The following is a 56860-nucleotide window of genomic DNA, read 5'->3' on the forward strand; positions in this document are numbered from 1 at the left end:
TCTGACTGGAAGAAACTGCTGGGCTCAGCACTCCGGGAGGGCTTCCCTTTGGTGACTACTGGCAGGCATCGTGAGGAGGTGGGGAGATAGGGACCTGGAAGCAAGCCGGGATAGAATTCCGAGGCTCATTCCCTCACTGTGCGATTGACAGAAATGTTAGTTACCAGTTCAGGTACAGTTTTATCACCTGTAAAGGCAGATTTAGCAACACACACTAGGGTCTCGTCCTTTTAAAGAAAGGGGATAATGCATGTTACGTGGCCTGGAATGCTGCTTTCTGGTCCGCGGTACTCACGGTACTAACTGTTGCTGTGGTCCCCAGAATTTGGGGCCGGGCATGGCCAGAATGTAGGGGCATCTGCACATGGGCCAGTGCACCCCAGATCTGTCACCTGCGGCTCCTGGAGAACACCGATCACCCCGCACTGTCGCATCAGCCTCTGGCCCTCCCAGGTCCCCCCAACATCCCTACGTGCCTTTCCTTCTGTAAAGTTTTTTCCGGCGAGATAAACACAACACCAGGCAAAGTGGGTGCAAGGCAAGATTTATTAAGAACGCTCTCCGGCGAAGTTTCAGGGCTCAGGAGAAGGCGAGCCAGGAAAGTTGCGCCGGGAGGAGGTGGGCACCCTCGGGCGAGGTTCCACGACTCTGGAAAGCAGAGTGGCAGAAGTCGCGCCCAAGGCAGGGAGGAGGGGGCTTTTAAGGGGTCTCGGAGGAAGCTCAGGGGTCTTTTGGAAGTTTCCCTTATTTGGATATCCCGCCTGCTCATCGGGATCCCATTGGTCCACGGGAGCCCGGGGCGGGGGTCTCAGATTCCTGCCTGGGCCTTTGTTCTCCTGTCTGAGCTCAGGTCTTGTGGCGGGAACTTTCGCCATCTTTAGTAGCCCTTCCTGCCAGCCCAACACCTTCGGGGGCCCCTTGTCCCTTTGTTTCCTTCCTAGGGCCTTTCCCAGTTACACTTCCAGTTCTCTCCAGCCTGGAGGCTCTGATCGACCTAGGGACTTGGCCCATGGGTACTTTCCCTTCAAAAATACGATCATTTTGATGAATACTGACCCCTCTCCTCGCTTGTAATGCATTTGCCCTACTTGACTTTCCACCAGTTCCCGAGTTATAGACCGGAACTGAGTAACCCCCTCTGACGTGGTGGGCCCGGGGCGGGTGCCCGCTCCCAGGGCCTCTCTCCTTCCTCCCTCCTGTGGTCCCTGCTCGGTCTTGATTCAGGTGTTCCCAGATCACCAGTCACTGTCTTACGTGCATTTGTCACAGTGAGAGGATTCGGAGGAAAATGCCAACCAGTCTTCAGGTCATTCTGACACTTCCTTTACAATATCTCCTCTGCCTTCCAGCTCTTCCTCCCTGGCGCATTTCTGACTTAACAGGGCTTGGAGGAGAGGTGGGTGTCCCTGCTCCTCATTGCCACTTATAGGGCACTGTTTCTGGCTCCTTGGAACCCCCGGCCCCCCTAAGACATCCACCGTCAAGCCAGACGACACACCACCCCTTCTTGAAGTGTCTGCTGATACCAAGTCACTGCCTTGCCCCCTGGAGATCAGAGCTCACTCTTCCCTTGCTGCTTAGGCCAGTGTTCGTGGTGATTTTAATACTCAAGTAGTCAGTCCCCGAACTGCCCAGCCTGAGTCCCCACGTCCTCCCCTCCACCTCCGCAGCCGCCCTCCGCTGTGAGCAGCCCCCCCCCCCCGCCCTCCGCTGTGAGCCGCCCCCCCCCCCGCTGTGAGCACCACCCCCCCCCCCGCTGTGAGCCGCCTGCTTGCTGACCACCTTCCACCTTTTCTACTTCCTCCCTCGGGTGCGAGGATTTGTTTTCAACCTCAGCAGAACCTGAAACAGCGAGACCCGTGGATTTGTTTGCGTCCCTCCACTCCCCGCGTAAATGCCACAGCTCATCACTGTCCTCTGTCGCTTCCACGCAGCTTTGCTCTCTCCAACCTCTCTTGGGCCACAGTCGCCTAGAAAAATCCCAGATAAACCCAGTTTTCAGCTTATCCTATCCCTTCCCCGGTGCAGCGGAACATCCCCAGAGAAGCACAGACAGTGACAGGTCTCCTTGGAAATCCTCCACCTGATTCCTCGAAGGGCCTGTCGCCTTCCCATCGTCACTCTCCTGCTCTGTCAGAGGTCCCTGTTCCGCGCCGTGTGTCCTCTCCTGCAGCCTCCGACGGTGCGTCCCCCGCTCTTCCACCTCCGCTCACGACTTGTTTCCGCAGATCAACAGCAGCAGTGGAAGGGGAACTTCCACATCTTTCCTCCCCCAGTGAGCCCGCGCTACCGCCTGTCCCGCCCTCCTGGGCCCGGAGCTCCTGCATCCCCTCCGCTCCAGACGTCCGGGTGTCTTCCCAGCTCTCTGGCTGGGCGGTGCTTCCCTCTCCGCGGCCAGGCTTGAGCGCGCTCCAGCACGCGGGCCGGGCTCCTGCTGGGGTCAGCGGCTCGCTCTGACAGCGAGGCGGCTGCCTGTGGCTCGGGTCGGATCTCGGGGTCCTGGGATAGCGCCCCACGTCAGGCTCCCTGCTCATGCTTCTCCCTCTCCTGCTCCCTCTGCTGTGTTCCCTCTCTTGCTGTGTCTGTCTCTGCCAAATAAATAAAATCTAAAAAAAAAAAAAAAGTCATCCACTCATCATCCTCTTGTAGCAACTATCCCAATTTTTTCTCATTCTAGCGAGACCCAAGTGCCCAAACTTGCCTCCTGCTCTTGTTTCCTTCTATTCTCACATTTACGCCCTCCCGTCAGGTTTCCGGTCCGCAGTCCCGCAGGGCTGCTCTTCAGGGAGACCCTGGTCTTGTCCCTGCCAGATCTGAAGGGCAGGGCTCAGCCTTCACGCAGTGCGGTCTCCCAGGAGTCCGCGTCTGTCGTCTTCTCGTTCTTCAACCGCTCATGTTCCCGCCTCCCAGGCCGCCTGCCTCTCACGGGGATCCCCTCCTCCGATTTCTGCCAGTGGCACTTTGAGAGCTCAGTCCTTGTAACTCTTCCTCATCTGTCACCCGGCCACAGCCACACCCTTGGGTGCCTCAGTGGGCTGTAAAGCCGCAGGGCGGACTCCCCGGCCGCCTCCCCCAGGCTTGCACGTCTTGCACACACGCGATCTCTGCCCTGCGTGTCCGAGGTCCTGAAGCAGCCCTCGGCCCAGAGAGTGAAGTAAAAACCCACGAAAAATGTTGGCAAAGACAGGGAGCCGGGGAAAGCCTCCAGTCCGGGCGGTGGTGGTCGGGGAGCGGCAGTGAAGTCGAGCGCGTATCTTCCCCGTGTACCCGACACCCTAACTTCATCCCGTGTACACGACGCAGGCGGGTGCGAGGTGACACGAGACGGCAGGGCTGCCCACGGTGGTGTTAGTCCCAGCTGCCTCGAAGAGGAAATGATCCAGTTGGTACACCCGTAGTAGAACGGATAAATTGTGCGACAGTCACGGCTCCTTGTGACGGCGTGGACGAGCCCTGCACACACAGTCTGAGTCTAAAAAGCTGGTCGCACAAGCCTGTCGTGTGGGCAGAGATCCAGCACAGGTGAAATCGGTCTCCGGTATTAGCGGGATGGTGGTTCCCTGGGGCAGCGACGACAGCTGTGGTTGGAAGGGGATGGAGTTGGGGGTACTGGGAGGCCGACGATGCTCTTCTGTCTTGTCTTGACACCGGACAGATGTGTTCTTTATCCACTTGTATTTTGTGGGGCTTTCCCATGCTTCACAAGTTCCAAAACCAAATTCAGGTTCCTCACCCCGGCTGTGATCCTGGTCCCTCTCCGGTCCGTCTTTTCTCCGGCCGCGGCGGCTGCTCGCTTCACGCTACTCGGGCCCTGAGAGCAGAGGGACGTTGGCCAAAGAATTCTTGATGTCATCGGTGCAGAAAGGTGTTTTTATTAAAGCACATGGATGGGAAGAAACTATGTATGAAGCCATAGGATTTCTTGTGAATGGTGGAGAATTTCTCTTAAAAGTATTGTCTGGGCTCGTGGGTTATTTCTGAGATCTTTTTATTCCTGGGCAGCTTCTCAGTGATGGTCCACCTCTCATGTGCACTGAGCTCCTAGTTTTCTGGGCTGATTACAAGTTCAAAGAAAAGGCTGAATTTCTAACTTCCAGTTCTCCCCTTTAGGTTTTAGTTTCACTCTGCTGCCTAGTAGGACACCATAGGAGAGAGCATGTTACTCTCCACAGTTACGTTACAGGTGTTTGTGGCATGTGAGTGACTAAATTAAGAAAAAAGGACCAAGGAAGCACTTAAAGGAACTTCCTCTCTCAGCTCTTAAAATCGGGGTCAGGGGGGTGGGGAGGAACGTGTGGCGAGGGGACAAGTCAGGTGATGAACACCTTCACTCACGACTGTGGCAGATTTGGTGGCCATGTCAGAGTAGGAGCAGGACTTGCAAACTGCCGGTTGGGAACGTGGCATGTGTCCTAGGACAAACTAGTAGGACTTTTCGAGCTATTCAGAAAGAAGATATGGAAACTTAGGTCCTGTTAACTTCTGGAGGCCCCCTGCTTCTCCCCTCTGCAGGCTGGTATGACCTGGGAGGGACGTGGGCGGATGGGGGACAGGCAGGCAGAGGGAGGCAGAAGAGAACGGAGTCTGGCAGTGATCGCCGCTCTGGGGGCTCGGGATCTGAATCTGATGGCATCTGTGGAGAACAGAACAAAGTGGGACCTTTCTGGGCGAGTGACACGTTATCTCATCAGATCTCTTCCATTTAGGAATCGGTGGCCCCAGGACAGGAGTCTTCCCATTCCAGACGGACTCTGGTGTGTTCCATTCTCAGATCTCCTTTGACATGATAGGACCCTTCACGCAGGTACTGAACTTTCAGTTCCTTGTCCCGTGGCCGGGGGGGGGGGGGTTCTGATTGTACCCCAAGCGTACCCTGGATCCTGCTCATTTCCACCTCTGTGCTGGGAGGACTGGAATTCCTACATAATGGAAGCCTTGAGAAACTAAGAAATACCAAGGTGACATTCCTTTATAGATGTTTCAAGTTACAACAGAGAAAGGTCCTGAGATTTAAAATGGCTACATAATTTCCTGAATTTGATCTGCTTTTCACTGTCAGGCACCTCCACTTAAGGAGGGGCAGGATTCCAGGGTAGGTCATTGGCATTTATATAAAGACTGCATTGATTTTTTTCCACTTGTGAGAATCTGCAGTGCCCACTCTCCCCAAACCTCGCCCGTAGAAGAGTAGAGCTTTTCTGTGCTACCCTCTCTTCTCAGAGCTCTCTATTCTCAAGGCCAGGATGGAAAATCCTCAGTTGCCCTGAAAAGAGCTGCCCGGTAATCAGACTAGATCTGGAGGAAATCAAACGGGCCTGTCTCTTCCAGTACTGCTCAGCTCACATATTATCCTGACCGGGTTTGCCTCAGTGGCCATGCAGGCTGGCAGCTGCCCACAGCCACGCATGTCATTAGCACTGCCATCTGCCTTTGGTGTCTGGGGCCAAGGAAAAGCCGATAAAATGACCTTTACGCAGCTGTTTAATTTCTGTACTCTGGTGAGGAAATAAATTAACCTTACCTCCCAGAGCATGTGAGAACCCAACTTAGAAAACAAGGGGGCAGTCGAAATTATGTGTGCAAATGATGGCTGCTTCTGGGAGGGCCCACCGGAGGCTACTGACCACAGGGGTGGGGGATCTGCGCCAGCTCCTTCTGGGCTGCACATTAGGAATTTAAAAAGACACCGAATCCTGATCCCTCCCAAGGTCCCTCTCCAAGGGTGGGGCCTTGGCAGCAGAATTTCCTAAAGGCCCTGCAGCGAGTCCACTGTTCAATGAAGGGGAGTAGTGCTGGTTTAGCTGCAAACCGTCTCCGTGGTGGTGACCGACTCCTAAGATGCTAAGACATACTCCAAGAAATTTGAACGGGAAGGTTGAATCCTCGCCCCGAGGTGAGCCAGTATACAATCTGAATTACTTAAGAATGCTTTATAATTCTTTTTATTAGGAACCAGTTATTTAATGCATGAGAACAGGAGCCTCACAGGTCCCCGTCTAGTTGCTGAAGCACAAATGCTTTCTATTAGCCAAACATGCAGAGACAGACACACTCTAGAGGCGACAGAGCCCAGCGCTGACGCAGAGTAATCCTAATCACAAAAAAGAGATTGTGAATATACAAAATTGGGATAGAAAACTCCGAACAGCCCCTGAAACCCTCTGTCCAACTCCCTCATTCACAGAGCAAACCGAAGCGTCAAATGGTGCCATTCTGCAGTGTCCCCGAGCTGCCAGACGTCACAGCCGGTCAGTCCAGCCCATGTCCTCTCCACGCCCCAGCGCACGGAGGAGAGGCCCCCGGGCCCGCCCCACTTCTCCCATCGCTCCACTCCTTGGGGACGCGGCCAGGGACCGAGCAGACCGGCTTGCGTCAGATGCCCGGGTGCAGCCTCTGGTGCTTGCTGAGGGCCGAGCGGTACCGGAAGGCTTTCCCGCAGTCGCCGCAGCCGAAAGGTCTGTCCCCGGAGCGTGCGCGTGGGCGCTGGCTGAGGGCCTTGCGGCACTCGCGGCCGTCGCAGGGCTTCTGGGCTGCGTGCGCCGTCTGGTGCTCGGTCAGGTGCGCGCCGCGGCTGAAGTCCTTGTCGCGCTCACCGCACTGGTGGGGCTTCTCGCCCGTGTGGACGCGCCGGTGCTGCGCCAGGTGGGAGCTCTGGCTGAAGGCCTTGTCGCACTGGCCGCACTGGTGGGGCTTCTCCTCCGCGTGCGTCTTCTGGTGCTGCGCCAGCGACGAGCAGTGGCGGAAGGCCTTGCCGCACGCGGCGCACGCGTAGGGCTTGGCCCCCGTGTGGATGCGCTGGTGCTGCGTCAGGTGGATGTTCTGGTTGAAGGCGCGCCCGCACTCGCCGCACTTGTACGGCCGCTCCCCCGTGTGGATCTTACGGTGCTGGATGAGCGACGAGCCGTAGCTGAAGGTCTTGCCGCACTCGTGACACTGGTAGGGCTTCTCGCCGGTGTGGATCCGCTCGTGCTTGGCCAGCGACGAGCTGCGGATGAAGGCCTTGCCGCACTCCTTGCACTCGTACGCCTTCTCCTGCGTGTGGGTCTTCTGGTGCTGGTTGAGGTTGGACAAGTAGCTGAAGGCCTTCCCGCACTCGCTGCACGCGAAGGGCTTCTCGCGGGTGTGGATCCGCCGGTGCTGCATGAGCGACGAGCAGTAGCTGAAGGCCTTGCCGCACTCGGCGCACTTGTACGGCTTCTCCCCCGTATGGATCTTCAGGTGCTGCGCCAGGGACGACCAGTAGCTGAAGGACTTCCCGCACTCGGCGCAGTCGTACGGCTTCTCCCCCGTGTGCGTCTTCTGGTGCTGCGTGAGGTTCGAGTGCTGGCTGAAGGCCTTGCCGCACTCGTTGCACTCGTACGGCTTCTCCCCGGTGTGGATCATGTGGTGGCGGATGAACGTCGAGGGCCCGTTGAACGCCTTCCCGCACTCGTTGCATTTGTAGGTTTTCTCGCCCGTGTGGATCTTCTGGTGCTGAGTAAGGTGTGTGCTCCGGGTAAAGGTTTTGTCACATTCGTCACACTTAAAGGGTTTCTCTCCGGTGTGAATTTTCTGATGTTCCATGAAGTGGCCCCTCTGGCTAAAGGCTTTTCCGCACTCATTGCAAGTGTATGGTTTCTCCCCGGTGTGAATTCTCTGGTGCTGCACCAGGTGGGTCCTCTGACTAAAGGCTTTCCCACATTCGTCACATTTATAGGGTTTCTCTCCAGTGTGAATTCTCTGATGTTGAGTAAGAGACGGACCCTCAATGAAGCCTTTTCCGCACTGATCACATTTATACGGTTTATCTCCGGTGTGAATCCTTTGGTGGTTTATAAGGTTCTCACTCCGGCTGAAGGCTTTCTCACATTCGTTACATTTGTAGGGCTTTTCGCCTGTATGTGTTCTCTGATGGCGAATAAGAGCCGAACAGTAACTAAAAGCTTTCCCGCATTCGATGCACTTACACGATTTCTCTTTCTTAACTGGGTTTGCATTCTGTTTGGCACTCGTTTTAGTTGAGGTCTCTTCTGACGCTTTTTCTCGTGTTAAAAGGCTTGAACTCACATTGATGCTTTTTGCAAAGTCGGTCGTCACAGGGCCTCTCTCCCAGGCGGGCATTGTCTTTTCCGTGACTTTCCGTTCTCCTGCTGGCGTCTGTCGGCTTGCCTGGTGCTTCCCTACACTGCTTTCATACTCCCAACTCTCCGAAAAGTTAGGACTACCGGGATCATCCCTTCGCTGCTTCTCCACGACTGCCTCCTGAGATGGCTGTTCTTCAGGGATGTTTGGCTCTGGGGCTGATCTGCTCTTTTCTGGTCTTGTCTCACAGTCTGAAAGAGAAAGAAAATGTCTATATTCTCTATATTAAAGGGGAAAAATCATTGCTGTTGTGGGAAGGACCTCATGAAGCTAAAACTGAGGCCCTTAGGAAATCTGAAGGATGTCCCGGTATAGCCATTAGGGGTAAAGCTGGAAAGAGCAAAGCATAACAACAAATATGAAAGTGGCAAGGGAATGTCTCACACTCAGTTTCATAGGTAATTTCGAGGAACCAGGAAGGTAACAGTAAATTAGAAACTGACCACAGAGATGAGAGATGGCGGAGAGGAGACTAAAGCAAGTCTGAGCTGGGATTGATTGCCAATGAGCAGCAAACAGAAGTTTGTGAAGGAAGATTTCAAGTGAGGACAACCGGGGAAGACCCAGCCCGCTAGGCCCTGCTGTCAACCGCCGACCTGAGCCCACAGCTGCATCTCTGCCGGGAATGGGAGCGGCGCAGACAGAGGACTTACTTCAATTCTAGGCATTCAGAGAATTAGGAAGAGAACTGAGGGACCAGACTATAGTGTTTGTGGGGGCGGAAGATGCCAGAAGTAGAACCACCCAGATGTTCAGATACACGGGAGGATCAGCACGAACAGCACCAAAAGAACAGGAAAAGCAATAGTAAAGTCTGTGAGAAAAGAACAGAGCAGGCAAAGTCCCTTGAAGATAGGGTAACGCACGGACTAAAACGGACTAATGAGAGCAGTTTTTCCGCACACAAATAACAGACAGACACATAACCAGGAGGTGGAATGTTGCTTAAGGCCAGGGATAGGACAACTGAAGCAGCAAGGGAATCTGTGCTGGCAGATTCAGAGTACGGAAACAGAGCTGTGTAATAACACGTTTCTTCGGTTCCACTGGTGACAGGAGAGGACCACAGTTACCACCATCGTCACTGCAAGAGTGTGCCGTGAGGCAGAGACACAGGACAGCCCTCCACCCACTCTGCTCCAGGTGCCCTGGCTACAGGCAGGGCATCTGGAAGCTCAGGCCGACCCGAAACAGCCGGACCCCTTCAGCGCAGACTCACAGTTTGGGGGAATGGCCGGTTGTGCAGTACAAGGAATGGGTATATTTCCACTAGCAGAACGACACCAGATAGACCTACTTGTACAGCAGCTGGCCATAAAAAATACGTTCTGCAAGTAGTTCACAGTGAGGAATACGGAGACCATGGGTCTGAGGCTGTGAAAGGGGAAAAGGGCGTCCAGCCATGGCTGGAGTTGCTGCTGAAAGCAACGAGCATGTGACCGACGTTACCCACGCTGGCCTGTCTTAGATCTGTGTAGGGCAAAGAATGAAGGATTCCAGAGCGTTCCAGAAGGCCAGACCGAACACCACCATTTCTAGGGTGAAGAGGAATTCTCATTTTACTGCTGCAAAGCTGTGGGCCTTGGCCTCAGTACTGCCACACCTCTGCGCGTGGGGCAGCTGTTGGGGGGCTCACAGCCAGGCCGCAGGAGGAGACCCAGGTGGAGCCATGAGGTAAGATGCATGTCAGGATTCTGCGGGGGCTGGGTCTCTACGGGCCCAGAGATGATGGCATGAGGAGGGTAAGAAGAATGCAGACAAGGCCCCAGGACCAGCAGCCACCTCCCTTTAGTGACACTTACAACTTCCGGGTACCTGTACATGTCTGTAAAGCTGTGCGTTCTTCTTCCAGAGATAGAAGCAGCCAAGCCAGCAGTGACATCCGCTCAGAATGCTGCGAAGCGCAGGCCAGCGGCTGGCTTACCAGGACCGCCATCGTGGGGTCCCATTCCAGTAACCAGAAGTCCACGAAGGAACGGGGCCAAGGATTTCAAGCGACCGTCTCCTGCCTACCGACTGGCTCACTGGGACCATGGACGTTATCCACGCAATGTGAGGTGTCTAGTGCAATTTTTACCTAAATATCTCTGGTGATGGCTGAAGCGTTTTGTGAAAAGTCTAGGATTTTTTGGTACACAGTTAAATATTTTTAAATTGCTTTCTATCTGCTCAAGCTGGGGCTTTTTAAAACTTTCATTTGTAATAAAATGACTTTTCAAAAGTTAAACGTGGTTTAATAAAGCTCTTAATTTTTCTAAAGTCACTTTTCTAAACTGTGTTCCTTGAAACCATCTTCTAAGAGGAAGATTTTAAAGGGCGCAGTGTGAAAAGCCTTCATGGTTGGGGGGTGGGGGAGGAAGGTTGCATTCTATGCAATCCTGTGGGAAGTTCATCTGGCCTGTTATGTATTTAAGAAACTGAGTGTCCTTTCAGTAAGAAACCTGCTAGAATTTTGATGACCCAGCACTTCTCAAATTTGAACATGGAGTGCTTTCTTTTCTCCCCACAAAAAGAGCCCGTACTCCCCCCTCACTGACACTGGAGCTCTGTCCCTCACCTAGCGTTTAAGGTCAGTGTATTTTTTCAGGCTCAGATCTTTGAAGTGCCTCTCTGTGCAGTTTGGGAATTCATGGTTTACAGGAAAACTATTCACAATTTCAAGGGTAGAGACAGAAGCCTAAGGAACAAGTGATAAATGAGACTGCGGGAATGGGGCTCACTTGCGGAAGAGTGTGGCTGGGAAAGCAGGGAGGCGGACTGCATGGCAGCCGAAAGGATGGAGAGTAAAAGCATGTGGGTGTCGGGCACTGTTTCTGTCGGGAGGTCCTAGTCATCGAGCCTACAGGCCGGAACACATGGTAAGTCTGAATTAGAAGACCAGGGTCCCAAAGGAGGTGGGGAAAGGTGGAATCCAGAGTGCAGGTCAAGGGGCTGCCTTCAGAAAAGAGCAGGAAGGAAACCACCTCTGGGAGGAGTATGCAAACAGAGTACATGTAGAGACGGTTAGTGTTCTGACAAAGCCCTGAGAATCCAGATGGGTTCTCCTATCTCCACAGGAGATGCTAAAGAGAAGCAAGTCCGACTGCATTTTGGACAGAAAACCCTCTCGTCAAGCTAATGGTCAGAGTCCATGACACCTGTCCAGCAGGCGCCCATTACTCACCTCCGAAAGCACCTCCTGGGATGCCAGGCTCTACGGTCCACGGCTCCGTCCCTTGCTCTAGCTGAGAAATCACGTCAGGTTTGGAAATTTGGAGTCCTGTCCACGGGGGAAAAGGTGCCTGATTACAGGAGCAAAGTGCTACAAGAGACACGTCCGAGAGGAGGAAGAGCACATAAAGCTCAACGTCATACATCCCCAGATATGGTTAAAACATGGGAACCGATGTGGACTCAGAAAAATTAACTTGTTTGTACTTCTACTTGCTAGGAGAGGAGACACCTTTTCACAGCCTTTCAGAATTTAGGAATCTTGGGTTCCTTAACTTCATTAAAGGCCAAAACTCACCGAAGCCCGAGAGACCCCTCCTGCTGCATGCCCTGGACCAGCAGCCCAGGGACCCCCCTCACCTATGGCGACCAGGTGCGTGTAGTTCTCCAGTGTCACATCTCTGAACAGTTCTCTCTGGACAGGATCCAGCTGTTTCCATTCCTCCTGGGTAAAATCCACTGTCACATCCTTGAAGGTCACGGACTCCTGAAATACCAAACAGATTTCTCCTTAGCCATAAAGCCACCACCTAGGAAAGGGGTGGAGTTTGCAGTACAGACAGAAGGAAGGCAAGACGGCTACAGGGCAATCTGAGAAATGGCTTTGATGTTTCCTCTTTGTGAAATGAATAAAAAAACAGTACCTCATTCATAGGGTTACTGTGAGAAATTAATAAGGGATGTTCAACAGAAAGTTCTTCATTTAGGGTCCGGCATACTGGCCTAGGTTAGTGTCGGCCACGCTGACCACCATCATCTCTGTGTTCTAAGTACATGAAGTATTACAGTGCTCCTACCAACCACAGTAGACGTCCTACCTACCTCCAGTGTCTGAGAATAACCAAAAACAGTTGTGAAAGAATTTGGGGAGGAGACTTGCCCTATTTTATATATATATATATATATATATATCTAAAGTAAGTATAGCAAGAGAGAAAGTAAAACAGTGGCCTAGTATGGACTAAGACTCAGTGAAACAGATCCAGGGTTCTAAGAACTGAAGAGGATTAAGCAACTTTCAAATTAGCTAAAATAAGCTGAATTAGTCACTAAATAGTATCATAACAAATGACTATTTGAGAAAAAAATTAAGGTGAGTCTCCACGGCGCACACGAAAATTTCTGTTGGAGTAGAATTTTAAAGAAAAAGCAAAAATAGAATAAAAGGGTTTAAAAGCTTAAAATATAGAAAGAAAAAATCCTCAGAGACTGACAGATATAACCACATAAAAATATAAAACTTCTAAAACTAGAAACAAAAGGCAATATTCTGAATTTCCGTAAGTAGATGAACCCACAAGCCAACATCGCAAACAAGCGGCGCACCCATGACGATGCCACAGAAGCAGGAGAATGCGTTCCCGTCAGCGACCACCATGGGCCTAGAGAGGCCGGCTGGGCCGCCCACCCGCGGACCAGGGTGCTGAGTCAGTCTTGCCTGGGGCGCAACATGACAGGATCCACCCAGACTTCAGATGCACCCATCATCCAGTCCCGTTCTGTCACATGTAGGAATTTGGTCTTCAGAAGCCCTCAGAGGGCAAAGACGCGCTCAAGCACCCTTGCCATGCTCCAGAGGATGAAAAGCAAACGTGCGTGTCCGTTGTAGGAGCGCGGTTGGAGGACGGGGGACATACGGCACATCCATACTAAAGCGCCTTATGTGGCTATTTTATTTTAAAGATTTTATTTATTTATTTGACAGACAGAGATCACAAGCAGGCAGAAAGGCAGGCAGAGAGAGAGGAAGGGAAGCAGGCTCCCTGCTGAGCAGAGAGCCCGATGTGGGACTCGATCCCAGGACCCTGAGATCATGACCTGAGCCGAAGGCAGAGGCTTAACCCAATGAGTCAGCAAGGTGCTCCCCCTCTTTTTTTTTTTTTTTTAAAGATTTTAGTGGCCATTTTAAAAATGAAGTCTGTCTCTGTGCACGGATTAGGAAACACGCGTGATACCAAGACCAGTCTGCACAGCACGATCCTGTGTATGTTTATGACTATGAAGGTTTGTATGTAAATGACAGAGAAGATCTGAAAGACGACAGTAGCGGTGTTACCGGAGGGAGTGTGTCTGGGAGCTGGAGGCGGTCCCGGGACGTCCTACTTATTCTTTAGTCTGTATCTGAAACTGGGTGAGTGAATTTTGTTTTAAAATGGCTAAGTCAGCTCGTGAGATTTCTAACCACAAGGGAGCAGGTGGACTAGGTCTGCCAGTGTCCACAGCGACGGATCTCGAAGAAACGTTTCTGTATCTGAACAGCAGGCAGGACAGAACAGCAACCCCAAGAGAAGGGAGACCATGACCTGAGCCTGAAAGCCCCTCGGCACCCAGAGCTCTTAACAGCGGGTGTGTGCCCCAGGGTGGCCTCCTTTTAAGAACTCTGGCCTCCCAGGCTCCCCCAGGGAGAGCCATCCGCACATCTCTGTGGCTTACAGCCAGAAGCAGAGGCCCTGCGTGCCGGGCTCACAAAGGGAGGCCCTGCACCTGATTTCTCCGGCTTCCAGGCACAAGGACCTTCTTCCTTCTGATCCTGTTTTGTATCCTTTGCTGTAATCGTTTTTGGCCCTAAGTCATGGCCCAGCGTTGGGTGAGTGCTTCTAGCAAGTCACTGGTTTATAGAGCGGTCCTGGGGCCACTGAGAAACTGTCCCGGAGTGAGGCTGGGCTAGATTCACCCTAATAAAGCTTATGGTTTTTAATAAATTCAAAGACAACAACATAAAAAGGATCAAGCTATGGTCAATATGAGACTAACAAGACTGGATCTGCATTCCTGTATGAAACTAACCAAAAAATTCCAGACAAAACACAGGAAACAAGTTTCCAAGACGGTGACTCTCCTACAACAAAGGCCAGTGATCCCTAAGAACCAGTAAGGCAACAAGAGGAGTCCCACAATCGCTCCCGCTCATTGCCCGAGTTTCCAGGCGAGGGTTCAGACCAGGGACGGGGTGGGGAGGAGGATGCGGAGTCTCGGCAGACATCTGGGCACTGAGGTCTAAGGACAGAGCCCTACAGAGGAAAGCTGCACCAGGAGAGAAGCCACGAGAGCTACGGAGGTTCTCTCTCGAGTACCCAGCACAGTACCCCTCAGGGTGCAGGCGTGGTGAGACCCCCACGGCAGGGGAGCAATCACCCAGGATTCGAGGGAGCAGCACCGGTGCTCATAAAGGGCGGAAATAGAGTTTCTGTTCCCACCAGTCAAATGGGCGAATTACACGGTTCGTAGATGCTGGGTAAAACACTCGAAGCACCAGGCGACCCTACACTGCACACCATCTGCGTCACCTAATGTGTCTTAGAAGCCAGATTTGAAAGAAACACAGTTTCGAGTAATTTAACCCCAGAGTGAGGCTTAAGAATATTTTACAGGAACACAGAAGTATGCAGAACCCAGTAAAGTACAACTTACAGTGTCTGCCGTCCAGTCAGAGATTATCACGTCTGAGGGAAGCAGGAAAATACATCCTTAATGAGGAAAAAAATTAACCCATTAAAGCCAACCCAGAACTAACAAAGATGCTAAAATTAAGAGAGGAGAACATTAAAAATTATTAGGACTGTATTCTAGATGTCCAAAAAGTTAACAGAGTCACAGAAGACTTTTTTAAAAAGACCTTAATGGAACATCTAGAGCTGAAAGTGAGAATGCTGGGAGATGAACAGCACGCCCGACTGTCTCCCCGGCAGTTCGGCATTGAAGAAGGAAAGTAAATTCAAAGACAACAAAATAGAAAATATCAAAAGTGAAACAGGAGAAAACCGTTTATAAAAAGATGGCCTTGGGGAGCTGTGGGTGACTTCAGGGGACCCAACGTGTGCACCTGGAGTCCATGAAAACAGAAGGAGGGGAGCGGAGCAGAGAACCGTCTGAAGAAACAACAGCTCATTGTTTGCTGAACTTGAAAGTTCACAGACCCAAGAAACTCGAGAAACCAGAGGCACACGAGACCCAGAGAAATCGATGCTCGGACACACCTTAGTAACGAGCTCAAACCAGTGTCAGCGGAGGTCCTACCAGCATCCCGAGGAAAAAAGACACATAAATGTGAAGGAACAAAGATAAAATACAACAGTGACTTTTTCGCTGGAAGCAATGCAAACAAGAAAATGGAACATTATATACTAGAAAGAAGAAAAATGGTCCAATTAAATTTTTTTTTTTTTAAGATTTTATTTATTTATCAGAGAGAGAGGGAGAGAGCGAGCACAGGCAGACAGAATGGCAGGCAGAGGCACAGGGAGAAGCAGGCTCCCTGCTGAGCAAGGAGCCCGATGTGGGACTCGATCCCAGGACGCTGGGATCATGTCCTGGGACCTGAGCCAAAGGCAGCTGCTTAACCAACTGAGCCACCCAGGCGTCCCCCAATTAGAACTTTAAAACAATGGCAAAATGAAGCCTTCTTCGGACATTACAAACTTGAAAGAGTTCATGACCAGCGAACCACCCTGTAAGAAACCTTGCAGAAGCCCCTCGTGCAGAAGGAAAAACGATACCAGATGAGAATGAGGATCTAGCACCGACGTTTCTCAACCTCACTGTTACTGATGTTTTGGACCAAATAATTTTTTTTAAAGATTTTATTTATTTATTAGAGATTATAGGCTGGCGGCGGGGCGGGGGTGGGGGAAAGCAGGCTCCCCACTGAGCAGAGAGCCCTATCCCAAGATCCTGAGACCATGATCTGAGCTGAAGGCAGAGGCTTAACCCACTGAGCCACCTAGGCGCCCCCAAATCATTCTTTTAAATCATCGTGGGGGCAGCATGGCCAGCATCACCCCTCCAGGAGCGGGGAGCAGGTCCCAGCAAGCTGTAACAACCAAAATGTCTCCTCCCATTTCCGAACGTCCCAGGGGCTAAAATCCCCCAAACTGTCAGTCACTGATATACATCATAAAGATGAAAAACACCAGAAATTCCTTTCTTACTATCTTACACCCCTTTGAAAGATAATTGCTTAAACAAAAATAAATATTGTGGGGTTTACAGCACATGTACAAGGAAAGCATGTGCCACAAATTGCATTAAATACTGGGAGGAGAGAGAAATGGAGGAACACTACTGAACGTTCTTCTGTTCAGTGGGAGTATCACTGGAAAGTAAGTGGAGATAAACATGTAGACCCTAAGCAACAAGCCTGGGTGGCTCAGTCGGTTAAATGTCTGCCTTGGGCTCAGGTTAAGATCCCAGGACAGGATTGAGTCCCGCCTCGGGCCCCTCCTCAGCAGGGAGTCTGCTTCTCCCTCAGCAACCCCCCTGGCGCTTGCTCTCTCTCTCTCCAGTGCTCGCTCTCTCAAATAAATAAATCTTTAAACGTAAAATTATAAAATAGAATAGCAAAGGTTTATAGCTAGTAAGCTAGTGAAGAACTGGAATCCGAAGCAATATTCAGTTTCCAAAGGAAGGTAAGAATAGAAAAAGTGAACAAAGGCAGTATGAACAGGAAAAAAAACAAAACTGAATGATATTCACATCAGTAATCACACTGAGGGCGCCTGGGTGGCTCAGTCAGCTGAGTGTCTGCCTTCAGCTCGGGTCATGATCTCAGGGTCCCGGGATGGAGCCCCACGTTGGGGGGGGGGGTCCCCTGCTCAGTGGGGAGCCTGCTTCTCCCTCTCTCCCTGTCCTGCTCTCTATCTCTGTCAAATAAATAAAATCTTTTAAAAAATAAATAAATAAATGAATACCCCAATTAAAAGGCAGATTGCCAGACTGGACTGAAATAAGCAAAACTCAATGAACTATGTGTTACCTATAAATATATATAAAGACACAAATAAATTAAAACAGAAGGATGAAAAAGGATATGCAACACTGACACTAATGAAACAGCAAAGCAAGCTTCAGGGCCAACAACGGAAAGTTCATTTCTCAGTGAAAACGACGAAGAGGACGTAATCATCCCACATGCCTATGCGCCCGGGAGCAGCTTCAACATCCAGGCAGGAAAACCAGAGAACTGCAGGGAGAAACGCACAAATCTCCATCATGACAGCCCCGAATTTCAGTACCCCCGTCGCGAGAGTTGATGAATCAACAAGTAGACAAAATCCGTAAGGATGTAAAACATTTGAACAACATTCCACCGATGTGACCTGACCTCAGTCCCCCACAGATGGCCACATCCATATCCTCCAAACTACGAAATTATTGAAATTATTGAAAACGAGAGGCACTGCAGGCGGGATGGTGTTGAGGACTTTAAAATGGGCAAATTATCCCAGATGATAGGCAGGGCCAGTGTCACCAAGAGGCCTAATAAGAAGGTCACAGAGCAGGAGTCGTGAAGAATTGAGGTTTAAGGATGCCACACCAGTAGCTCTGAGGACGGAGGAACAAGACTCCAGGCAAGAACCCAGGCCACCTCTAGAAGCTGGAAGGTGAGGGGACAGATGCTGCCCCACAGCCTTCAGAGGAATGCAGCCCAGCCAGCTCATTTTGGACTTCTGACCTCTGTAACTGTAGAGTTAATGTGTTGTTTTCAGTCATTAAGCTGGTAAAAGGAAGCTAATCCATTCTTAGAATCCTCTACCCGACAACAGCAAAACATACATTCTGTTCAAGGGCTCACTGCTCACTTACTCAAGGAGACCAGTCACAGCAACAGACGTCTCAAATCCAGAGAGACTCCAGTCACACAATGTGTGTTCTCTGGATACATTCACTGTCTTGATTGTGGTGACAGTTTCATGGATGCACAGGTATGTCACAACTTACTGAGTTACACACTTCAAATAGATGTAGTTTATCATCACATTATACCTCAATAAAAAAGTGACACCAGAAGTACATGAGCTGAAAGTGGGAAGAACTGGGATCATTTCTTTGATTACATTGTGGGAAGGAAGTAGGGGAAAGTCTAAGAACAAGGAGGCTGATTAAGCAAGGCCTTGAGATGAATTATACCCGGTGCAACACGGGTTACCTTTTTTGTATGACTTCTCAGTCAGTTCCTGGTTTTTCCTAAAAGAGTATCCTGTCCCTTTCTTCCTCAAAAACCATTAATGGATGGCTTTCAGAAGAAAGCCTTCCAACTTCTCATCGAGACATCTGAGGCCTGCCACATTCCGACTTATTTAATCATTTGTTTACCCTCTGCCAAAAATAAACGGGCTCTCCCAAGTTTTCTGATTCCTGTTTAACATGTTGTTAATTGTGAACCTTTACTCAACATCTTCTCCAAGCTAAAATCACCCCATCCCCCCTCATTACTTGTCTAAGTATCCAAATGGCCGCCATCCTGTGAGAGGCTGTGCCAAACCCATACCCCTCGAAACTGAGCCCTCCAGACCGCACATACCTGCATTCTCTGTTCTCCATGGTACTCGCTTAGCTTTGTTTATATTCACCTGTTCTGGTTTTAGCAGTCATCTGGTCTATGCCAGTAAAGGACTCCGTTTTGTACGTCCTTTGCTCTGTCACTGTTGGAGCATGACCAGACACTAAGCAGGAGCGTGTTAGTGTGCTAGTGAGGCCGGAGAGGCAGAGGTCGGGCGCCACTGGGCAGCTGGGAGCCCGGAGCAAATTCCTGGTGCTGGTTTTTAAATGGATAACCTCCCCCCCCCCCCACCCCCCCGCAGGAAACACACAGTCTACTCTGCTGACTAAACTGCTTTTCGGGAATTCCCACTTACCTGGAAACTGGTTGAAGCGAGGAGAGTCCGTTCGCCTTGGAGAAGGGCAGACCCCAAAGAGGACCGATCTGGAGAAGGAGAAGGAACCACAATGAATCCTGTCCAGATTAGCTGTTCCCAGCAATCTGTTAAATCCAGCTATCTTCCCATGTGAAAATAGCAAGAACTATGCGGTTTCCTTGACTTCTCTGAATCTAAAAACACAAAGAACGTAACTGGTACCCTCCTCGGTAGACTCAGGGCATAAAGTGTCAACGTTCACACGTCTGTCCCCGGACACGTACAGTATCCTTCAGTTCAGTCTGTTCCCTATTAAGTAAAGCCAAGTATTTCTGCTGCCTTCTCTGCTATGAACATCTGAATAAACAATATGATTACTTCCCAAAAGTCCTCATAGGCCCTTTAAAGTGCTGCTGTTAATATAAATTATATATCACAATGGCACGATTACTTATACTGCCTACCCACCAGAATTTCTAAAGCTTAAACTCACATAGTCAGTACCAACTGCTCGCAAGCGTACAGAGCAACGGGGACTTCGGTGTAGTGCTGGGGCAGGAAAGGTACCAACCACAGAGAAAAACTGCTGGGCAGTTAGAAACCCAAGTTAAACATACACTTGTTCTGAACTCAGCAGTTCCACTCGTGTGCCAGGCTCGTGACCGCTGAGACTTGTACAAGATTGTTTAGAGCACATTTGTTCAAAATGTCCCCAAACTGGAAACCACCCAAATGTCTTTCAACAGGTGAATGGATGAGCAAACCACATTTTCACACAGCAGAATGTTATTCAACAACATAAAAGAATGAGCTACTGATGTACTCAGGAACACGCATGTACCTTACAATGCTGAGCAGATGTGGAAGAACACAACTGGATACCTGCACTCACATAAACAGAGACTTGAGCGATGGCAATGCAAGTCAGAACCGTGGTCACCCCTGCCGGGCGGGATAGTAGTAACTGGGCAGGAGCAAAAGAGAAACTTGGGGCATCAGAAACATCCTACATTTTACTGTGGGTGGTGATTCCACTGGTGTATGACACCTAAATTAATCCGGCAATGAACTTGAGAGTTGAGCACTTAATGTATGTAACTTACATGTCCAGAAAACAGAAACAAACTATGTTCTTGGAGAGTTCTATTCAGAGTAATGGCTCACAGGAAAGACCAATTCTCAGAAAGCAGAGGAAGCACTAAAAGGAACTATGTATTTTTCTTGACTTACATTTGCTCGCTAAGGGAAAATTGATTTGTAATAGACATTTTGAGGAAAAAAATGGTGTGATTTTAGAGTTTTTAGCAGAAGGAAATGTTGTGTATGTACAGATATGTAACCTAGACTTTAGGAAAACAGAATCAAGACAAATGTCTCAGGGAAGATGCTTTTGATTTCAAGTAACAGAATCCAACAGAACCAACAAGAGCGAGACCTGTGGAGACCAACTATGTTGGTTCCAGTAAATGGCAACAACAGATGCTCGGTAAACGTTATGAATATTATGACTATAAGGGACAGAGACACATGAAAACTATAACTGTGAAAAATCCCAAGAAGAAAAAAAAAAAAAAAAGCAAGGACTTAAAACCATTTTGGCTGATTCACATTTATAAAAGACGTAACAGGCGCACATTGAGGAGGAGTGACAAGGTGGCATAATGAGAGTTTTCTATCCTCTTTCCTGCAAAGATGGATGGATGGATCCAAACATGGATTAGACCATCACCCACAGAAGAGAATGTCTCTGTGGAAGTCCAGAAGTCCAACAGGGGAAGTTTCAACACATGATGGAAGCAAAACAACAACAACAAAACAAAACAAAATAGTAACAAAAGAACGAAAAAAACTAAAACACCCAGGACTGGACGCACTGAAGATGTAAGAGGCGGTTTCGTTTGGTCTATGTCACATCCCGGGCCAAGAGAGACCTTCTTGGCCCATCATTCCTGCCACAGAGGAAAGAGCATGTGGGAGCCCTCAGCTCCTCTAGCTGTGCGGTTTGCAACCAGAAAGACCCACCTCCCTCTCATCCATCCAGAGCACTGAAGTGTCCCAAGTGACTGGAGGACAGGGAGCAGCTGGGGGAACGGCAGTCCATGTCTCGGAGGGTAACAAAGGACCACAGATCCTACGAGCCATTTCGTGGACCCCCAGGAAGCCTGCCACAGGGCCACTGGGGATGCTTCAGCTGAAGATCCGCCCCGCCAGCCTACCGGCAGCCCCGAGCACTCTGCCTACTGCACCTGCACACACACACACCCCCCATGGCGGACGCCCCGGGTACATACATCCCTGATGGCAGTGAGGGCAAGACTTGGGAGACCGCTAGCGAGCAAACAAGCCAGCCTGACTCTGCAGGATTGGGAAAAAGGCACTAAAGCCTGAGCATTCAGTACCAGAGGAGAGCAAATGCATGTCTGTCCGCACCCGGCCTAGCGCTGCAGGACCGAGAGAAGGCGTACAATTTTAAGAAAGCCTCCCCACGAGGAAACAAGAAGAGTGGGCGAAACAGATCCACAGAAGGTCTGAGAACACCTCAGAATCCCTAACAGGGGCTGACAGAAGGTTTTTTCTCCGGAAGCCAGTGAGAGGAAGAGGGGACTGCCTCTTCGAATGCAAAGATATCACACCAGACTTCAAGAAACATGAAAGAAAACATGACACCACCAAGAGAACAGAGTAATTTTCCTATAACTAATGCTAAAGAAAGGGAGCTTTAGGACTTACACGATTAAAAAAATTCAAAATAGTTGTTTTAAAGATGCTCAGTGAGCTCTAAGAAAATACAAGAAAACACTTAAATGAAATTAAGAAAACCATACACAAAATTTGAAGTTTAATAGATATAAATCATAAAAAAAAAAGCAAAACAAAAATTCTAGAGCCAAAGGACACAATGAAATGAAAAATGCAATGGAAGACACCTATTCTAACTGAACCACACACAGGAAAGAACCCTTGAGGTAAGTTTGAAATTGTCCACTCAGAGGAGAATGCAGGAGAAAAAGATGAGGAACTCTACGTAAACAATAGAATACCATTAAACAATCCACACATTACTGGAGTCCCAGAAGAATAAAGGGAAAAAGAGACAGAAAGCTTATGTAAAGAAATAATAGCTAAGAATTTCCCAAATCTTGGCTGAAACTAGGACCTCCAAGTCCATGACGCTCACAGGTCTCCAAATAATTTCCACTGAAAAATATCTTCTCTAAAACACATTATGATGGGGTGCCCGGGTGGCTCAGTAGGTTAAGCATCGGTCTTTGGCTCAGGTCATGATCCTGGAGTCCTGGGATTGAGCTGCACACTGGGCTCCCTACTTAGCAGGGAGTCTGCTTTTCCCGCTGCCTGCAGCTCCCCTTGCTGTGCGCACTCTCGCTCTGACAAATAAATAAATCTTTAAAAAATAAAATGCAACATATTATGGGGGCGCCTGGGTGGCTCAGTCATTAAGCATCTGCCTCCGGCTCAAGTCATGATCCCAGGATTCCAGGATCATGCCCCACATTGGGCTCCCTGCTCTGTGGGAAGCCTGCTTCTCCCTCTCCCACTCCCCCTGCTTGTGTTCCCTCTCTTGCTGTGTCTGTCAAATAAATAAAATCTTTTTAAAAAATAAATAAATAAAACATTATGATAAAACTGTCTACAATCAAAGACAAAATTATAAAAGCAGAAAGAGGGGGAAAAAAAATCTCTCACATTTAAGGGGAAGAAGCCCTGTAAGGCTATTGGCAGAGCGCTCAGAAAACACCGTGCAGCCAGGACAGAGTGGGATAATATATTCAATGTGCTGAAAGAAAAAAACTACCAACCAAAAATACTTTACCCAGCAAAGCTGTGCTTCAGAAATGGAGGAAGATATTCCTGTGCAACAGAAGTTGAAGGAGTTATCAGCACTAGATCTGCTTTACAAGAAATGCCAAAAGGCATCTTTCAATATGAAATGAGAGGATGCTGATTAATGAAATGAAAACATGAAATTACAGAACACACTGGTAGAAATAAGTGTACAGTCAAATTCAAAACACTCTAATACTGAAATACAGTTGCGTGTTCAACAGTAAGAGTTAAAGGACAAGAATGTTAAAAATAACTATAGCTACAATAACTTATGAATACAAAATATAAAAAGATGTAAGTTGTGATATCAAAGACATTAAAATGGGAGGAGCAGTAAAAAGGAAAAAGTTTTTGTATGCCACTGAAGTTAGGTTAGTAATCAGCCCGAAACAGACTGTTTTATCTGTAAGATGTTTTCTGTAAGCCCCAGGATAACCGCAAAGCAAAACCTATAGTAGACACACAAAAGATAAAGAAAAGGAAATCCGAGCATACCTCTCTGGAAAATGATCAGTTCACAAAGGAAGTCCGCAAAAGAGGAAGAAAAGAACTGGGGAAGTAGAAAGCAGCCAGAAAATTACTGGTAAGGCATCAGTATGTCCTTATTTACTAATTATTAAACATAAATGTACTAAATTCTCCAATTAAAGGAACAGAGTAGCTGAATGGATAAAGAAAGTAAGACCCAAATGTATCCTTAGAAAAGACTCCCTCAGTTTTAAGGGCACACTAGACTCAAAGTAAATGGATGGAAAAAGATATTCCACCCAAATGGAAAGCAAAAGAGAACAGAGCTAGTTATGTATGTATCAAATAAAACAGACTTAAAAGTCACAAGCTGTAAAGACACAAAAAGGGTCATTATGTAACGACAGTCAATTCACTGAGAGAATATAATTATAAATACGCATGCACCTAACCCCAAAGCTCCTAAATCTGCTCAGCAAATACTAACAGAGAAATAGACAACAAGACTTCGGATACATTTCCAGCAACAAATAGATCATCCAGACAAAATTAACAAGGAAACTGGGCTTGAACCTACCTTAAACCAACTGGACCTAACAGACATCTACAGAACATTCTATCCAACACCACCAGAATACGCATCCTTCTCAAGGACACAGAAGCGTTCTCCAGGTTAGATCACAAAACAAGTCTTAGCAAATTTAAGAAGACTAAAATCACACCCACTGTCTATTCCAACAATATTAGAATGAAACCAGAGATCAAAAACTGGAAAAGCCACAAATATGTAGACATTAAACAGCACCCTCGGGATAACCAAAAGGGTCAAAGAAGAACTCAAAAGGGAAATCAAAAGATATTTTTGAAACAAATGAAAATGGAAACAAAATATTAAAACCTATGGGATGTAGCAAAAACTCTGAGAGGTGCTAAATGTCTGCATTTAGAAAAAAGATCTCAAATACACAACCTGCCTTATACCTCAAGAAACCAGAAAAAGAACAAACTAAGCCCACAAGTTAGTAGAAAAAGAGGAAATAAAGATGAGGGCAGAAGTAAATGAAATAAAGACCAGAAAAATAATTTAAAAGATCAATGAACCTAGGAGTTGGTTTTTTGAAAAGGCAGACAAAATAGAAAAACTTTCAGCTAAACTAAGAAAAAAGGAGAAAAGACTTAAATAAAATCAGAAATGAAAGAGGAGACATTACAACTGATACTCCAGAAATACAAAGGATCCGACAAAACTACTATGCCAACAGATTGGATAACCTATAAAAAATGAACTCTTAGAATCATATAGCCTAATAAAACGGGAATCATGAAGAAACAGAAAATCTGAACAGAAAAATAAGGAGTAAGGAGATTGAACCAGTAAAAAAACCCCCCACAACAAACAAGCCTAGTATAAGACAGTTTCACCGGTGAACTCGATCTAACAGTGCAAGAATTAATACCAGTACTTCTCAAACTCAGCATAACAGCATATTTGGCCCATTAATATTGGACAGGAGAGCCAAGAACACTCAATGGGGGAAAAATGGAGGAAGAACAGTCTTCAAAAAATGGTGGTAAGAAATACCACCATGTCGGGACGCCTGGGTGGCTCAGCTGGTTGAGCAGCTGCCTTTGGCTCAGGTCATGATCCCAGCGTCCTGGGATCGAGTCCCACATCGGGCTTCTTGCTCGGCAGGGAGCCTGCTTCTCCCTCTGCCTCTGCCTCCCATTCTGTCTGCCTGTGCTTGCTCTTGCTCCCTCTCTCTCTCTCTGAAAAATAAATACAATAAAAAAAAAAAGGAATACCACCATGTGATAATCACATGCAGAATAATGAAAATGAACCCCTACTGTACACCAATCATGAAAATTAACTTGAAATAGATTACAGACTTAAAACCTAAAATCCTAAAACTCCTGGAAGAAAAGTTAGAAGGAAAGCTCCTTGCCATTGGTCTTGGCAACCTTTTCAATCAAAAGCACAAGCAACATGAGCAAAGGTAAACAAAACTACAAAAAAAAATCTGTATAGCAAAGGAAATAATCAACAAAATGAAAAGGCAACCTATGGTATGGGAGAAAAGATTTGCAAACCGTGTATTTGATATAGGTTATATGAAATATGTATAAGGAACTCATACAACTCAATAGCATAAAAACAAATAATACAACTTAAAAATGGGCAGAGGACCTGAATAAACATTTTGACAAAGAAGAGACGTGGATGGCCAGCAGGTACATAAAAAGGTGCTTGACATCACTCCGCATCAGGGAAATGCAAATCAAAACCACAATGAGATCCCACCTCCCACCTGTCAGTAGGAGTACTATCCAAAAGACAAAAGATAACAAGTATTGGTGAGGATGTGGAGAAAAGGAACCTTTGTGTGCTATTAATGGGAATGTAAATTGATATAGCCACTATGGAAATGCAGAGATCACTTATTCTTTATCTGTTCATCTGCTGATGGAAATAGTTTTGTTCTTGTGTCTTGGCTGTTGTGATTAGTAATGCAGTAAATACAGGGGTGCAGGTACTTCTCCAAGGAGACTTTATTTTCTTTGGATATGTATCCAGAAGTGGGGTTGCTGGATCATATGGTAGTTCTATTTTTAATTTTTTAAAAATTTTATGTATTTGACAGAGAGAGAGCACAAGCAGGAGGAGCCCCAGAGGGAGACAGAGAAGCAGGCTCCCTGCTGAGCAGGAGCCCAGTGCAGAGCTTGATCCCAGGACCCTGAGATCACGACCTGAGCCAAAGGCAGCCGCTTAACTGACTGGGCCACACAGGCATCCCCTATTTTTAATTTCTTGAGGAACCTCTGTACTGTTTTCCAAAGAGGTCATATCAATTTACATTCCTATCAGCTCTGATGATATGTGTGTGTCACACACACACACACACACACACACAGACATACTATTCAGTCATAAAGAAGGGAAGGAGATCCTGCCATTTGCAACAACATGCGTGGACCTTGAGGACATTGTGCTATGTGAAGTAAGACAACGGAAGACAAACACCGCATGCTCTCACTTACACGTGGAATCTAAAACAGCTGACACGAAGAATTTCCAGGGGTCGAGGGGGGGGGAAACAGGAGATACTGGTCAAAGAGCACGAGCTCCCGGCTCTAAGATAAACGAGTTCCGGGGATCTCTGTACAGCATGGTGACTGTGGTTACTAACAGCGTATTACACAGCTGCAATCCGCTGAAGAGAGTCCATTTTAAAGGTTCTCACCACGCACATGCCAGAAGGCAAATACGTGAGGTGAAAGATGGGGTAACTAACCTCACTGTGGTGTTCACTTCCCAACATCCAAGTGTTTCAAGTCACCGCACTGAAAAACTTAAACTTACACAATGCTTACACAACAGCTATATCTGGAAAAATTTTTCTCAGCAACGTTTTGTAGTTTCGGTGTACAGATCTCACACATGCTAATTATATTCCTGTTTCATATTTTTGATGCTATTGAAAGCAGAATTGTTATTTTTAATTATAATTTACAATTGTTACTGCTAATAATGAAAGAGTTGATTTTCACAATTAACTCTTTGTTTTGAGATAAATTTTAAATACACTTGCAGTTGTAAGAAGATTCTCTGCACTCTTGCAAAAAAAGAATTGAGGATTAATATAAGGTATGGCTCAAACCTATGTAAATAAGTAATGTTAAGATTTCTAATGATATTAAATTAAAAAAAAATTGTATGAGAACAGGTTAAACCAAACTTGAGTGCATACTGATACCTACAGAATGTAAAAACACTGACAATGCAGAGGAAAGTCTATAGTGACATGTCACCTGGCTCTGTCCTAACACTGATCTGTTCAAGGACAAGAAGGAAGAAATAGAAGGAACGCTCACTAAATATGCCAGGGACATGAAGCTGGAAAGGACAGTTCAAACACTGAGTTAGTGAAGATTCATCATTATTCTGACAAGCTGGAAAACTTGGGACAAAAAGCTGAACAATCATATATGTAAATCGTGATATTAGGGATAAAAAAGCAGTTCTCTTACACAAGGCAGGCAGAAATCTAGTTCACTGTAGTGTATGTACAGTGGTTTATGTAGAGTTTACAGCATAATATCACTGATTGTTTCCAAAGCAAACATAATCTGATGCTAAACAGCAAAAGTATAATCCAAACCGGAAAAAGTACTTACAGGTACTAAAAGTATATAGAACTTATCATAAACATATCTAAAATCTTTCACTTTAGGCAATGCATTTTAAGAAGCATGCTCTCAGTTGGGAGAGTCTTGGGAAAAGAGGTCCAAATAGATATGAAGATCCGTGAGAGGAACTGTGGCTGTTTTGCTTAGAAAAGAAAAGAATCTGAGTAGGAGTTATAACAGCTGAATTCACATTCTGAAGGGCAATAACGTGAGAGAGAGAACAGTCTCTTGCTTTTGGAGACTAAGAACTAAGATCCAGCATAGAAGTTAAGGGGAAAGGCACTTCTGCCTAACATGATGAACTTAAAAAAAAAAAAAAAAAAAAGAAAAGAAAGAAAAAAAGAAAGAGCCACCAAGAGAATAGTCTACACCCAAAATAGAGAGTTTAATGCCACACTCCAGGCATAGGTTTAACAAACGGCCATCTGTCAGGCTTACTTTTATTCTTGTACTGAAGGGTTGATTACCAAGATTTTTTCTGACTACAAGATTATCATTCTAATATTTAAGAAATAAAAGTCATGCGAGGATCACAGATATTCTGAATCATCGCTCCTTTTCATTCCCCATCCCGAAGCCGGGGAGAATTAACTCATCCTGCAAGTCTCCTCATATAAACCTAAGTAAGAATCTCACACCTTAATGTAATTCAGTTTTTCTCTATCCTTGCGAGAAGGCTCCCTCCTCCCATCTCTGCCAGCTGTCAGATATTTGCTCTTCTGGCGCATCACCCCGCTCTCCCCCTGTGATGCCCACTACCTTCCATCTCAGCAGCTCATTCCGCTCCTCTGGAACGTGCACACCGGGTTTCCCACGCAGCGCCCTTGCAGCTGGGGCCTCGGTCTGGGGCTCAGATGAGCCCTTGCACACGCTGCGACTGGCGGCCCTAAAAGACACAGCCCGGGGTCAGCTGCATGCGTCACAATCCTACTTCAGAGTTTTGCACGGCGGCTGAGAGATCCCTGGAAAAGAGAAGTGCCCGCGAGAGCCACCGAACAGTCACTCGCGCTGAACAAAAAGAGAGCGGAGCTCGAGGACGCAGGTTCAGCTCCAGAGGCAAGGAGAGCCTTGGTGCGGACCGTCAAATCCGGCCAGAGGCGCCCCCAGACCCGGCCCATCACCTCCACGCACACTTGCGGGCTCCCACCCCGGCGCGGGGACGGGAAGGCACACCTGTTGCAGGGTGGCAAAGCTGGAAGGCGGACAAGCAGGGCGGGGCCCGCTCCAGTCCTCCCTCCTAGACCGGAACAAAAGAACAAAGCCCTCCAAGGGATCGGGGCGGGACCGCCCCGCACAGAGGGAGGCGAGGGGCGCCCCCCTCGAGGACTCCCCAGCTCCCTCCCGCAGGGGCCGCTTCCAGCCCGGGGAGAAGGGTGACGTCACACGGCTGCAAGGCTGGCGGTTGCCATGGTGATACCTGGGCTTCCCTCCCTCTAGGGCGATCCACACGCTCGGATCCCGCGTCCGGAAGCGCCAGGACAATCACCAGACCTAGCGGAGGGAGTCGAGGAGGCTGCACTTCCCCAACGCCAACCTCTGTTCACGCCCACTGCCGGCTTCAACGGCCACTTCCGGTCGCGCGAAGAGAACCCCGCCCCCGCACGTCGCAGGCTTTCCACCGTGCCGGGAGGGCTCGCAGAACTACGATTCCCAGAATGCTCCATGACACAGAACTCCATTTCCCAGAGGCCAAAGCCAACGTGTACGGTTTCCCATCGCACCGGGCGGGAGCTCTCCCCTCCAGTCACTGGCTTCTCAGCGTCGCAGGTGGGAGTTGCGGGAAGCGGGGACTTCCAAGTTTGTGTGACCGAACAGTGTAAATATGCATTTACACGCGCATATAGTTTTAAAACACAGGTACTTCTCGGTGCATTACTTGCCTCATTACTTGTCCTGCATTCTATTTAGGGCTCTATTCCTTTGTCATTTAAAGAATTCTGGTCGTGACCCATCCTGTTGCTTTCAGCACTCTCAAATGGGTCACGACCCACTTTTTTTTTTTTTTTTTTTAAATGCTAAGGGAAACCGGGAGGTGTTGTTATTGTATTTTGCTCTACAGCCCTACAGCAGTGCATGGTTTTGCCTGCGTCAGCCGGCTGCCAGTGGAGTCCGACGCTGGTCAGCATATTCCTGGCAAAAAAGAACCCAACAGAAGTCGTAGGTTTTGATACTTTCCACGTGTGGTTGGCGCACACACTTCACTGTGCTGTGCGTCCCCAGCTTTTGGGTAGAGGGCGGAAGATCAGGTCACTCCAACACTAAATTCGGAAATGCTAACACTGAGTATATGAAAAACATTCACAGTCAAAGGAAAGGGGACTATAAATTAGAAGTGTTTGAGAGCAGATTTCAGAAAAGATCTAAGGTAGGCACTAGAAAATTTCAGGAAACAAGTTGGTATTCTCAGTAGGCTGCAAGAAGACATGGCCTGAATGAAACAGGTAAAAAGATGTGAGAACAAGCTGGAGAAAACAAAACAAAATACTAGTAAGACATTCTAGATGAAAAAGGATAAAAATATATAACGAGCATATTTTAAAAGGAAACACCATAATTAAAGTCATACTGAACAAGAACTGAATTGATGCTGTGAAAAGTGAGTCCATTATGTATAGAATATCCTTATAAAGCTCTTCCATGATTCAAAAGAAAAAGATGAGTGAAGAAGCCAAGAGATATGAAGGCGAGCCGGCACAGGGATAACCAACCATCAGGAACGCGACCATAGGAAATCAGCTATGATTTAACATTCTATATGCCAGGCACTATTTCAACTGCTTTTTGCCTTTCAACTTTTTTTTTTAATTCCTAAAACAACCTAATAAAGTTATTTCTGTATTATAATTCCTGCTTTACAATAAAGGAAGCTGAGGCACAAATAAGTTGAATGCCTTGCCCACGATCACATAGCCACTATATGGGGAAGCTGGGACTTGAATTTAGTAATTTGGTCCCAAACTCTCACTTTTACCTCCGTAACACTAGTATCCTAAGTAAAGGCATGAACAATTTCCTGAGTTTAAGAATGCATCTCTCATTCATTGCTGGTGGGAGTACTTTGGGAGACAGTTCGCAGTTTCTCATAAAACTAAACATACTCTTACAATATGATCTAGCAATCTCACTCCTTGGCATGTACCCAAATGAGCTGAAAACTTATGTCCATACAAAAACCTGATTTCCAAAACTTGAAAGCAACCAAAATGTCCTTCAATAGGTGAAAGGATAAACAATGGTACATCTGGACAATGGAATATTATTCTGCAATGAAAAGAAATAAACTATTGAGCTACCAAAACACCCTAGAGAACATTAAATGCATATTGCTGAGCGAAAGAATTTGAAAAACTTTGTATGATTCCAGTCATATAACAGTCTGGAAAAGGCAAAACTATGGAGACAGCAAAGATCAATGGTTGCAAGGTGTGGGAGGAGGGGAGGAGGGCATGAACAGACAGAACAAAGGGGTTTTTAGGGCAGTGAAACTATTTCTGCATGATAATGTCATGTTAGATATACGTCACTATGTATTTGTTAAAACCCATAGAATATACAAGACACAGAGTGAACCCCTAATGTAAACTAGGGGTCCTCAGTTAATAATTTATCAACATTGGCTCATCAATTGTAACAAAAGTACCACAGTAATGCAAGATGTTAATAGGGAAAAGTGGTGGGGGAAGGGGGAAGTCAGAATGTATGGGAACTTTATACTTTCTGCTCAATTTATCTATAAACCTAAAACACTTTTTAAAAGTATGTTATTAAAAAACAGGATTGTTAAAGGTGCTCTGGTAAGTTTTCAGAAGGAAATGAGAGACATGGAACTAGAAACGGGAAGAAAAGTGACTGCCGTTGCAAAGTGAAAGAAACATGGCCGAATTGTACTCTATAGTTGGGTGGAAAACAGAATTTATAAAAAATGAACTTGAATATTTAGTGATGAAGTTGCCAAGCAAAGTGTAGAAGGTGCAGCCTGATTTCTCCTTGCTGCCTGTAGTAAAAATAAAAGTTAAAAAATAATTTTTAAAAATTTTTAAAAAGAAATTGAGAAAAGAACTGTTTAGCAAAAGACAAGCAATATTTGATGATTTGGAATTTTTTGTAGCCATACCTTATACTAATGAGGCTTTCAATATATATTGAGGATAAGAAAAATGTGCGTGTGTACCTTTATATTAGTTTTAGTGACTGGGTCTGCACATGAAATGTAAGCACCACAGGAAGCCAATACAGAAGCTCCACAGGTAAAATAGTAACTGATCCTATCAAGTGTGACACACCAATAAAAAACACTATATACAAAGAAGGCATAATTTAGTAAATAAAAACCAAGGTTTACTGAGTTTTTACTGGATACCAAACTCTGAATACTTTACCTGAATTAACTCATTTAATCAACTTAGGGTGCCAAGTACAAAACAGAAAGGGATGAAAATTCATGAAAAATGCGTAATTGTGTATGTGTACACCCAATAAAGAGTATGCGATCTGTGTAAATTATGGATAATAACTAGCTCACATCTATCCCTTCGGAGCAGGCTGTCCCACTAAGCGCTTGCCCGCCCGTTCCTCCCCTCCCCGTGCACCGCGTGCTTTCTCCCCTCGCCAGCGTTTCCCCTTCTCTCAAACTGGCACCGCCAACCGAGCGGTAGACAGAAACCCAGGCTCGCGCGCAGGGCTCGGGGGAGCGCCGTCACCCGCAGCCTGCGACTGGGAGATCGGAACCCGCGCCGTCACCCGCAGCCTGCGACTGGGAGATCGGAACCCCGGACGGGGGCAAAGACCACGGGCTCGCCTGCGGAGCTGCTGCCTGGGCCCCAAGTCAGCCGGGCGTCTTCCTCCTGGAAAGTGGCCGGGCTCCAGGGCGGAGGACGCGCCAAGTGTGGACAAGCTCGGCTTCTGAGCGGCTCCGCTGCGCGAGCCCCGCCGCGGGCCTGCCCTCTGCCCGGAAAGCCGGGACCCCGGGACCCTGGGCGGCAGCGCCCTGGCCTCCCCAGGAAGCACCCGGCAGCGCGGCTGCGGCGCACAAAGGCGACAGGGGTGGTCCGGAGCGGGGGCCTCGGGAGTCCGCGCAGCCGCCGCTGGGAGAACCCCCTGCAGGGCCGCGGTCCCCCGCTGCGGGAGGGGACCTTCGTGCCGCCGGCCGCCCTCGCCGTAGGGTTCCCGTTACGGTCTCAGACCGCGGCGTCCTGCGCGGGCGGCCGCGATCGCCCCGCCTGCGGCTCCAGCGACGCCAGTTTCTAGGAGGGACTTTAAGGAACCGGCCCATCGCTGAGTAGTCGTGGCCGAGTGGTTAAGGCGATGGACTAGAAATCCATTGGGGTCTCCCCGCGCAGGTTCGAATCCTGCCGACTACGGCGTGTTTTTCTCTGCCCGGCGCCTGGAAGTCCTCTCCGAGACAGACCTTGGCGCGCCGCTTGGAGTTGGGTACCTGAGAGCGCGGGACTCCCTCCCCGCGCGACGGCCTCTTTTCCTCTTTCCGGCCTGAAGCTTTAAAGGCCGGCCACACCCCTTCTATTAGTCCCAGCCATCCTCGCGCCTCACGGTGTGGTCTGAGATGGGGAGAGGCCCGCGCTCGGCCCTGGGACATCCCCCTGCAGCCGCAGGGTCCGATGGTCCCCAGCCGGACAGGGGTGGCGCCCCCTGGCGTTCAGGCCCGGAATACACAGTGAGCGCGGAGTGGACAAGAATCCAAGGAAAAAATGGCTTCCCCGCAGGGGCGGTGCCAGCTAGACGCCACTGACCACGTGGTGGGCAGGAGCGGCCAATCAGAATTACCTCCGGATGTGACGTATCAGTAGGGCTCAAAAATTTCTCCACCGAATCTGATCCGAGGAAACCTCAGACAAACTCAAACAAAGGCGCTTTCTACAAAATAACTAAATTATACTCCTCAAAAATAGCACTTTTAGGGGCGCATGGGTGGCTCAGTTCGTTAAGCATCTGCCTTCGGCTCAGGTCATGGTCTCAGGGTCCTGGGGTCGAGCCCCACATCGGGCTCCCTGCTCAGCAGAGAGCCTGCTTCCCCCCTCTCTCTCTGCCTGCCTCTCTATCTACTTATGATCTCTCATTCTCTGTGTCAAATAAATAAATAAAAATCTTTTTAAAAAAATAGCACTTTTAGAAAACACAAGGAAAGAATAAATATTTAGATTTTAAAAAGACATCTTAACGCAACACACGATCCGGGATTTTCTTTTGCTGTAGGGCATTATTGGAACAATTGGTGAAATCTGAATAAAGCACATACATTAAATAATTTTTTTTATCAGTGGTAATTCCTGAATGTATTAATTGTTCTTTGGTTATGTAAAAGAATGCCTTTAAAACTTAGTCTCCTATGGTTTCCAAAAAAGTGTATAGGACACTTTCTTATAGGACAAAGAAAAAGAAAATACAGTAATGGTGCTAAATATGCTAAATTTGGGGAATGGAAGGTAATCAGACATTCTTTATATTCTTGTAACTTCACTGTCAGTCTGAAGTTATTTCAAAATTATTTTAAAATAAAGTTAAAAGAAAAAAGAATAAAACCACAAATAAAGACTATATGCATTCAAATTTAAAAGCATAAATATACAGTTTGCACCACTGATATGAAAGGGGCAATGAGTAAATTATGGAAGATGAATTTAGGATTGATGAAGGAATGGGTGCAAAGTGCTAGAGTGAGCAAAGAAATTCGTAACACACATGAAAAACCTAAACAGTACATGCCTAAAACAACATTGTTTAATAATTGACTATCTTTAGAAATGGTCAACAAAACCAAGACAACTGACAGAATGGGAGAAGATACTCACAAATGACATATCAGAAAAAGGGCTAGTATCCAAAACCTGTAAAGAACTTTCCAAACTCAACACCCAAAGAACAAATAATCCAATCAAGAAATGGGCAGAAGACATGAACAGACATTTCTGCAAAGAAAACATACAAATGGCCAACAAACACATGAAAAAATGCTCAACATCATCAACCACCAGGAAAATACAAACCAAAACCACAGTGAGATCCCACCTCACACCAGTCAGAATGGCTAAAATTAACAAGAGACCACAGATGTTGGCCAGGATGCAGAGAAAGGGAAACCCTCCTACACTGTTGGTGGGAATGCAAGCTGTTGCAGCCACTCTAGAACACAGTATGGAGGTTCCTCAAAAAGCTGAAAATAGAGCTACCCTACAACCCAGCAATCGCACTGCTGGGTATTTACCATAAAGATACAAATGTAGGGATCCGAAGGGGCACGTGCACCCAAATGTTTATAGCAGCAATGTCCACAATAGCCAAACTATGGGGGAAAACCCATATGTCTATCAACAGATGAATAGATAAGAAAGATGTGGTATACACACACACACACACACACACACACACACAACGGAATACTATGCAGCCAAGAAAAAACCTGAAATCTTGCCATTTGCAATGACGTGGATGGAACTAGAGGACATTATGCTAAGTGAAATCAGTCAATCAGAGAAAGACAATTATCATATGATTTCTCTGATATGAGGAATTTGAGAGGTAGGGAAGGGGTTGTCGGGGGGATAGGGAGGGAAAAAATGAAACAAGATGGGATTGGGAGGGAGACAAACCATAAGAGACTCTTAATCTCACAAAACAAATTGAGGGTTGTTGCAGGGGAGGGGGTAAGGAGAGGGTGGTTGGGATATGGATACTGGGGAGGGTATGTGCTATGCTGAGTGCTGTGAAGTGTGTAAGTCTGATGATTCACAGACCTGTATCCCTGGGGCTAATAATACATTATATGTTAATAAAAAAAATGAAACAAAATAAGTATCAGGTACTGATCTTATAATAACTGACTACCTTTAATATATGAAAACAAAATGGTGCTAAAATCCACAACAACAATTGTAACATGGAAAGATGTGACCAAATCTGAATCATTCTTTGCTCCTTTATAATGATGAATAAGGTTTGAATTAGACGGACACTCAGTACTGGGACCAACTACCAAATGGACAAATGTTAAAGTCTGTATTTCTGTGAACCATGTTAAACCCAAACAGCACTGTTTTTTGAAAGAAGGAACACCCTTCCATTATGAAAGAATAAATCTGGGGGTGCCTGGGTGGCTCAGTGGGTTAAATCCTCTGCTTTCAGCTCAGGTCATGATCTCAGGGTCCTGGGATCAAGCCTCTCGTCAGGCTCTCTGCTCAGTGGGGAGCCTGCTTTCTCCTCTCTCTCTCTGCCTGCCTCTCTGCCTACTTGTAATCTTTGTCTGTCAAATAAATAAATAAAATCTTTTTAAAAAAAGAATAAATCTGAAATTTTATTTTAAAATTAATTAGCATTCTGTCATGAATTTTTGGTAGTGAAGTTTAAAAAGTACTATTAAGGGATGAATAGGTGGCCCAGTTGGTGAAGTGTCTGCCTTCAACTCAGATCATGATCCCAGGCTCCTCGCAGTGGGGAGACTGCTTCTCCCTCTGCTCTGCCTGCCACTACCCCCCAGCATGTGCTTTCTCTGATAATAAATAAATAAGTAAATAGTAGTATTACTCTACAGCAATGTCAGCCATTAGTTTGCAGAGGAGGGTACCCCCTTCTTTTCACCTAGCACTGAATTTTCTTTGTCTCTTACTTCTTTTTTTCATAGACAAAATATTCTTATTTTATGGAGGAAATACGATTCATCATATTTATGGATAGGAACTGTGAAGGCACTGATAAGCAATGAATGCAGGCAGAGTTTAAAGGGCTACAATTCTTGAGAGAAAGGAAACGATATGAGGTGCACAAGGGCTTCCCCTTGAGGACATGTTCTATTTTGCAGCATTTTGGAATAGTGCAAAGAAGTAGACACACTGGGCTGAGGAGACCCTCAGAGTCTGGGGCTACCAACGTCCATGGACCCTGAGGGACCACGCTCCAGTGATGAGGGAACCACAGAGAAGCTCAAACTTCTGTGTATAAACTCTTCTAACATCACTGATTAATTCCTAAATTACACATATACAAAAAGATATTCCAAAGCTCTGCAGGAAAGAGCAGTTCTAAGACTGATAACACGCTGTAGGGATTCAGCAGCTGCACAGTTGTGGGAAAACCCTTAAAGGTCACGCCTTTCCCAGTCAGAGGGAACTGGATAAGCACTATCGGCTGTCATTTGGGACTTAGAGGCTAAGCAGTAAGTGACAAACCCTGGTCATAAGAACCACACAAAAGGAGTAATGGCTAGGTCTTTAGAGTAAAGAAAAATTAACATAAACCAACTATAACAAAGGTTTAATCTTATATATTTCAGAAAGACTACCAGTAAACCCTGAATGTTTGAAAAGAAAGCATCTATATAATCCACGGGTAAAAGAAGAGAATACATTGGAAATTTAAACATTTTTTGAGTTGGTTAGTAATGAAGTACAGTATATTCTCATTTGACTTATGTAGCTAAAGCTGTTTTTAGAGGGAAATTTTTACATTTAACTGCAAGCACTAGAACAAGAGAAAGGTTGAAAATAAGCGATTTAATTTTTTAACTTAATGGCTCAGGAAGCCCTAAAATGCTGAGAATTTAAATGCAAAAAGTAGAAACCTATACAAAAATAAGTGCCAAAATCAATCAATGGAAAGCAAACATACGCCAGAGAAAAATCAATGAAGTAAATATATTTTAAAAACAAGAACGCATTATTATGAATACCTGTATGTCAGTATATGTGAAGCATTCAATGAAATGGGTACATTCCTCGAAAAACTCAGTCGGCACAAAGTCGACAGCCGACACAAAAAGCAATAGGAAGTCCCAATTGTCCTATACTTAAGATATTCAATCCACAATTTAAAAAGTCACTCATATAAACCTCTCAAAGCATAGACAGATTCACTTGTGATTTCTCCTATGCAAAGAAAGATAAAATCAATCTTACAGAAACCCTTTCAGAGAATGGAAAAACATCTTTCAACTCATTTTATGAGACCAACATAAAACCTGAAAAGAGACTACGAGAACAGAAAATTACTTGCCAATATCTCTTATAAACATAAGCTCAAAACCATTAACTAAAATATTAGCAAATCAAAACAAGCATTAAAAAAAAAAATCTAGGGGCGCCTGGGTGGCTCAGTGGGTTAAAGCCTCTGCCTTCAGCTGGGGTGATGATCTCAGGGTCCTGGGGATCGAGCCCCACATCGGGCTCTCTACTCAGCGGGGAGTCTGCTTCCCCCTCTCTCCCTGCTTGCCTCTCTGCCTACTTGTAATCTCCATCTGTCAAATAAATAAATAAAACATTTTTTAAAAATCTAAAACATCATGACCAAACGGGATTTATTCTGGAAAGTCAAGACTGATCTAACATTTTTAAATGTAATTTACCACATCAATAGAATATAAGAACCAAAGTGATCATCTTAGTAGATATAAAAAAACATTTGATAAAACTCAACATCAATTCATGATAAAAACTCAAAAAATGCTGAATAGAGGGGAATTGTGTTAGTCTAACTAAAAGCAAAAAAAAAAACCAAAAAACCTACAATGAACCCAAGTTTGGGACTATGACTATATCATTTCTTCTACTCAACATGGTGCTAAAAGTAAAATCTCGCAAAATAAAACAAGAATAATTGATATTAATATTGGGAATAAAGCCTTTGTTATTAGAAGGTAACTTGATTATGAATGTACCAAACTAAGAAGAATCTAAAAACTATTGGAATTAGTTAACTGAATCTAGTTACTTACTATTAGCTACCATTTAGAAGGTTATTGCCTTTGTGGTCAATATATAAAATATCAAATGTATGAGTACATTTTAGCAATAAGCAAGTAAAAAATAAAATTTTCTAAATTCCATTTCCAAACATTATAAACATTACCTAGAAGTAAGTCTGAAAAATGACTGCAAGAAGAATACATTAAAAACCAACAAAAGGGGTGCCTGGGTGGCCCAGTGGGTTAAGGCCTCTGCTTTCGGCTCAGGTCATGATCCCAGGGTCCTGGGATCGAGCCCCACATTGGGCTCTCTGCTCGGTGGGGAGCCTGCTTCCCCCTCTCTCTCTGCCTGCCTCTCTGCCTACTTGTGATCTCTCTCTGTCAAAAAAATAAATAAAATCTTTGAAAAAAAAAAAGGAAAAAACAAACAAACAAACAAAACCAACAAAACATTACTGGGATAAATTAAAGAAGACCTAAAGAATGCTATGCCAGGTTTTACATGGGATGACTCAATAGTGTTGGGTCAGTTCTTCTTAAATTGATCAATAGAGTCAATGAAATCCCAATCAAAATCTCAGAAAGTATTTTTGTAGAAACTAATTCTAAAATATTATATTGGGAAATGCAAAGGAACTTGAAAATTCAAGTCAATATTGAAGAAGACAAACTAGACTAGAAGACTTATGCTGCCAATTTACAAAACAGGCCTTAGGTAAATTTAGTCAAGCAAGGGTGGTCTTTTTAATAAATGATGATACAACATTTCGATAGAATAAAATAAGCCTTCCTACTTCACAGTACAATCACATTCTAAACAAAACTATTTCATGACAAACCTAAAACCATCATGTGAAAGAAAAATCAACCCAGTTTCTAGGAGAAAAAGTGTAGAATATCTTCATAGGTTTGGGCTAGACAAAGATTTCTCAAACAAAACATAAAGAACCTAAATCATAAAATGAGAGGTTGATGAGCTAGATACTTTAAATGAAGGATGTATTGGTTGCAAAAGACACCATTTAAAAAGGGAAAACACAAGCCATGGAATGGGAGGAGGTATTTGTGGTATATATGTAATATATAAATATATATATAGGACTAATATTCAGGTATACAAAGACAATCTACAAATCAATAAAAATAGACAACCCAATTTGAAAATGGGCCAAAGACTTGACACTTTATAAAAATGGTCAATAAACATACGAAAATATACTCAACATTATTAGTCATGAGAGGAATGCAAACCAAAACCAAAATTAGATAGCACTGTACACCAATGAGAATGGATAAAATGTAAAACTCTGACAATACAAATTGGATGGTAGGAGCATTTTTCACATTGTTAGTAGGAGTATAAATCAGAGGATGCCTGGGTGCCTCAGTCGGTCAAGTGTCTGCCTTCAGCTCAGGTCATGATCCCAGGGACCTGGGATCAAGTTCTGCATCTGGCTCCCTGCTTGGAAGGAAATCTGCTCCTCCCTCTGCCCCTGCTCCTGCTTGTGCTCTCTCTCTCTCTCTCTGTATACATTAGTATAACCGCTTGGAAAAATGTTTCACCATATCTACAAAAGTTAAACATAATGTTCTTATAACCCAGACATTACACTACTTGAGTATATAACCAACATAAATAGCATGTCATAACACTTCATTTGTAATAGTCAAAATCTGAAACCATGTAAGTGTCTGTGGCAGAATGGAAATGGAGATTAAAAAAATAAATAAATAAAGTAAAAAATAAAATTAAAAAATGGAAATGGATATTTAAAAAAATAATAATAAAGTAAAAAAATAAAATCAGCATAAAGGATAACTACTGATATTAACACAACAACATGGCTAAGTCTCACAGATATAATGTCACTCAAAAAAAGACACAGAAGAATACCCACTAAGAAGAAGTACAAAACAGAAAAATTAATTTATGATGATGGAGAGCTTGTCTTTGGAGGGAGCACATGCACGGACTGCAATGAGAATAATGAGAGGCTTTCATACTGCTGAAAATACTCCATATCTTTTTTTTTTAAAGATTTATTTATTTGTGGGCGCCTGGGTGGCTCAGTGGGTTAAAGCCTCCTCTGACTTCGGCTCAGGTCATGATCTTAGGGTCCCGGGATGGAGCCCCATGTCAGGCTCTCTGCTCAGCAGGGAGCCTGCTTCCCTTGCTCTCTCTCTCCCTGCCTCTCTGCTTATTTGTGATCTCTGTCTGTCAAATAAATAAATAAATAATCTTTAAAAAAAGATTTATTTGACAGACAGAGATCACAAGTAGGCAGAGAGGGAGGCAGAGAGAGGGGGGGAAGCAGGTCAAAGGCAGAGGCTTTAACCCACGGAGCCACCCAGATGGCCCAAACATATTCCACATCTTGATCATGGTGATTGTCACACAGGTATAAGTGAAAACTGATCAAACTACATTATTCAGATCTGTGCTCTTTATAGTATATAAATTATACCAAAATTTAGAAAATGAGGAAAATTAAGGCAAAATAAGGATGATTTAACTCAAGCAAAAGCAGAGAGAATTCTTCATTAGAAGATGTGCATTACAAGACATAATAAGGGTATTCTTAAGGCCAAAGAAAAAATTTTAAAATCTGAAAATTACACTTAATAGGTGAATAACATGGTAGCTAGTGTTACTATCAGCAGAAGACATGAACAGACACTTCTCCAAAGAAGACATACAAACGGCCAACAGACAACATGAAAAAATGCTCAACATCATCAACCATTGGGCAAATACAAATCAAAACCACAATAACATCCCACTGCACACCAGTCAGAATGGCTAATTAACAAGTCAGGAAATGACAGATGCCGGCGAGGATATGGAGAAAGGGGAACCCTCCTGCACTGTTGGTGGGAATGCAAGCTGGTGCAGGCACTCTGGGAAACAGCATGGAGGTTCCTCAAAAAAACAGAGCTGCCCTACAACCCAGCAGTCGAACTACTAGGGATTTACCTGAAAGATACAAATGCAGTGAACTGAAGGGGCACATGCACCCCAATATTTACAGCAGCAATGTCCATAATAGCCAAAATGTGGAAAGAGCTCAGATAACCATCAACAGATGATTAGATAAAGAAGATATGGTATATATATTGAATATTATGCTGTGGAATACTATGCAGCCATCAAAAATGAAAACTCGCCATTTGCAACAATGTGGATAGACGAAGAAGGTATTATGCTGAGCAAAATAAGTCAATCAGAGAAAAATAATTATCATGTAATCTCAATGGTATGTGGAGTCTGAGAAACAAGGCAAAGGATCACAGGGAAAGAGAGGAAAAGATGAAACCAGAGGGGGAGCCACACCACAAGAGACTCTTAATCAGAGAAAACAAACTGAGGGTTGCTTGAGGAGAGGGTGGTGGAGGGATGGGGTAACTGGGTGATGGACGTTGGGGAACGTGTGTGTTGTGATGAGCACTGGGTATTCCATGAGACGGGTGAATCACAGACCTGTACCCCTGAAACAAATAATATGTGTTAATTAATTGAATTTAAATTAAGAGAAATCTTGCCATTTGCAATGACATGGATGGAGCTACAGGGCATTATGCTAAGTGAAATAAGTCAATCTGAGAAAGACAATTATATGATCTCAGTCATATGTGCAATTTAAGAAACAGAACAGAAGGGCGCCTGGGTGGCTCAGTGGGTTAAGCCGCTGCCTTTGGCTCAGGTCCTGGGATCAAGTCCCGCATCACACTCTCTGCTCAGCGGGGAGCCTGCTTCCCTTCCTCTCTCTATGCCTGCCTCTCTGCCTACTTGTGATCTCTCTCTCTCTGTGTCAAATAAATAATTTTTTAAAAGAAGAAAGAAACAGAACAGAAAATTCCACTCATATGTGGAATTTAAGAAACATAGGGGAAGAGAGGAAAAAATAAGATGAAATCAGAGAGGGAAACAAACCACAAGAGACTCAGTCACACTGAGGGTTGCGGATGGGGAGAGGCCTGGGGATGGGGTAACAGGGGAATGGACATTAAGGAGGGCACGTGATGTACTGAGCACGGGGTGTTACATAAGACTGATGACTCACTGGCCTCTACCTCTGAAACTATGTTAATTAACTGAATTTAAATTTCAAATTATATTTATATGTTAATTAACTGAATTTAAATTTTAAAAAAGAGGACAGATGTTACTGGCATAAAGACAGATAAAAAGATCAATGAAACAAAGTAGACATATGCTTACACAAAAACAAAGACACACAGCAAAGTGTCCCTGCCATTCAGTGGGGCAAATGATGATTTTTCACAAAGCAGACACGAGTCGGCGGACATACGAAGGGAAACAGTGTGGACATCCAGCTCTTCTGCAAACTATCCCCCAAACTAGTGTCAGAGGTTAAAGGTGTTAAAGGTGGAACTACCCCCTAAAGTAATGCCAGATGTGTTAGAGATGGAACTATGAGAGTTAAAACAACAAATGCTACAGAGTTATACAGGAGACGATCTTCATGGGCTTTGGATTAGCAAAGATTTCTGGTTTAACAAGCAGAAAAAGCAAAAACCATAAAAAATTGATAAATTGGACTTCTTTAAACTTAAGAACTTCAACACATCCAAAGGCACCATCAGCAGTATGAAAAGGCACAGAGTGGGAGGAGATATTTGTCATACACATATTTGGCTAAAAAATTTATGTTTAGAGACATAAGAACTCCTTAGGTGTGCCTGGGTGGTGGCTCAGTCGATTAGGTGTCTGCCTTCAGCTCAGGTCATGATCTCAGGGTCCTCGGATGGAGCCATGTATCGGGTTCTCTGCTCATCGGGGAGCCTGCTTCCCCCTCTCTCTCTGCCTGCCTCTCTGCCTGCTTGTGATCTCTGTCAAATAAATAAAATCTTAAAAAAAAAAAAAAAAGAACTCCTTAAAAGCAGTAAGAAAAAAAGACTACAGGCAATCAGTCCGATGGTGGGAATCTGAGTAGAATCTCTCAGGCCAACGGCTGAAAAGCTGGTCACTAACAACGGGGGCCCCTTTCAAGGTGGAGTGACCTTCCCCTCAGTGTGATACTAGCACATTATTTTTAATTGTCTGGGAAGGCAGAACATGTCAGCTTCAACGTCTGCACAGCAACCATCTAGTTCCATCTTCTGAACCCTCCTGTGCTACAGAGGCAAGAAGGTTAAAAATATGTTTCCTGAGTTCCCTTGCAGCTAGGGTTCTGGGTGTGATTTCTGTTTGCCCCAGAGTTTTCAAGTGTGGACATAAGGTAGCTTGTTTTGAAATTAAATTACTTTCTGACTCTTCTGTGTTGTCTTAGATTCTGTGTTTGCCTGTTTGGTACCCACTCATAGAGGGCCAAATTAACCCCAGAGTTTGTGGGGTTTTTCTTTTTCTTTTAATGTCTCCTGCCATCCAGAGCCCATTACCTGAACCATCTTCTTTATCTAATGCTCACAAACCAGGCCAATGTGTCCCTGCCCCAAATCAGTCCAGGGCCAGGTACCAGAGAACTAGGGAGTACCCTGACACCCCGAAAGCTCACTTGGATGATTCAATTTGGTCCATCCTAAACTGTCTACCCTGACCTGCCTTGCCTTTCCTCTGGAAATCCCAACAAAGAGTATGGCTCATGCTTTCCCCTTCCTCTTTTCTGCTTCCTGATGAACACTGGTGCTTCCCACCATGGGTTGTTTCTAGTTTTCAGGAGGACTGTTTCTAAGAGAACTCAAAACCATTTCTGGGAGAACTGTGAGTAACATTAAATTCTTCTTTCTGTGTTGACCTCCCCTCTCTTGAGTGATCCCTCATCACTCAGTCACCTCAGGGCACAAAATCACTGACTGACTTGCTTCTGTCATGACAAATCACATTCCTGCCACATTTTGAGAACCACTGCCCTAGAAAGAACACTCGTATTGAAGAAGCCTCCAGATGCCTGAAATCAACCATTTCAATGGGAGCATCTTCATTTCTTACTTTTTCTTTAAAGATTTATGTATTTATTTGAGAAAGAGTGTGCACAAGTGGAAGAAGGGGCAGAGGGAGAGAAGACGCAGACTCCCCGCTGAGTGGGGAGCCTAATGAAGGCGGGGTTCCATCTCCAGACACTGAGATCATGACCCTGAGATCAGGACCCTAGCCAAGACCAAGAAACCAACAGTTGGATGCTTAACCGGCTGAGCCACCTAGGCACCCCAATCTGCTACTTTCTTGATGGTGGAGACAACAGCAGCCTCTCTGGGGAGACCATTCCCTCAAGGTTGGATGAGAGCTGCCACCTGCCTCCATCCCTCTGTTCCAAAAACTTTTTAAGTTTCTGTATTCTTTTAAAATTCCCTTTTGCTTAAAATAGCTTTCTGTTAAGTAAATTTTTATTGACAGACAATATAGTATCAATGCAGAAAAGTCGATAAACTAACTTCACAGCCCAAGAAATTTTCAGAGCGTGAACACACCGATGTGTCCAGCACTCCAGAACAAGAAACCACCATTTTCGGCCTCTCCAGCAGGTCCCCTCACAGACTTTCTCAGTCATAACTACCTTCAACAATCACCTTTGATTTCTAATACCATAAATTTGCTTTGTCTATTTTGAACTACATATAAATAGAATCATGAGGTGAAAGACCCTCGATCCACACCCAAGAAGCAGACACCAAGCCTCCACTGGATGCACGTTGCAAGAGGTTTATTGGTTACACAGGCACCTGCGGACGCATCAGCCTTTGTGGACTGAGCGTGCCGGGCTAGGTTGGGGAGCAGATTATATAGGGTAAGGTTGGGGGGTGGCGGGAAGCGGGAAGCGGTCTTACAGAAGCAGATATGCATGGTTACAGGAGTCTGATTGATAAATTTAAATCAAGCATTGTCAGGCACTGGGTTTAAGACAAGGACACAACGGTTTGTTCTGACGGGCCTTGGCTCAGCACTCTGGAAAGTCTCAGAGGTCACTCTGTTCCTCATTTGTCTTCCCTTTTGACAGGCCAGGTGACTATAGACATCCTGGTATGGGTTGCCATCGGGCTATGGGGACAATAGGTTACTTAATCAAGCCTTCAGCAAGGGGAGAGGGGTCTTTCATTCCCCCCTTTTTCTTTATCATGGATAGAATCTTATATCCATTCACCTTGTTCATGAAGTAAGTCAGTTTGAGAGCCGGTCTGTTTAATTAGTTGATATTGCTGTGTCAGCACCATTGTCTGGATTACTCACAAGCGATCTTTCATGAACTGTATGAGTTTATTTAAGATACAAGGGCCGATTGAAAATTGGGCTATTGATAAGGTAACTTCTTTGTTGTAATCTCAAGGACATTTGCAAACCAAGGGAGGCTCCTGTCTTGCAGGATTGTGATCTCAGCAAGTTAACTATTCATCGTTTTATGGCAGTCAGGGGTGCCTGAGGAATGCTACACATATGGAGGGGAGCGGATGAGGGGGGTTGCAAGGCGCCAGCTTTTGCTTTGTCCTCAGCCAGCCTCCTGCTTCTTCATTCCCCCCTGAACAATCTTGACCCTTAAATTTTTAAGGTGGTTGAAGGTGGAAGGTCTCATCTTCTATAACTTCTTTGTGCTGAATAGGGGCGTAGAGCTGTCCCTACTTACGGGGTCAATATTGATCAGGGTAGGAATGTATAAGGGAGTTTCGAAAGGTGGAGGCAGCTGAATCCAGCGCTGACAGTGAAGAGGTGTCCTTGCGCGCAAGGATCATCTGTCGTGGTGTAGTCATTGTAGCAATGGAGTCTCGGCACCAAGTCGAGAAACATGGAACAAAGCAACATATTAAGGTTAATAAGGCGATAAGAATGAGAAGCCCGAAAAGGAGATTCGGCCATAGTCCTCCTTCAAACCAGGAACTTAACCACTGAGAGAGAGAGAGAGAGATCTTGTAGGGCCTTAATTTGGGTATTCATATCTTTTATTAGTCCTGTGACATTTTTGTGATAGTCTGGGATGTACACACAACATTCTGTCTTGATAATTGCACATGTGCTACCCTGGGCTACTGTCAGGACATTTAAGGCCATCCTATTTTGTAGGACTGTCTATAGAGCAAAAATGTTCAGAGGTTATTGATTATAGGATAAGCAAGATCAACAACCTTTGAACACCTCCGCTCCACAGAGAAAGAAGTACAGTGGTCAGGTTCAGGCATACAGGTAACTAGGTTTAAAGTTTGACAAATTTTAAGTTTTATTTCTGGCATCTCTGTTAGTGTAGCCCAGTATTTAATAAGTCGGCCTCCATCATCCATTGGTGCCTTTGGCTACTAAGACAAATCTGGACCTGATGTGACATTATTACAGTTAGGGACTGTCCCATAGTGAGCTTTGAGGCTCTCTTATGAGGGCTGTTTTAGGTTTTGCTAAAGCATCTGTTTGCAATTGCACCTCAATGGAGGTGGCCTCTAGATAAATATGACTAAGGGATGAAACCAATAAGAAGACGTTTGAGTGGTCCCCAACCTTAACAATATCCTGATTACAGAGGATCATTGTCAAGTGGGAGAAGAGTGCAGTATGCTGGCTTTTAGGCAATTTTATTATTCCAGTTGTTTAATCATGTGCCGTGGGGTCTGCTAATATCCCACAAAATAATAAGATTGACTAAAGAAGCTATTGTACAACTTCTCTGAAGTTTACCTCAAATTGTTTAGCTTAGGTAAACATTTAAAGACAATCAAATCTAGAATTTAACATCCATAAAGGTGTGTTACTAAAACAGAATTTTTCTCTCTAAAATAACCCTCATTTACAGAGATAGCCAAACCAGGGCTAATTCACTTGTGAAACAAGTTCAGTTTTAACAAACTTGGCCCATTATTTACATAAGCTCAGCAAGAACAATGAGTGTGATCAATAGATCTTTTAGCATCTGCTTTGCTGGAACTTTTAATAAGGAATATCTAGGTTGAACTTTTAGTAGCCTCTCCGGGCCAGAAGCCAAACCCTGTACTTGCCATCAGGCATGCCTGCAATACCTGTAGATTTGGGCGAATTCCTCAGTGGGCGAATTCCTCTTCCGAGACCGCACCTACCAAGGAGTGACATTCTTTACTCACCTGGTGAGGCTGCTGGGAACTCTGTAAGCAAGATATCAGGCCAACAGTCCCAAGGGGCTTTATGGCTCCAGGTTTCATAAAGTCAACCTTATTTCCTTTAAACTGTCTGGTCATATCCGAGTCTTTTCAAATATGACATTCCAGTCAAAGCCTTGGTAAAATAACCCGTGTTTCCAATTCTTTCCTGTTACAAGGAGAACAGATTCTTATTGGACTTATGCAAATGACTGATTGCCATGGAAGAATGCTTACTTACTGAGACCTTTTGGTTTCAGAGGGTTCAGATAGAGAGAAAAGCTTGAATGCTTTGAGCTCCTTTATAAATGAGCACTTTTACATCTCTATAAGTTACAGATAACTAGGAGGAAGTATTCCTAGTCTGGAAGAGCAAACATTAGAGAGAACCAGCAGTGTTTAAAGTAAGACAAAACATTAAGAGATATAACATTATATATATTTTTTTAGTTTATTTAGTCCCATGTTACTAAATCTGGTGAATGCAGCTTTAGTCAGTTTTGGAAATTTTTACCCATTTCAGTTTTAGGATTTTCAAGTATATCAAATATCTGTATTTGTCCTGAAAGTCCTTTATAGGAATCTCCTTGAAATAAAACTTATTTTACAAGAGAATTAAAACAACTATAAATGACAAAAACTCAGAATGGATATGGTTAAAGCTAAAGAGACATGGGAGTTTACAATTTAGCTGCAAGGAAATCAGGTTATTTTTGTGATACATAACATTTCCATAATTACAGTATCAAGTGATGACTCTCAAGATATTAAAACTTTAGGAAGTGCGTAGAATCTCTAGAATAGTTATAGTATTTAACCAAATGTAATCCAAGGTTTATCATCGATTCAGTAGTATTTTATGAGCAACTTCATATATCAAGGAAAAGCCTGAGTTAAAGAGATTTTACAATTTAAATCTTGTCAACATTTGCTAAGATCTTAGAAAGTTTTGAAGCACATGCCTAAATATAATTAGGGATGTTAAACACCTGATAAAACAAAACATAGAAACTGGTTTTTCTGGGCAGGCAAAGAGAAAATCACTTACATTTTCGTAACAGGAGATCAATTAATCTAAGAAAACTTTATCCTTTGAACAGAGAATTTCAGAAAGACCCTTCATAAACCTTTTATAACTTTTCTTTGCATTCAGGTCTTGTCCTAAGCCATTTCTTTCCAAGCAACCATCTCATTTAGGATAAAATTACCTTCCCTTACCTTCAACAAAATGTATTCCCATTTCTTAAATTTTTTTTTTACTTATCTATTTTTCTATAGAGTTTCCCTTATTTCCATCAGTCTTAGTTACACTAAGCAGAATTTGATACTCTTAGAAACACCTTTAGTTATTAACTAATTGTGAACTGTTACAACAGAATTCTTCAGGTGGCAAATTTATGAATCAGTTAAGTGGCAAACAACTTTATCAGCAGATTTAAATACTCTTAGTTTCTTTGCAGTAAGAAGTCAAAAGCACAAACCTACAACCAGTAATTAACGACTTAGCATTTTATCCTGTTTGGTTAAGACCTAGATGTCCACAATTTAATTCCATTTGTCATCCAAGCAAAACTTTAAAACTTTCAGGTTACCAAAGACTTTGAAAGCTACTTCAGCAAATACCCATTAGAACTTTGAGACAGACAATTAACCATCAGTTTAGTCATTTCTTTGCTAACAAATTTTAATAAATAACATAAGCTTATTTGATCTTCAGTAAACTTCGAAGTTTTACATTTACTTCTGATAACTTAAAAGACAGGTCTTATCTTAATTAAACCAACAAACTTAACTTAGTTCCAACACTGATTTATGTTCCACCTGGACCCACTCCACTTTGAATGTTTACCTGAGACATGGTTGGGAAGATCTGGAGTGGGGGGGGTGTTAGGTCCAGGGGGTGCTCTTCTTGCTCCTTGACAGTGAAGAGAGAAGGAGCCGTGGTGCATGATCTAGAGGCCAGTCATGCAGGCTGCACACACGTTGGTACAGAAACACGTAAGGGGGAAACAGAAGAAACAAAGCGCCGCCAGGAGGCAGAGAAAAGATTCCCAGTTTTAGAGCTCAAAATGATGAAGTCCCAGAACCTAAGTCAGGTTCGGTGGGGTGAGGAGGTTCGGAGCCGACGACTAAAGAAAGAATTCTTAAGACGTCGTTGGTGCAAAATGGTGGTTTATTAAAGCACGGGGACAGGACCCGTGGGCAGGAAGAGCTGCTGCCCCGGGTTGTGAGGGTCGGCATGTTATATACCCCACGGTTGGGGGGAGGTGGTGAAGGAATGGGAGGTTTCAACAGAGTTCTCACATGTTAGGGAGGGCCTACAAGGTGCTGGGGGGAGTCTTTGCCCTTATGGCTTGATCAATGTTGTCTTTAGGTCAGGCACTAACATCAAGATAATGGGGGATTCTTGGTGGGGCATTATGATCTGGCTATCATTTACATTCCCTTCTACCTCAGTCTCCTCCAGTTTATGGTGGGAGGGAGACATTAGGGCTTCAGGAACCGAGAGTTATTTGCCTCTGAAAATTTGTGCTATTGATAAGGTAACCTCCCTGTTTAGGTCTCTAGGACATCTTGTAGGGCAAGGGAGATTCCTGTTCTGCAGGATTGCGATCCCTGCAAGTTAACTATTTATCGTCTTATGGCAGTCAGGGGTGCCTGAGGAATGCTACACATATGGAGGGGAGCGGGTGAAGAGGGGGTGCAAGGCGCCAGCTTTTGCTCTGTCCTCAGCCAGCCTCCTGCTCCCTCATCAATAAGGCCCAACAGAGGAGCAGACATCATGCTTTCCCATTAGCCAAGGGGGAGGGGTTAGGCAGTCTAAGTCAGGCCAGAGAACACAGGGAAACCTCCCCGAAACAAAGAGTTTCGGCAGCTGCTTGGGAATATTCCCTCTAGTCTCTGTCCCGAGTCAGACCAACCCCAGTTGGCTCCAGTTATAGCCATCAACACAGGAAGTGAGTAAGGGAGAAGCTCCCACATCTATTAGAAGAAACAGAGGGAAATAAAGTTAGAGTCCCCTTTGCTAGGGATGGCCCAGCAACCTGGGTTTACTAGAAGAAGGCTTATTTACATAATTATTATCCAATATGTCAGGAGGAAATTTACTAGCTGACTCATTGAATCTGGTTTTAGCTCTTAATACCTATCTCTTATATTTCCTTCCGATATGTATGATGTTGCAGACAAGGGGAGGGGGACCTTTCAGGTGCTGTCCTGCTCGTGTCCCTCGCGGGAACTTAGGAGCATCTTAGCTGAGGTCTATCCGTATAAACCCCGGACCAGGCTACTCCATGGAGTAGATGACCGTTATGCCGTATGACGCTCCCCGAGACTCAGGGTGCAGCCCACTCAGACTCCATAGCCGAAGGCGGTGGAGCCACATAAACACATTCATACAGTCAGACATTCCTCAGATTCAAACGGGTTAGACATTCTTCCCTTAAACAAAATGTAACCTTCATGACCAGTACAAGGAACATATAACCACATTTAAAGACATTAATAGGACAATTTAGACATTAGACATAGGAGACAAAAACAGATATCGCTGCGCAGCCTCGGCTCAAAACCGAAAGAACTGATTCAGACGGTCAGGAGGATCACAGAGGTTCCCTCCTGACTCACAGACGGTCAGGAGGAGCACAGAGGTCCCCTCCTGACTCACAGATGGTCAGGAGGAGCACAGAGGTCCCCTCCTGACTCACAGACGGCCCAAGATAATGGACCTTCCTAGACCCCGGAGGCGTCCCCCGGCGTGGCAGGGGAGAAGTCTGAGTAAGTCAAATCCTTCTCCAGCTGCCCACAAACACAGAGCAACAACGTTGTTGTACAGAACATAAAACATAAAAACAGACAAACAGAGAGACAGGGACACAGATGCTGGCCAGCTTACCTCCCAGTGGGGATTGGCCGGGGTCTTGGGTGGGATTCCAAGAGATCTCGGTGGAACCTCCAAATGAAAGACCCTCGATCCTCACCCAAGAAGCAGACACCAAGCCTCCACTGGATGCACGTTGCAAGAGGTTTATTGGTTACACAGGCGCCTGCGGACGCATCAGCCTTTGTGGACTGAGCATGCCCGGCTAGGCTGGGGAGCAGATTATATAGGGTAAGGTTGGGGTGGTGGGAAGCGGTGTTACAGAAGCAGATATGCATGGTTACAGGAGTCTGATTGATAAATTTAAATCAAGCATTGTCAGGCACTGGGTTTAAGACAAGGACACAATGGTTTGTTCTGACAGGCCTTGGCTCAGCACTCTGGAAAGTCTCAGGTCACTCTGTTCCTCATTTGTCTTCCCTTTTGACAGGCCAGGTGACTATAGACATCCTGGTATGGGTTGCCATCGGGCTATGGGGACAATAGGTTACTTAATCAAGCCTTCAGCAAGGGGAGAGGGGTCTTTCAGAGGTATGCATGTCTTTAAGTGTGGTATCACTTTAATACAAGGTGAGATTTTCCAGTTTGTGTACTGTTGAAATTCACTTATTTTCAGTGCTCTACCCACGTTTAGTATGAAAACCAATTATTTACCCTTTCTCTTGTTAATGGACTTTGGATTGTTTCCAGTTTGGGACTAAAATGGCTAGAATGATTTTGTTTCCTGCAGCTGAACTCCAATTCACTTTTGTCTGAATCTATAGTCCCATGCCGCCCTTCTTTCCAGTCCAGACATGTTAATGAGGAGAAAAATAAAAAAGGTGAAACTGTCAATGATGTTACTTCAGTCTAAGTAAAAACAAAACAAAACAAAAAGAAAACAAAAAACAAAAACAATCAATTCAACAAATTCAGTACATATTGATTGCAGCCATGTTTTCTCCCCCTGTGGTTTCTGAAAGCTTGAAATGTTTCTTTTCTGTTATTTCTTAGGCATTGAACTTCCTTCAAACTAGAGTTGTAAAGGAATTTACTTAAAATGCTGTAGGCTTGTTACAAACGTGCAGACCGTAGACAACAGGTTTAAGCAATGGGAACTTGATGAAGGCACAAGTGCCCACGGCCACCACCTGTGCGGACCGGCCCATCCCGTGACCCGCTTAGAAATTCCCATAAGCCCCAGCTGACCAATGCGCTACTTACAACCCAGGACGTTTCAACAAGGGAAAATTCCATATATCCCCATACCTCCTCACGTTCCCATTTTTAAAATTTAACTTAAGAGAGCGAGCGAGCGAGCGCACACGAGGGTGGTGGGGGGCAGGGGGCAGATCCTCTCTCGGAGCCCTCCTTTCCATCTCAAGACCCTGAGATCATGACCTGAGCTGAGATCAAGAGCCCAGTGAGCTTAACTGAGCCAGCCAGGCACCCCTCACTGGTGCACCGGGAATTACGAGCCCCCACCGCCTCCGTGCAGCCAGGCTCCGCGCCCCCCGCTCCCCCGCCATGTTATCAGTAAATTTCTATTCCCCTTGTTCTGCCTCAGGTGAATCCTTTCCCCGCTTGCCCGGCCACCGACTTCCACCTGATCGTCCCCCACATCTGGGGGCCCCCACCGCATCCGACGGACGCCACAGACCCAGCAGCAGAGTCACGATCTAACTTACTCTGGCAACATCTCTCTCCCAACTTCTGTTTTAAGTTGCACTCAGTCCTGCTTTTTAAAGAGTGATTATGTGATTGATACGCAGTTCGAGAGCAAACGTTGGAACAATAAACTGCTCAGCTCCTTTACCCCAAACTCGGCTCAATACTCCCGTCGGGCCAGACTCCCCTCCATTAAACTGGGGGCACCTCAGAGTTGATTTCACGTCAGTAGGCGAGGGCTCGCTCTTCATTTCCCTCCCACCCCCTTCACCCTGCTCTACACCTCTGTCCCCCACCTCCTATTTATCTTTGCCTCAAAAACTGACATTCAAAGAAAACAAAGACAAAAAATGAGGCGTAGCAATATGCAGGGGAGGGGGGTGTCCCCCCCCGTCCCGGACGCAAAGCGGCGGAAGCAGTGCCCCACCTGGTGCGGGTCCGGAGCCCCCACCCCCACCCCACCGCCCGCCCGGAGCCCGCCGGGAGCCCGCCCGCCCCCTCCCCCGCCGGAAGCCCCACTGGGGCCCGCCCGGAGCCCTCCCGAGCCGTCCCCAACGGGAAACCCGGTCGGAGTCACCCCCGGTCGCCCCACGGAGCCCGCCGCGCGCGGGGTCAGCCAGAAAGGGGTGTTGGCGCCGAAGGAGACCTCAGGGCCCTGGGGCCGCCGGGGAATTGCGCTCGGAAGGCGGCGCGCGGGGCCGGCCCCAGAGCGCGCAGGGGACGCCTGAACTCACCCGGGACTGCTGGTGGCGTCGGTGCTCTCGTGTGCCGGGGGTGCCAGGAGTCCCGGGGGTGCCGGGGGCCGGCGCTTTCCCCCCCACAGAGACGGGCGCGGCGCGGGCCGGGAGCTCCGGCAGCCGGTGTGCGCGGCTCCCACCTGCGGGTGGTCGTGGCCGAGCGGTTAAGGGCGCGGGCTCGAGATCCCCTGGGGGCCCCGCGCGCAGGTTCCAGTCCTGCCGGCTGAGGCACGTGTTTTTCTCCCACCGCCCTGAGGCTGCCCCGGGGGGAGCTCGCTGGCCGCTCCCGCCCCGGCAGGGGGATGCCGGTGACCGAGGGCCCTGCTCGGTCCCTCACTTGTAACTTTGCGGCCCCGAATCGCCTGTCCTGCCGTGTTTTTTGTTTGTTTGTTTTAGCAATTACCTTCATGGGCCAAAAACGAAACACGAAACTAAAGAAGCAAGCCCAGCAACCCAGTTTTTCTTCGAGCGAAACGCGGGGCTCGGCGATGCCGCCTCTCCGCTGCCCTTGAAAGCCCACCCGGATTTTCTTCCCACGCGCGCCCTGTGGCGAGCACACGGCTGTCACTTGAAACGTCAGCTCCGCGAGCCCCCAGGTGGGGCTGAGTGTGCAGGAGTCCCCGCCGAGGTGCGGGGGCTAACCTCCAGCCACAGAGCCACCCCGCGGTCAGGCCACACCGCCCCGGACACGGCCCCGCCTCGCGGCCCCCGGGCGCCCACGTCCCTTTCCCGGGGGGCCTGATGGCGCTTCCGTGCAATCTCGTGGCTCCGACAAACCGTGCTTGTTCTCCCAGTCAGATATTCCCTTTCTTCTTCCTTGACCTTATTTTCTTTCTAGACAATCAAATGTAACGAAAAAGAAGCGAAATCCATAAATCATGATGAGCACTACAAAAGCAGAATCGTGGTCTGACCGTGGAGAGCCTCGGCGCACACCACGTGCGTCGACTGACCACAGTCAGCTTCTCCAGTATCAACAATCAACATCGCGCACCTCCCAAGGATGGTCCGCGACGGTACCGCCTCATTTGTGTGGCCTTCTGCTAAAAGCCCATAATCTGAATTAGACTCTCAGGAAACATAAGACAAATTCAAGTTTGAGGTGCATTCTCCAAAATACGTGACCAAATTGTTTTTTCCATGGCAAAGCAGTGGCACCTGGGTGACTCTGTCAGTTGGGCGTCTGCCTTTGGTTCAGGTCGTGATCTCAGGGTCACCTGACTGACTGAGCCCCCCATCCCTACCCCCGCTTCTCCGTCATCCCCTACCAGTGCTCTCTCCCTGTCAAGTAGGTTAACAAACAAGCAAACAACAAATAAATATAACAGGAGACAAAGAATGGGGAGCTCTTCCAGATTCAAGGACTAAAGAGACAGGACAATTGGATGCAATCCCGTTTTTCCTGAGATAAAATTGCTGTACAATTAGCAAAACATTAACAAGATCTGTAGATTTAGTAAGAATTTTAATCCTGGTCTCATAATTGCTCTGTGGTTAGGAAAGAGAAGTTCCTGTTTTCAGAAAACACTGAAGTAATAAGGCTAAAGGGACATCTTGTCTGAAACTCAATTTCAATACCTAAGGAAAAAAATTATATGGATGTAAATTTCAATATAGCCGTTGAAAAATTAAGGCACATGTCGTAAATTGTCAACATTTGGTGAATACAGGTGAACGCTTTATGAAACGTCTTTGTACTATTCCTGCAACTGCTCCATAAATTAGAAATTAGGTCAAAATAAAAAGTTGAAAGAAGAAAAACCAATAGATCACTTAATTTAAAAAATAACGCTCACTGAGATAAAAACCCAAGCACAATTTGAACATTAGATGTAACATAGGTGTTGAGGACATTATTAAACATGAATTTATACCTGATGAAAGAATAGTATGCAGAATTCTATAGTAAGCAAAGAAACATACACATTACTTTTAATAATGACTGATATTCAGGATAAAGGCACAAGAAAGAAGTATCACACAGCAGTTTCTTGCATGATTGAAGGGCGAATATAATCAAATCATTCTGGGGTCCCATGATTTTGTATCAGGAAAAAAATGAGAAGTGCATTGAATGACTGAGTGTTACATCAGCTTTTTTTTTTTTTCTTTTCCCCTAAGATTTTATTTATTTATTTAAGAGCCAGAGCGAGAGCTTGAACAGAGGGAGGGAGTGGAAGGAGAAGCAGGCTCACTGATGAGCAGGGAGCCTGCAAAGGGACTCCGTCCTGGGATCATAACCTGAGCTGAAAGCAGGCACCTAACCGACTGAGCCACCCAGGTGCCCCAACATCAGCCTTTCAATGAATTCACCATCCAAGTTCATAATCAAGAAACACATTCTAGGACAAAAATAAACCTGAAATTTTAATCAACCCTTTAATTTGAACATTATTAAAATTATGTTATTTAGATGTTAGTGGGTAAAGTGTGAATGAATGTTCTTGTGCAGCAGGGGTATGCATTCAATTATTTCTTCAATCCCTCTGGTTCACATTTGAAGTAACATGAAGATCCCACTTTCAGCTAAGATTAAACATTATTTGTTTCTGTTTCTTCCTTCATTATAGAGCATATATAAAATGCATACATGTAAAACAAGTGGAAATTAAAATTCAAATATTTCATTTGCAGCCAAACCTTAAACATCTAGGAATAAAGCTAACAAAAGATGTGCAAGAATCTGCATTAAAAACCACAAAATATTGCTGGTAGAAATTAAATGGAGGGAAATACTATGTTTATGTTTTGAAAGACTCAATTTTTTTTGAAAGACTCAATTTTATCAAGATGGCAACTATTTCCAAATTGATCGATAGATTCAATAAAATCCTTATCATCCTCCAAATATGTATCTTATGGAAATTAACTCACTGTCTCATACATATGAAAATGTGTAGCAACTTAAAAAAACAAGAAGCTGTTGAAAAAGATAGCAAAGTTTGAAGACTGGTACAAGATAGATATATCAAGATATATGTAGTTACTTATAAATCTACAGTAATCAAGACAGAATATTGATTATTATATAGGTAAATACCAAAACATTATCTTGATATCTATAGCAACTTGGCCAGGTTGAACTATGTTCCCCAGAATTCCCTTTTTTAGATGTTTCTGACCGGACGGTCCCCAAGAGACATTCTTGGAGGGGGGAGAAGTCAAGTAGCAGCTCATTCCAATTCCTCTGCTGACTGACCTCCTCGGGAGGTGGCACTTGGCCTTGCCACTGCCCCACATCCCCCGGATCCTCCTTCGGCCTCCTCTTACCCCGATAAATGTGTGTGTTTAGCTCTAAATGAAAGGCCCTGGCTTCTGGAGGACACGTGCACCGAAGTGACACAGATTTCAGTCCTCCTGTGGGGCTCCCCTTCATGCCTGTGGGTTCCCGCTT

General features: G+C 45.7%; 1 protein-coding gene and 1 non-coding gene across 4 annotated transcripts; one reads left to right on the forward strand and one right to left on the reverse strand.

Moving 5' to 3' along the window:
- Positions 1 to 5924: 5924 nt before the first annotated feature.
- Positions 5925 to 28352, reverse strand: ZNF184 (zinc finger protein 184). 3 transcript variants are annotated; one of them, XM_045082237.1, is made up of 5 exons: positions 28227 to 28352; positions 18966 to 19033; positions 11692 to 11818; positions 11285 to 11380; positions 5925 to 8312 (listed from the first exon to the last, which is right to left on the reverse strand). In XM_045082237.1, the coding sequence occupies exons 1-5, from the start codon at positions 28231 to 28233 to the stop codon at positions 6373 to 6375; spliced, it is 2238 nt and encodes a 745-aa protein (XP_044938172.1). In that variant the 5' UTR covers positions 28234 to 28352; the 3' UTR covers positions 5925 to 6372. The 3 variants fall into 3 exon arrangements, with proteins under 3 accessions (XP_044938172.1, XP_044938174.1, XP_044938173.1); XM_045082239.1 differs by lacking the exon at positions 11285 to 11380; XM_045082238.1 differs by lacking the exons at positions 18966 to 19033; positions 28227 to 28352 and adding an exon at positions 18632 to 18860.
- Positions 28353 to 32745: 4393 nt separating this feature from the next.
- Positions 32746 to 32827, forward strand: TRNAS-AGA. Its single transcript has one exon. It is a non-coding gene; the product is annotated as a tRNA-Ser (tRNA).
- The last annotated feature ends 24033 nt before the right edge of the window (positions 32828 to 56860 follow it).

This window comes from Mustela putorius, unplaced genomic scaffold (genome assembly GCF_011764305.1).
Source record: "Mustela putorius furo isolate JIRA1106 unplaced genomic scaffold, ASM1176430v1.1 tig00000594_pilon_pilon_pilon, whole genome shotgun sequence".
Classification (NCBI taxonomy): Eukaryota; Metazoa; Chordata; class Mammalia; order Carnivora; family Mustelidae; genus Mustela; species Mustela putorius.

Coding starts and splice junctions, on each gene's coding strand:
- ZNF184 (XM_045082237.1), bottom strand. Junction 11,819..18,965: donor TCGCTTCAACCAGTTTCCAG/GTAAGTGGGAAT, acceptor TTGGTATTTCAG/GAGTCCGTGACCTTCAAGGA. Junction 8,313..11,284: donor CCCAGGAGGTGCTTTCGGAG/GTGAGTAATGGG, acceptor TTTCTCTTTCAG/ACTGTGAGACAAGACCAGAA.